A 72,089-nucleotide genomic window follows, 5' to 3' on the forward strand; every position below is an offset into this window, starting at 1 on the left:
CAATAACGAGTCTGACGAGAACGATATACTGCTTTCTCGGGAACAGGGCCAGGATAGAACAGCGGCGTCTGGTAAGACAAGGGGCGGTGGACTATGTATTTTTGTAAATAACAGCTGGCGCACGATATCTAAGGAAGTCTCGAGCTATTGCTCGCCTGAGGTAGAGTATCTCATGATAAGCTGTAGACCACACTATTTACCTAGAGAGTTTTCATCTGTATTTTACGTAGCTGTTTTACATACCACCACCGTCAGAGGCTGACACTAAAGACTTCATTGAATAAGCTGTATTCCGCCATAAGCAAACAAGAAAACGCTCACCCAGTGGCGGCGCTCCTTGTAGCCAAGTAACTCTGGACCACCTTTACTCCACACACATAGACGCATACAAAGCTCTCCCTCTACCTCCATTTGGCAAATCTGACCATAATTCTATCCTCCTGATTCCTGTTTACAAGCTAAAATCAAAGCAGGAAGCACCAGTGACTAGATCAATTAAAAAAAGTGGTCAGATGAAGCACATACTAAGCTATAGGACTGTTTTGCTAGCACATACTGGAATATGTTCCGGGATTCCTCCGATGGCATTGAGGAGTACACCACACTAGTCACTGGCTTCATCAATAAGTGCATCGATGACATCATCCCCACAGTGAGCGTATGTATATACCCCAACCAGAAGCCATGGATTACAGGCAACATCCGCAATGAGCTTAAGGCTAGAGCCGCTGCTTTCAAGGAGCGGGACTCTAACCTGGAAGCTAATAAGAAATCCCGCTATGCCCTCCGCCGAACCATCAAACAGACAAAGTGTCAATACAGGACTAAAATCGAATCGTACTACATCACCTCTGACGCTCAAAGCACATGAAGTGCTTTGAAAGGCTGTTGATGGCTCACATCAACACCATTATCCCCGAAAACCTAGACCCACTCTAATTTGCATACCGCACCAACAGATCCACAGATGATGCAATCTCTATTGCACTCCACACTGCCCTTTACACCTGGACAAAAGGAACACATATGTGAGAATGCTATTCATTGACTACAGCTCAGCGTTCAACACCATAGTGCCCTCTAAGCTGATCACTAAGCTAAGGACCCAGGGACTAAACACCTCCCTCCATGCTGATCTTCAACACGGGGGTCCCTCAGGATGCATGCCCAGTCTCCACCTGTACTCCCTGTTCACTCATGACTGCACGGCCAGGCACGACTCCAAAACCATCATTAAGTTTGTCGATGGCACAACACTGGTAGGCCTGATCACCAACAACGATGAGACAGCCTATAGGGAGGTCAGAGACCTGACCGTGTGGTGCAAGAACAACACCCTCTCCCTCAATGTGATCAAGGCAAAGGAGATGAATGTGGACAACAGAAAAAGGAGGACCGAGCACCCCCCATTCTCATCGATAGGGCTGTAGTGGAGCAGGTTGAGAGCTTCAAGTTACTTGGCGTCCACATCACCAACAAACTAACATGGTCCAAGCACACCAAGTCAGTCGTGAAGAGGGCACGACAAAACCTATTCCCCCTCAGCGGACTGAAAAGATTTGGCATGGGTTCCCAGATCTTCAAAAGACTTTACAGCTGCACCATCGAGAGCATCCTGACGGTTTGAATCACTGCCTGGTATGGCCACTGCTCGGCCTCCGACCGCAAGGCACTACAGGGGGTAGTGCGTACGGCACAGTACATCACCGGGGCCAAGCTTCCTGCCATCCAGGATCTCTATACCAGGCGGTGTCAGAGAAAGGCCCTAAAAATTGTCAAAGACTCCAGCCTCCCTAGTCATAGACTGTTCTTTCTGCTACCGCACAGGGGGTACCGGTACAGAGTCAATGTGCCCGGGGCACCGGTGTCGAGGTAATTGAGTACACGTAGGTAGAGTTATTAAAGTGGCTATGCATAGATGGAGTAGCAGCAGTGTGGGGGGGCAGCAATGTAAATAGTCCGGGTAGATATTTGATTAGCTGTTCAGGAATCTTATGGCTTGGGGTAGAAGCTGTTTAGAAGCCTCTTGGACCTAGACTTGGCAAGTGGTACCAGAGCACCAAGTCTATGTCCAAGAGGCTTCTAAACAGCTTCTACCCCCAAGCCATAAGATTCCTGAACAGCTAATCAAATGTCTACCCGGACTATTTACATTGCTGCCCCCCCACGCTGCTGCTACTCCATCTATGCATAGCCACTTTAATAACTCTACCTACGTGTACTCAATTACCTCGACACCGGTGCCCCGGGCACATTGACTCTGTACCGGTACCCCCTGTATATAGCCACGCCATTGTTATTTACTGCTGCTCTTTAATAATTTGTTTTTCTTAACTTTTACATTTTTAGGGATTTTCTTAAAACTGCATTGTTGGTTAAGGGCTTGTAAGTAAACATTTCACCTGTTGTATTCGGCGCATGTGACAAATAAAATTTGATTTGTATATATAAGGTCCTACAGTTGACAATGCATGTCAGAGCAGAAACTATAACATGAAGTCGAAGGAACTGTCCGTAGAGCTCCGAGATTATGATGAGGCATATATCTGGGAAACTATTTCTAGAGTGTTGAAAGTTTCCAAGAGCACAGTGCTCTCCATCACTGGGAAATTGAAAAAATAGGCAAGGAGGACCTTGGTTAGGGAGATGACCAAGAACACAATGACCACTCTGACAGAACTACAGAGTTCCTTGACTGAGATGCGAGAACTGGCCAGAAGTACAACCGTTTATTCAGCACTTCACCAATCTGGGCTTTATGGGAGAGTAGCCCGACGGAAGTCACTCCTGAGAAAAAGGCACGACAGCACGCCTGGAGTTTGCAAAAAGGCACGAGAAAGACTCTGAGATCATAAGGCAAAAGATTTTGCGCTCTGATGAGACAAAAATTTTACTCTTTGGCCTGAATGCAAAGCACTATGTCAGGAAAAAAACAGACACAGCTCATCACCTGTCTAACATCATCCCTACTGTGAAGCATGGTGATTGGCAGCATCATGCTATGGGGAGGCTTTTCAGCGGCAGGGACTGGGAGACTGGTAACGCTGGAATGGCTTCAGAACAAGAATGTGAAAGTCCTTGAGTAGCCCAGCCAAAGTCCAGACTTGAATCCCATTGAAAATCTGTGGAAAGACTTGAAGATTGCTGTTCACCGCCTGCTCCCCATCTAACTTAACAGAGCATTAGAAAATCTGCAAGGAAGAATGGGAGAAAATGACCAAATCAAGATGTGCAGATGATACAGACATACCCAAGACCACTCAAAGCTGTAATCTCTGCCAAAAGTGCTTCTACAAAGTATTGACTCAGGGGTGTGAATACTTATGCAAATGAGATACTGTATTTTGGAGCGTGTGGCAAATAAAGTTTGATTGGATTCTATATTTAATTTTCAATACATTTGCAAAAAATAAAATACAAGTTTTCACTTTGTCATGATAGGGTATTGGGTGTAGATGGGTGAGAAAATCCATTTTGAATTCAGGCAGTAACACAACAAAATATGAAATAAGTTAAGGGGTATGAATACTTTCTGAAGGTACTGTATATGTGGTGTTCAGTTAGTATTAGTAGTGTTTAGTGCTCACTTAGCCATTTACACATGTGCAACAACGTTCCTAGTGTGTGTACGCACATTGCTTGGTGCATATCATCATAAAGCCTTGTCACAAACTGATGATTCTGTGAGGGTCCAAGGTTGATTTACATTTACATTTAAGTCATTTAGCAGACGCTCTTATCCAGAGCGACTTACAAATTGGTGCATTCACCTTATGACATCCAGTGGAACAGTAGTGCATCTAAATCTTTTAAGGGGGGGGTGAGAGGGATTACTTTATCCTATCCTAGGTATTCCTTAAAGAGGTGGGGTTTCAGGTGTCTCCGGAAGGTGGTGATTGACTCCGCTGTCCTGGCGTCGTGAGGGAGTTTGTTCCACCATTGGGGGGCCAGAGCAGCGAACAGTTTTGACTGGGCTGAGCGGGAACTGTACTTCCTCAGTGGTAGGGAGGCGAGCAGGCCAGAGGTGGATGAACGCAGTGCCCTTGTTTGGGTGTAGGGCCTGATCAGAGCCTGGAGGTACTGAGGTGCCGTTCCCCTCACAGCTCCGTAGGCAAGCACCATGGTCTTGTAGCGGATGCGAGCTTCAACTGGAAGCCAGTGGAGAGAGTGGAGGAGCGGGGTGACGTGAGAGAACTTGGGAAGGTTGAACACCAGACGGGCTGCGGCATTCTGGATGAGTTGTAGGTGTTTAATGGCACAGGCAGGGAGCCCAGCCAACAGCGAGTTGCAGTAATCCAGACGGGAGATGACAAGTGCCTGGATTAGGACCTGCGCCGCTTCCTGTGTGAGGCAGGGTCGTACTCTGCGGATGTTGTAGAGCATGAACCTACAGGAACGGGCCACCGCCTTGATGTTAGTTGAGAACGACAGGGTGTTGTCCAGGATCACGCCAAGGTTCTTAGCGCTCTGGGAGGAGGACACAGTGGAGTTGTCAACCGTGATGGCGAGATCATGGAACGGGCAGTCCTTCCCGGGAGGAAGAGCAGCTCCGTCTTGCCGAGGTTCAGCTTGAGGTGGTGATCCGTCATCCACACTGATATGTCTGCCAGACATGCAGAGATGCGATTTGCCACCTGGTCATCAGAAGGGGAAAGGAGAAGATTAATTGTGTGTCGTCTGCATAGCAATGATAGGAGAGACCATGTGAGGTTATGACAGAGCCAAGTGACTTGGTGTATAGCGAGAATAGGAGAGGGCCTAGAACAGAGCCCTGGGGGACACCAGTGGTGAGAGCACGTGGTGTGGAGACGGATTCTCGCCACGCCACCTGGTAGGAGCGACCTGTCAGGTAGGACGCAATCCAAGCGTGGGCCGCGCCGGAGATGCCCAACTCGGAGAGGGTGGAGAGGAGGATCTGATGGTTCACAGTATCGAAGGCAGCCGATAGGTCTAGAAGGATGAGAGCAGAGGAGAGAGAGTTAGCTTTAGCAGTGCGGAGCGCCTCCGTGATACAGAGAAGAGCAGTCTCAGTTGAATGACTAGTCTTGAAACCTGACTGATATGGATCAAGAAGGTCATTCTGAGCGAAGGTCACTGGAGTCTGCTGATCAAAGCTGATAAGCAATTTGAGGAGACAATATTACTGTACTAAATGGTTTGAATTAAACAATGCCATGTTCATTGATTAGATTGATTGTGGAAGGGACAAATAATAGCGAACTAAGCTATACAATAATGAACCATCACAAACCACTTAATTTAGTGAAAATAAGTAACTGGAAAATATATATTAAAATATACCTGACTACAACTATCCATGTCTCTCCTCTTTTCCATGTCTATGGAGGTAGCAGAGTCAACAGGTTTTGAATATAAATTGATTATTTATTGATTTATACCATCAAAATAACAGAAGTTATCTTAAATACTACTGAATTGGGACTCAGACACTCGCTGCTAGAAATCAATATAAACCTTAGTAGTATAAAACAGACTCCATTTAACCGTGAAATAAACAATACAGAAGCTTTACATTTGCAGTGATCTTACTCCGGTAGGCTATGCGTATTCTGTTGTGATAATCGATGACCTACAGTTTGCTTTCAAGTCTCAGACTAATAGGTCAATTTGGTCAAGTCGCCTGTCAAATTGAAGAGAAAATAGTGTAAATTCACAGAGAAGATTCTTGCGTTATGTAAAGAGCAATAAATGTATTCATGCTGGTGCTGGGCATCCAGGGAACTGACGCAAACTCGTTTGAACGCAACTGGTATTATCACTGTATACAGGTATTAATCACACCCACATGGTGGCATGTATAGAGCATTGATATGCTTAAACTACTTGTCAAATTCAGGTGTGCATTCACCAAGAGGGCCCAGGAATTTTATAATGTAGTCTAGTTGTCTCAACATATTTCCTTTTGAAACATTAAATCAAACTGGACATATTATTTTACACATATGTATGCATGTTGGATTGGAACCTGTGTTATGGTCAGATGACATGAAAATAGAGCTCTTTGGCCCCTCACACCAGGGGTGGGTTTGGCATCGAAAGAAGGATGCATATGCAGAGAATAATCTCATACATACTCTAAAATACAGTCGAGGAGCTTTGATGTTATGGGGCTATTTTGCTAGGCATTTTAGCCAAAAACCTGGTTGCCTCTGCCAGGAAGTCAAAACTTGTGGATCTTCGAGCAAGACAACCCCAAGCACACTTCAAAATCCACAAAGAAATGGTTAACAGACAACAACAAAAAAATCTACCTTTGGCATTGGCCATCTCAGTGTCCAGACTTGAACAACATTAAAAAGATATTGTTTGAATGGAAGAGGGCAGTCCATAAACACAGACCAACGGATATAAAGGATCTGGAAAAAATGGAGGAATGGTCTAAGATCCCTCCCAATGTGTTCTCCAAACTCATAAAACATTTTAGTGAAATTGTTCAGCGCCATAATCCTCGCAAGGGGAGTGCGCCGGAGTATTGATTACTTGTTAAACAAAATATCTTTCTCTGAGCAATTGTATAGTTAAATAAAGGCTTAAGTTTTTTTAAATGAATATGCATATTAATAATCAAAACATGAAGGACAGTAACAAAACATAGGGAAAACTATTTCTATGGAAAAATATCTGACTGTTGATCTTCATTTCCCTCTATTTTTGATTTGTGAAGAATGTCATAACAGCATGTCTTGCCATCTAGCTAAAACCACTCATGAATTATGACTTAATGCCAGACTACCAGAGATGTATTTTGTATTTATTTTATTTCACCTTTATTTAACCAGGTAGGCAAGTTGAGAACAAGTTCTCATTTACAATTGCGACCTGGCCAAGATAAAGCAAAGCAGTTCGACACATACAACAACACAGAGTTACACATGGAGTAAAACAAACATACAGTCAATAATACAGTAGAAACAAGTCTATATACGATGTGAGCAAATGAGGTGAGATAAGGGAGGTAAAGGCAAAAAAAGGCCATGGTGGCAAAGTAAATACAATATAGCAAGTAAAACACTGGAATGGTAGATTTGCAGTGGAAGAATGTGCAAAGTAGAAATAAAAAATAATGGGGTGCAAAGGAGCTAAATAAATACAGTAGGGAAAGAGGTAGTTGTTTGGGCTAAATTATAGGTGGGCTATGTACAGGTACAGTGAGCTGCTCTGACAGTTGGTGCTTAAAGCTAGTGAGGGAGATAAGTGTTTCCAGTTTCAGAGATTTTTGTAGTTCGTTCCAGTCATTGGCAGCAGAGAACTGGAAGGAGAGGCGGCCAAAGAAAGAATTGGTTTTGGGGGTGACCAGAGAGATATACCTGCTGGAGCGTGTGCTACAGGTGGGAGATGCTATGGTGACCAGCGAGCTGAGATAAGGGGGGACTTTACCTAGCAGGGTCTTGTAGATGACATGGAGCCAGTGGGTTTGGCGACGAGTATGAAGCGAGGGCCAGCCAACGAGAGCGTACAGGTCGCAATGGTGGGTAGTATATGGGGCTTTGGTGACAAAACGGATGACACTGTGATAAACTGCATCCAATTTGTTGAGTAGGGTATTGGAGGCTATTTTGTAAATGACATCGCCGAAGTCGAGGATTGGTAGGATGGTCAGTTTTACAAGGGTATGTTTGGCAGCATGAGTGAAGGATGCTTTGTTGCGAAATAGGAAGCCAATTCTAGATTTAACTTTGGATTGGAGATGTTTGATGTGGGTCTGGAAGGAGAGTTTCAAAGCAATGCAGAAGATGGCAAGGAAGAGATTACAAATAAGAATCAATAATTTCCTCTTGAAACAAACATCAACCAGTAACTATAACATGAAGCATAAGCAATCTCATACAGATAAGGAAATTGAGAACAATTCCTCTACAATGCGTTCCACAGCAATCTACAATCTTTCATCCTGGTTCTCATGCAAAGTTAAAAACAATGTTAAAAAGCAATACATTCCCAACTTCAATAAAACCAAATGCTCATAGTGGGGCAAATTGAAACACTGCATTCGATTTGTAAATTATTTTAAAACCATCTTCCATACTTCCTACTAAAACAAGTGCAATTACATTTTTGGAAGTCAACCTGGATCGGGAGCGGGAGAAGGATTTAGAGCATGAGGGGGAGCGAGAGACTGAGTGCATGGCGGGGTACTTCGATTTAGGATGGTCTTCTTGTGGGGAGGGAGACTTGGAGGCGGACTGGGCACGCTCTGTTTCCATTCTCTGTGGGGGTCGGGGAGCGACTCTAGGACTTCTTGCTGACAGACTTCTCTTTGGAGTGGCTTCTGGATTCCTGCTCAGACTAGACTTTAGACTAGCTCTTGGAGCGAGACATACGGGCGTCGGAGTGAGAGCTGGATTTGAGGCTCACTGAGCAGCTACGAGACTTGTGGGAGTGAGAACATGACTTCCTGGTGCGAGAACGTGAGCGGGACTTGGAACGGGATTTGAGTGACTTGGAGAGGTGGGAATTCCCGGATCTAGAACGTGATTTCTGGTTGGACCTGGATCGAGAGCGGTGTGTACTACGAGTGTGACCTGTGGAGAACAAACACACAAATTAAAACTAGTTGTGTTACAATGACATTTCCTCTCTGGGATAAACTAAGTATTCATCTATGTAGCTACTCCAGCCATGTGAAGTGGAGTTCTCTTACCGTAAGCGAGACCTGGAGTGGCTGCCAAAACTTCTGCTCCTGCTGCGAAAGTGACATCTGCTATGAGACCTGGGAGATCAAACACATTGTAAGCCTGGATAACTTATCAGCTTTTGTAGTAGAAAAACAGCAAATTAAACATATCACCACTTCCACAGGAGGGCCATAAGGACCCAACGGCTGCCTTATGTGGTAGGCCCAGGACTATCCTGACCAGGAGCAGCTGCCAGAGTAGGAGCGCCGGTGGCAAGGCTTGTCCTCCACCAGGCAGATCTTCCTCCCGTTGATTTTGGTGCCATCCAGCATGTCCAGGGCCCTCATGTCCGAGCGGGAGCAGAACTCAATCACCCCTTCATTGGGCCACTCCTTATGAGTGTCGGCATATGTCACCTCAATCAGCTTGGCGCATGAAGTCCTGTCAATCAAAAATATATTGTATAAATTAATAACAGGCACATTTTTTGTGTGCTTGAAACAAATAACTTGTTCTGACCCGTTTTCAGAGAAAGATGGAGACTTGACACACAGTGCTCACCTTTAGGTCCTGCCAGCTGCAGCGACTGGAGAGGCTGTCCACAATAAGGCGGTACTCTGTGCGTACAGGTGGCCAATACATATCTCAGCCAGTGGGGCTTCGGCTGCTGTAACCACTACCGTCTTTAAAAGAACACGGACAAGACAGTCAGTCAGTATGGCACAGTGGGGGTGAAAACTCATGGGGTCTACGAGAACTGGTCCTTGGACTTTTATTCCTATGTGGACCGATTTATTTGATTTCAGCTTTATTTAACCAGGTAGGCTAGTTGAGAACAAGTTCTTATTTACAACTGCGACCTGGCCAAGATAAAGCAAACCAGTGCGACACAAACAACAACACAGAGTTACACATGGAATAAACAAGTGTACAGTCAATAACACAATAGAGAAAAAAAGGAAGTCTATATACAGTGTGTGCAAATGGCGTGACGAGGTAAGGCAATACATAGGCCATAGTAGCGAAGTAATTACAATTTAGCAAATTACTTCTGGAGTGATAGATGAACAGATGATGGTGTGCAAGTAGAAATACTGGTGTGCTGAAAAGTAAATAAAAACAATATGGGGATGAGGTAGGTAGATTGGGTGGGCTATTTACAGATGGGCTATGTACAGCTGCAGTGATCGGTTAGCTGCTCAGATAGCTGATGTTTAAAGTTAGTGAGAGAAATATAAGTCTCCAGCTTCAGCGATTTTTGCAATTCGTTTCAGTCATTGGCAGCAGAGAACTGGAAGGAAAGGTGGCCAAAGTAGGTGTTGGCTTTGGGGATGACCAGTGAGATATACCTGCTGGAGAGTGTGCTACGGGTGTGTGTTGTTATGGTGACCAGTGAGCTGAGATAAGGCGGAGCTTTACATAGCATAGACCAAAAGATGACCTAGAGCCAGTGGGTCTGGCGACGAATATGTAGCGAGGGCCAGCCGACGAGAGTGTACAGGTCGCAGTGGTGGGTGGTATATGGGGCTTTGGTGACAAAACAGATGGCACTGTGATAGCAAACTGGATACAGTCTGAGTAGAGTGTTGGAGGCTCAGTTGTAAATGACATCGCCGAAGTCGAGGATCAGTAGGATAGTCAGTTTTACAAGGGTATGTTTGGCGGTGTGAGTGAAGGAGGCTTTGTTGCGAAATAGGAAGCCAATTCTAGATTTAATTTTGGATTGGAGATGCTTAATGTGAGGCTTGAATGGAGAGTTTACAGTCTAGCCAGACACCTAGGTATTTGTAGTTGTCCACATATTCTAAGTCAGAACCGTCCAGAGTAGTGATGCTAGTCGGGCATGCGGGTGCGGGCAGCGAACGGTTGAAAAGCATGCATTTAGTTTTACTAGCGTTTAAGAGCAGTTGGAGGCCACGGAAGGAGTGTTGTATGGCATTGAAGTTTGCTTGGAGGTTAGTTAACACAGTGTCCAAGAAGGGCCAGGAGTATACAGAATGGTGTCGTCTGCGTAGCGGTGGATCAGGGAATCACCCGCAGCAAGAGGGATATCGTTGATATATACAGAGAAAAGAGTCGGCCCGAGAATTGAACCCTGTGGTACCCCCATAGAGACTGCCAGAGGTCCGGACAACAGGCCACTAGCTCCCTAACACGATTGTACTAATGAGTGATGTGGTCTAACATTGCCTTGGTAGAGGTAGTAACACATTCAGCCAATGTCCATCTGAGCATCAAAACAGTCATAGGGAACGGACAGCATTCCTGCTCAATGCATACAAGCTCAAGAAGAGAAATGCCTATTTCCTTGATTCAACCTCAATTTAACATTTATTTTGCTGTATAAAATAAAAAAAAGTAAACATCACATCAACCAAACAACAATACTAAAAAAGGGGGGTATCTACGACTACCAACTGATACCATAGAAGCTGACAGAAATCTACCACTGTACAAATAGCCTATGACTTACAATGGATGCAAACGGCTCTCTTGTTTAATAGTCAGCTAACATACGCCAACATGTTTTTTTGGCTTAAACCTTTTGCGATATTTCTTATTTAAACAGAAAAACCAATGGGATTCCTCACCATCACCTTTGTCTATTGGCAAAAGGCTGCAGTCATCATGGCTTCTGGTAAGGTCAACCAAGAGGTCATACGTCAAAGGTCACACACACATTAAGGTGAAAGCCAAGGCAAAACGGGACAGGCAGTCATCTTAACCAGTCATCTTAGCCTCAAGGGATACGAACTTATGCCCGCAGTGGCCTCTTTCAAATTGAAACATGAAGGACTTTGTTAATGTTGAAGTCAAATGATAACCTGAACATATTGCATGGTCATATATCCTTTAGTTTACATCATAGCTGGGCTGTTTACACACACACAAATAAAAAAAGACTATTGAGTGTGTTCCAATGCCATAAAGCAAAGCAACACAGCTGAAATGTAAACACCACATCTAACACCCCCAACCCAAACCGTATGTGTTCAACAACAGCATCAAATTGTGTTTTTCACGGGATAAAATATCAGCAATGGCTTGAGAGGAAATTTCAGCAAACAAGACACTGCATACATACAAAACACTTTCTAATATTTAATGAAGCTGCAAGTAAGCATTTTGTTGGATGGATGGATAACATGCGTACCCGTATACGACTAATACAACTTGAAACAATGTTGTGCTTGATTCAAATTTAATTTATACGGCTACAGAGGTATTATTTCAGTGGGCCTCCAAATTGCAAGCCACAGAGAATAATCTAGTATCATTGGAAGAGCTATCGAAGTGTTGTGTTCATGACTTTTACTGCCCCCTGCTGGAACTCCGTCATCATACCTGAGAAAAAAAGTCGAATGTGATGCATTTATACAAATGTATAGAGTACACTTACTACGTCCAGTTCCGCCAACTATAACCCCCACCACCACGAGCGTGTTCAATGATGACTCGTTCTCCGTCGGCGTCACATCGAACTCCACAAAGCCGTACCTGCAACACTAGATCGAGCATGAGCGAGAAGACGGAGCAATGCTGAAGACGGGTCAGTAGGTCTACTGTGTTGGCTAAATGTCAACAACAAACAGCTGACAATCTAGCTACTACAGTCAGCAGTCGCCATTTCGCCCATGTTAGCTAGCTAACACCTTAACTTACTCATTCTTCAGATCAACCTCCAGCAACCACTAAACACATATGGATGTCTTCCTCACGAACATGACAACTCAATCTGCCTACGTACTTACGCGGCAATATTTGTAATATCCCCGAGTTTTTCAATCTAATCGTAAAGTGTGCATTCAATTCTTCTTCTACTATGGTATTAGGGGGTCTGGAAATAAGTGTTAGAGGTGCATTCTGCCACCTACGGTACGGGTGGTAAACGATAGAAAACATACCCATTGTATGAAAGGGGCGAAAAAACGACATCACCCAAAATACAAAAATAGAGACATTCATAAACATTCCACTCCTTCAGTCACATTCCAATTCAAGACATCCCTACACAGGCTCAACCCAAAAAGCGTTCTGCTGCACATTTTCTCCGGTTGTTTCTTCTGTTGTGCTGTGCAGTTTATGAGCATTGCAATAAATGCTACAAAGTCTACCCTTTTCACATGTAATATATCCAGGGGAGAATGACTGCCCTCTCATTGAAGTCACGGAAGTTCAAGGCCGACCGTGGTACTGCATGCATTGTTAGCAGAAAACAGGATCGCCCAAAATAGTGAATGGAAAAATGTCAATCTTCGAGTAAAAAAATGTTTAGAGGACACTCGTGGTACCAGTAATACACCCGATGTATGTCTTTGAACCGATTATTTTAGAATTACACACAGAAGAAGTTATAAGGATAATTTAGTTGCTAATGGCAGCCTGCATCACCCCGGACGGCCTTCACAACTTGAGTTATGTATGCCATGTTCAAAACGACTGGAAACTCTGAAATCGGAAACTTCCGACATCTTTCTAGATCTCAGACTTTCCGGCCTTTTTTGAGTTCCCAGTTGTCTTGAAAGCAACATTACTCAATGAGAGGAGGCAGCACAGAGCTAGCCTGGAACATCACTTCCTGGAGTAGCTCAAACTGCGTATGTTATTTCTCCATGAGATGCCATCTTAACTCACTTAATTTGGCTTCAATGTGCTATTAAGTTTTCACATAGGAATGAATGGTGTCACGTGATTGATGTCTTTGTCTATTCATAAATACCATCATTAAATATATCAGGATCCTCAATCATTGGTGCAGTCTCAATTACCATAACGCCTTCAACGCCACTCGCTTCTTCCACTCTTCTCACCAGCTCCAAACAACCTCTGTCTCCTTCACACTAACAAGGCTATCCAGGGACTCAGGCGCATGCTCACCACCACAGTTGCAGCATATAACCTCAACTGGCATACGATATTCTCATGCACAAAAGCTCTTACAGGTTATCTCATAAAGCCCGACTCATCAAAAAACAATACCATGGACGAAGTGGGTTTCCTTACTCCATCCACTATACAGGTCAGTCAACGTTCACCAATCACTTCACCTCCTTCTTCAGGTATATCATCTGCATCCACTTCATGGCAACCCAAGAGATAACCCCTTTAAGAGGCGCCCTGCTATAAAAATCCATACACAAAACATTCCATACACAAAACATTCCATACACAAAACATTCCATACACAAAACATTCCATACACAAAACATTCCATACACAAAACATTCCATACACAAAACATTCCATACACAAAACATTCCATACACAAAACATTCCATACACAAAACAAAACATTCCATACACAAAACAAAACATTCCATACACAAAAAAACATTCCATACACAAAACAAAACATTCCATACACAAAACAAAACATTCCATACACAAAATATTTGAGGCGCAAAGCGCACTTCTTCTGTTACCGCGAACACACAAAAAATATATACTTATCTATAGTATAAATAATACAGTTGACTTTCTCTCCAACTCTGCTTTTGAATGAGCACACCTCTGGAGCAGACAGGAAACCATTTGGGACTCTTCATTCATGGAAGGGAAACTAAAAGAGGCCTTTTAGAAGGAGCTGGTTGAACTCTGGGGAGTTGCAGAACCACCACCGACAGAGAGGAAGCTGGCCTGGCGACTACGTAAACAGGGACATAAGGCAGCAGCACAGAGTGAACAGCACACATGAGATATGATATGAGTGTACCCAGGGGACTTTCCGGAACAGAAAACAGTGAGAATGAACTCATAAAGGAGACGAGGGAGACTCATTAAAGGATGACATTTATTTAATTCTTCATTTTCTTTACAGATATCTATATACACATCTGATTCTTCAGATAAACCAAACTAAGAGATTATTGGAAAGCATTGATTGCCCACATCCTCTGACACTTAACACCAAGCCGAAAGGGGGTGAACCATAAAATAAATAACACACACGCAGATGTAAGCACACAAAGACACACACACACACAATCTTATGGTTTCCATCGTTGACATGTAGTCTGGTCTCAGATCTGTTTGTGTGGCTTCTATAAGCCCTGTGAGGGCAGGAATAGAACAGGCTTGATGAAGGGACTCAGCATCAGGAAGGCATGTGCTTTTGGACGATGAGAGAGACTGACTGGAATACATAGATATGAACTATCATATAACATTTATACCTTCATCTTCAGCCCAGACGCACACACCAATTCAACTAACAATAGTTATAATCAATAATAATAATTTGTCCTCCAATGTTTACATATATACATATGCATCACACTCAGATAAACATTAATTGTATGATCAATTTCCCTTAAAAAATGAATGAAAAAATCACTAATTTCATGCTCCTTCTCTAGGATACTATACAGACTGGCAGACCAATCTGTGGCCAGAATTAGTGTGCAAAAAAGTTTTTTCCTACAATACGTCATCTTTTCAGTCAGGCATATCCCACGGCCCCTGTCCCTCTTAACTTTGGTGTGATCACCAGAATGGGGTTTCTCAGCTCAATGAACTATAGGAACAGGAGTTTTTCCTAACTACATGAACTGACCAAGAACAACTACTGGCAGATGACATTTTGACCCTTAATCAGTGTTTGAGCATCAGTTCCTCATTCACTCGGTCCTGTAACAGTCGGCTCAGTAGCAGGGCTTCAGGGGCCCATCACAGCAGCACAGAGTGGCTGGCTCTAACAGGCCTCTAACAACAGTAGCTACAGCTGCATATCTTCTCCACAAACACTGGGAACAGCAGCAAAGCAGTCTTCCATCAGGAGAAATGTACACTTCCAGGTTAGGGTTCAGGAGATAAAGGTCAGAGGTTATTGATGAGGGAAGGGTGAAGAGTATATGAAGAGTCAAAACATCAACTGTTTGAAAATGCTTTAAACTCCAGCAGACGATTCATGCAATGAAGGAATCTACTGATTGTTTACATACGGTATGCTTCTGTAGGATGGATGAATGAATAACAGGTACAGAAGACATAGCTTCTGTAGGATGGATGAATGAATAACAGGTACAGAAGACATAGCTTCTGTAGGATGGGTGAATGAATAACAGGTACAGAAGACATAGCTTCTGTAGGATGGGTGAATGAATAACAGGTACAGAAGACATAGCTTCTGTAGGATGGGTGAATGAATAACAGGTACAGAAGACATATGTCTCTGTTTATGTGAATGTAGTCAGGGTACTCAATGGCTATCTGAAGAGACTAGTGTCTATGGGAATAGCATCTATTTATGATATACACATCTATCTGCACAACACCTCCCACACTAGCATGGTTACCCAAGGTAGATGGAGATGCAGGATTAAGTGAAAGTTAGCCGCCTGAGATAGAGGGGTTATTTCAGTGCTGGATAAATAAATTAGGATAGAGAGCTCAGGTCTTCTTCTGTTGCCTCCTTAGCTCAGCAGAGCAGTTCTATGAGAAACACTGGTGTACATCCCTGGGACTGATATGAGAGGAGTCTGAAGATGAAGACGAACATAGCTTTACCCCAGCATCTCAACCCTACTTCCCAACCCAAGCATACCCACCCGCCTCCTACCCTTCTAACCTACCATCGACCCTTGACAGAAGGCATGCAGGGACAACCTGAGAGTTGATATCGTAAACATCAAGTAATGGAACATTCCCAATGATCCATCCACCATGGAGCGTTGTTTTGAATGGTAATGTCTGTTCTAGTCCATCTGAATCTTTATGCAGGGGCGCTGGGGCAGATAGAGCAGGGTGAGACTCATGCCTTAGTAAATACATAAGTAAGTAAATAAGTAACACTTGCAGTAGCAGCAGCAGCAGTATAATCTTAAAAACATAATCAGACCAAACTGAGATTCAATGTAACATTAGGAGGCCCATCAGGTCACATTGTCAGACCAAAATGAGATATCTGAGCCCAGAGGGTCCGTCAGTTCATCGTGTCTTTCACCTCCCAGGGAAACACTGATTATGTTCCAGAATCCTGCCCACTCACCCTTTAATCAGTCCCCTTTTCCCTTTCCATGCTTTCTCAAGCCCTCCTCTCTTCTCAAGGGGGGTGAGGAGGAGGGATGGAGGGGGCTGACCGTGTAATGAGGGGAGAATAGTAGTCTGTGAGCTTCAGTGGTCTCCTGTCTCTCCCTGGGTCAACAGAAGGGTGAGGGTTGAAGGGTCAGGGTGAGAGATTAGGGATGAGGGATCAAGGGTGAGGGATCAGGGCTGATGCTCGCATAGTGCCTTCTGCAATCTCTGTCGGTAAGCTGTGAATCTCTGCTCCACCAATCGCACACGCTCAGTCTCCTCCTTCTCCAGAATCACCAGGAAGTTCTGCAGCTCAGGAACTGAAAACGCATGCCACTGAGAGGAAGAGAGAGAGAGAAACAGAGAGAGAGAGAGAGAGATGTATTAGTGATATTAAAGATAATGGTTTTAGGACACACAGTATGTGTGCATATGTGTATGTGTGTGTGTGTGTGTGTGTGTGTGTGTGTGTGTGTGTGTCTTACCTCCACCTCTCCGGTCTCATTCTCCTTGAGGACAAAGCTGAGCAGCTCAGGGTCTGGCCCTGCCACCAGTCTCAGACAGAGAGGACACTCCACCAGAGGAAGTTTCTGGAACAGATCTACTTAGACACACAGCAAAGGAAAGACACATCAGGTTCCACGTCCAGACTATTAGCATATTATCAGATATCTTCAGACCTACACTCAGTAGGACCAGAAAGTATATGTGTATATAACTCACCCTGTCCATCGCGGTGTGTCTGTCTGTACAGGGCAAACTTGCGTGGGTTATCCAGCACCATAAACTTCTTCAGCAGGCCCTGTATGACCTCCCTGACTGTGGTAGTACTACTGATGTGGAGTTGCTTCACACAGTCACTGGGAAGGTAGAACGACGTCCGCTTGTCACTCAACCCCGCTCCCTCTCCCTCCTGGCCCTCTGACACTGTCATTGGTCGACCGCGTCTGTCTGGCTTGCCTGACAGTTCCTCTAATCCCGCACCCTCCACAGCAAGCACCGTGACTGGCCGACTCAGCCTGAGGTGGACCTTAATGAAGCCAGTGTACAAACCATCAGCAGCCTGAGTGCGAGAGAGTGAGAGAGAGTAAGATGCCTGTGTGTCAATTTTGGTAAAATCAGATTGAATGCGTCACACTAGTACCCATGTGTATATGTAACGTGTTGTAGCACTCACCAGTTTCATGCCATTCTCTGAGACGTTAGAGTTGTAGTCCTCTATCCTGGCACGCACCTCTTTCTCTGACAGAGCCTTGGGTCCTCCCTCCTGTTCCTCTTTGACCTCATTCTGCTGAAACACACAAAGAGAGACAGACAACAGGCTGTGTGAGAAACAGGAACTGCAGTACAGGGGGAAGTTGAGAAAAAGAGCAGTCATTTTGACTTAGACCCGAGGACACCTTGACTTCCTCTCGGATGGTTTCATGACGATTCCCCTCATTCGGCTGCTATCACTCTAAACAGCAGAGGGTGCTAACTTTCAGAAACACACTGACACAGGAGTTTCCACTCACTCTCAAACACACACACACACACACACACACACACACACGCTTCTGGACATTGCCTATTGGGCTATAACATTTATAGAATGTTGCGTGACTCTTCATTTTTGACTCCCTCTCCCCTCCTCCCTCTCATTCTCTTCCTTGCCCTACTCCTCTTTCCTCACATCCTCCTGCCCTCCTCCCCCAAGCCATCCTCTTCCTCCCCTCCTCATCCTCCCTCCCCACAACCTGTCCTCCATCCCTCCTCCTCCTCCTCTCCCTCCACTTATCCCCTCCATTCTTCTCCACCCATCCATTCATCCTCCCTCCCCCTTCCCCCCACCTGTCCTCCCCACCTGTACTCCCCCTTCTCCTCCATTTGTTCTCCCTTCCCCCATCCTCCTCCTCCCTTCCATCCACCCATCCTCTCCTCTTCTCCTCCCTCCACCCATCCAATCTCCCACTGCTAGAGCCACGGAAAAGCACAAACCTCCACCTCCCCCATGCAGTGTGACTGTAGGACTCATCTTGAGACTCGCTCATCATGAGGTTGGGGGAGAGAAGGGAGAATGGGGAAGAGAAGGAGAGATGAGGAGGGAAGAGTGGAGGCATGGTTGCTGAGCAACACAGAGTTTGACTGGGTTATTTCTAGATGCATCCTCTGATGCTGTTTGGCTTCTTCTCCTCCTTTTCACTCTATTCTTCTGGGACTTCGGTTGTGTGTGTGAGTGAGTGAGTGAGTGAGTGAGTGAGTGAGTGAGTGAGTGAGTGAGAGAGAGAGATGGAAAAGAGGGGAAGACCGAGAGAAAAAGAGATGGATCGAGAATGATACATTTATGTATGGGAGTCCTCAGGGCGCGAGGGGAGTGTGTCTGCTTCATTCAGTACAGTCGTCTTGTCCATTGTGTGTGTGCAGCATATCTTTGCTTGCATAAGCAGAGACGGAGCAGGATCAGTCTGAACAGGATTTTGTCTCTCATTTCTTCACTCTGCTCCTCTCCTCCTCCATGAATATGAATAAGGACATCTTCTTGGGTGGAGAGTTATGTTTGTTGTGTGTTCAGTGTGTGTGCGGCACCTTTCCATGGCAGGGTTTAATGTGTGTGTTCATCTTGACATAAGAGTTAGAGTTAATGAAGGGAGAATGCAGAGGGAGTTTGGGCAAACTGGTCTAAATGTCAGAAACGGATTATTTCTAAAGGACCATGAGACTAAACACCACTTTAACACAAAGACAGTTTACAGTTGAGTCATTTAGCAGACGCTGTTATCCAGAGTGACTTACAGGAGCCTTGCTCAATGACACGTCAACAGATCTTTAACCTATTCAGGTCGGGGACTCAAACCAGCAACCCTTCAATTACTAGTCCAATGTTCTTAAACCGCTAGACTACCTGGTGCCCCCAAATACCTTGAAACAGCATGAAAACCCCTGTGACACAGAAGCTAGAGGATTGGCACAGCATTATTACTGTATTATGTGCAACACAATGTCTGCAGATAGTGTGCATATTCCTATAGCTTGCTATTTGGCATAGAGAAGCACGTTGAAGACGCACACCTGCCTCACACATAGGCCTATATCTGTCTGAATACAGATGTGCTTGGTGGATTCAAGGGTCACCGTTGAAAAATCCTCCTTCACTACTTCTTAGTTCTGGAAAACAATCAAATCTCTCAGGAATTCCTGTGTTTGTGTCTTAATGTTTGCTAGCTGCTAAATATAGTGCCCTCCCTCCCTCCCCTTTGTGTATTCCTATAGAAGAGAGAGTGACAATGGAGTAGTAGAATAATACTGACCCTTCACCCTTGCCGGTCCAAGGCCCACCACACCCACACAGAGCTCAGGGACAGAGGAAGTGAACCAGGAGAGAAGACCCACAACCAGACCCACACAGAGCTCAGGGACAGAGGAAGTGAACCAGGAGAGAAGACCCACACAGAGCTCAGGGACAGAGGAAGTGAACCAGGAGAGAAGACCCACAACCAGACCCACACAGAGCTCAGGGACAGAGGAAGTGAACCAGGAGAGAAGACCCACAACCAGACCCACAGGGCTCCCAGGAACATCCACAGTCAGGGAAAGTGCACATGACATGGCTCACACATGAGATGTTGCTGTTGTTCTCACGTTGACAGGATCAGACAGGGAAGGTCATGTGATCACTCAGGGGAATGTCACAGCGGGCGGAGGAGCAGATGCTCTCAGCCTTTGACACACACACAAGTGGACGTTTCTCAACAAAGTTGAGAAAGAGAGCAGTCATATTGACTTAGACCAGAGGACACCTTGACTTCCTCTCGGATGGTTTCATGACGATTCCCCTCATTCGGCTGCTATCACTCTAAACAGCAGAGGGTGCTAACTTTCAGAAACACACTGACACAGGAGTTTCCACGCACGCACGCACGCACGCACGCACGCACACACGCACACACACACACACACACACACAATCCATGGCCTGTCCTGTTTTGACTGGACAACTGTCTGACCTTAACTGTCTGAGCGGCATGGTGGTTTAGCTTTACAAGAGGTACAGAGGAGACCTCTAAACACATACTTCCAGACACAGCACAGACCAGTAGATTACACTTCACATAGCTAGGGAACATTCTAGAACCCCTCCATGGGAAAACACAGTGTCATCCGAGGCTGCAGTGTCACCCCAGAAACACCGCAAACAGATTCAGGCCTTTTACTGTAGCCTATACACCACATACATTCAACCTTTACTCAACTTTCCCCACAACCGTAATAATGTAAGTGAAGTGATACAGAAAGTTCCAGCACTTCAGTGTCATAGAAGGGCACCAGAAAAGAGAACATTCTGAAATAGACAGACCTTTAAGTGTCTGTGAGCACATGCGTCACGATACTTGACTACCTAACTCTAACCCAGGCTGCACTCTCTTCTCAGACAAGTCATCTTTACCGTAGCAACACCAAATTCCTCTTGCGGTATGATGGCGGTTTACCAAACCATTGATCCCTGAGCAGACTGCTGCGGTAGAGGAAGCACACAGGAGAGGAGACACACTTAGCTCCCCATCTCTCTGATAGCCAAATTAACTACTGTAGATGAGCTGTCACAGCTGAGATAACAATGAGCAGTGAAGATTACATTAGAGAGGGAGGGAGGGAGGGAGGGAGGGAGGGAGGGAGGGAGGGAGATTGGGAGATGAGAGTGGTGTTAAGAGACAGGCACAACTCCGTGTGGAAGCTATAACCCATGCCTCATTTCCTCAAGGCAGATACCATAGAACGTGGTTTTTGTGTGTGTGTGTTTGTGTTTCGTGGTGCATGGTTCTGGTTTCATACTTTCATCCAGTGTTATATCTGCACCCTCATCCCACTCTCTTCTCCTGTGATCAGAAAGCGCCAGGCACAAATATACACACACACAGTCTCTCTCTCTGTGTCTCTCCTTGCTTTACACCCAAACAGACGCCCCACAAGTCCTCGACTGGCAGCTTAATTAAATAGTACCCGCAAAACACCAGTCTCAACGTCAACAGTGAAGAGGCGACTCCGGGATGCTGGCATTCTAGGCAGAGTTGTAAAGAAAAAGACATATCCCAGACTGGCCAATAAAAAGAAAAGATTAAGATGGGCAAAAGAACACAGACACTGGACAGAGGAACTCTGCCTAGAAGGCCAGCATCCAGGAGTCGCCTCTTCACTGTTGATGTTGAGACTGGTGTTTTTCTTGCCATTTTGAGCCTGTAATCAAACCCACAAATGCTGATGCTCCAGATACTCAACTAGTCTAAAGAAGGCCAGTTTTATTGCTTCTTTAATCAGAACAACAGTTTTCAGCTGTGCTAATATAATTGCAAAAGGGTTTTCTAATGATCAATTAGCCTTTTAAAATGATAAATACAATGTCTACACTGTATTTCTGATCAATTTGATGTTATTTAATGGACAAAAAAAAAGTTTTTTCTTTAAAAAAACAAGGACATTTGAACGGTAGTCTATATATGTTTAAAAATAATATAATGTCTGAGGAATAATAGTAGGACTGGGAGTCGGAGGAAAACAGCCCTAGATCCTGACGTAGGGTTTCCCACATTATGGTCAGGGTTTGGATAGCTGATTCCAGGTATGTGGCTGGCGCCATTGTAGACAACAGGAAGAGTAAAGTGACACACACAGGGGAGGACTGCCCATCTGGCATTTCGGGCAAATGTCAGATGGGAAGGTCAATTTTTAGCCCAGTGGGCCTGTCTAACTTGGGCTTTTAGCGCAAAATTATCCTTAGCTGGCTAATAACGGGGGCCTGGTGTGTTAAAAATGCCAGGGATGATTTTCAGTCCCAGTCCGCCCCTGCAACACAAACATTAGTGGATTATGTCAGAGAGTACAGGAAGACTGTGGTTTTCGTATATATTTGCGTGTCTGTTTTTCATTTTCAATCGCTAGTGGGTGACAGGGTGGTTTTCCTGTACCGGGCGACTGCTTCTACAGAAGTACTAGAGCACGGCAATCATTCTTGCAGTATATGGGGAATTGGTACCTTTCAGTCATGGTTTAAGACTGGGTCCTTTGTTTTTGTGTTACAAGAGTCTCCACCCTGGCAACCCAAACTACACAAACAGACAAACACGGGCCGGGTCTGAATTATTTTGTGACTGTGATCTTTCCAAACCAGAGAGCAGAGGCACCGCAGGTATTAAGATAACACTGACAAAGGCCTCTGTGTAAGTGTCTGTGTAAGTGTCTGTGTAAGTGTCTGTGTAAATGTCTGTGTAAGTGTCTGTGTAAGTGTCTGTGTAAATGTCTGTGTAAGTGTCTGTGTAAGTGTCTGTGTAAATGTCTGTGTAAGTGTCTGTGTAAATGTCTGTGTAAGTGTCTGTGTAAGTGTCTGTGTAAATGTCTGTGTAAGTGTCTGTGTAAATGTCTGTGTAAGTGTCTGTGTAAGTGTCTGTGTAAATGTCTGTGTAAGCGTATGATTGATTCTAAAACAACAGAATCTCTATGCCCTCTGTTCTAATCAGCAACACTTCCCTCCATACGCTGCAATATGTGTGTGTGTAGGTGTATGTGTGTGTGTGTGGGTGTGTGTGCATGTGCGAGTGTGTACAGTATGAGAGAGAAGGAAATGCAGTCCATTAAAAGCCTTGATAACAGTCTCCCAGTGGGTGTGTGAGAGTAGAGTGTGGAGGCGTTTTCTGCACTAACATGTTGAACCCAGAGCCATTGATTTAAATCCATGGCTCTGGTAGTACCTACTATTCTGTAAATCTGCAGCTACATAGTTACAGTCCTATGTTATACAACTGATTACTATTCATATGAACAAACAAACAAGCCTCAAACATTCCCCTCTCTGGCGGAAGACGGCACCACCGCTGTGTAAAAATGAAAGTGTGTATATGTGTGTCCTGTGGAGTTCTAACTCAAAGCAGAATCAGTGAGATCCGCTGTTGCTACGGTTACCTTGTCCAGCTGAACTATTCTAAGGGAAAAGAAAGGGAAAGAGAGAGGGAGAGAGAGAGCGAGCCCTTAAGAAAATCTCACAATCAAGGACAGGTGTGTGACTATGGAACTAACTATCCTGTTACTAAGGAAACAACGACAACAGCTGATGGAACCATTAACATATTGCTCCTATACAGCCCGTTCAGAACTAAGTCATGAAAAACTGTACAGATCCGAACATGACTGCTGCAGTAGACAGTTTATCATTTATACTACTGCTCTTGCTTTTCACGAGAGTGGAGCTTGTTGTTGTTGTTGGCCAATCATCAAAGCGGCAATAGGCTACAGCCATATTGCCTTGTTCCTTGTGTGGCAAAAGATAGGACATATCTAATCAATGGAAGATGCAATTAAAAAAGACGGAATTAAAGTTAAAGGAGAAGTATAGACTACAACAACCAAGAGCCAACAGGTAGGCTGCTACATATTCTGAATGGAGTTGTTGTGGTTTGTAACTGTAGGATAGAAAGCACATGCACTGCAACCTCAGTTAGCCTAGCTAGCTAACATTTGATGTAGTCAAGACAGGTACAACGTAATCATATTTGATGATAAATAACCTCGCTAGTTATCCTCAGGTCCGTTCAGAACGGGTCTCTATATTTCCCAAACATATTTATGCAAAGCCCCAGGCTCATTTTGGAACGTTTTGGACCTGTGAAGAACTCTAGTGCTACTTCCTCTTAGCTCAACGCTTCTCCTTTTTCAGATGAATATTGTTGACATCAAAACTGACACAACCCCTCCCTCCATCTCTTTAAATGTGTCGTACCTTAACCAGCTTTGGGGGCTGGCGGAAGAAGGTGGTCTTTGCGGTGAAGAAGGTGAAGTCTTCTCCCTCCTCGTCCAGACTGCAGTAGCCGCTGCTCATGCTGTTGCTGCCAGTCATTTAGGAGTTAAATACGAGCCCTCGGCTGCCTATAGACACCCAGCAGAACCACAGGAGGAATTCTGATTGTTCCCAAGGAGGGGATTCTCTGTTTGTAGAGGCATTCAGTAACAAATACTGTTCACAATGCTCAGTCCTAGAGCTCTTCACTTCCACTCTGAATCCACAGCCAGTCCCTTGGTAGCTCAGTATACGGACACACACACCACTAAAGCTCACAGTCCAAGTATTGCTCAGTTCTCTCAATACAAGCATCCACTGCCGGTCGTTCACAGTCCTGTGTCTGTAGCTATCCAGATATGCTTGGACTACAGGATCAGGGGTGAAGAGAGAGGGGAGGGGAGGAGAGGGGAGGTCGGCTTAGATTTGGGTCCGTACAGCGTTCCACCAGAGAGGCTTCAGGAAATCGGAGAGCGCGAGTAGAGCTGTGTCACTTCCTCCTGTCATGTGTGCTCTGACACCGGTATCACACACACATGCCGGTGTCACAGAGCCAGAGTATCAAAGCTTAGCCTCCAATTACAGCACTGCTCACCTGAGAATGCCTCACAGACACACATGCATACACATGCATACACATGCAGACACACACACACACACTTCTTCCTCAACCCCCTCCTACCCTACCGCCGTGTGTACTGAACAGCTGATAAGAGCCGTGAAAGGGTGCACACACACACACAAATGACTCTAGCAGGCTACTGCTGCTTAGCCATACAGGCACACGCTCACACATCAATTACTCTGACAGGCTCTCTCTCACACACACACAAACACACTCCGGTAGCTGTAGTTCAGGTCAGTGTCCCTGTGCTGCAGTGTCCCTGTGCTGCAGTGTCCCTGTGCTGCAGTGTTCCTGGTTCTTGGGAAGAAACCTTGGCTGCTGCAGGCATCTGACGTTTGCAAGTTCATCTGCAGCCACACACAGATAAGCTTGTGAACGAGAAGACCTTACTCTTCTCCTCTCTGTTTCACAGAGACAGGCAGAAAAGCTGTAGATCTCTCTCTCTCTCCGCCGAGCTACACAAACACCCTCTCCTCTCATCCCCTCCTCTATTCTTTCTCATTCTGCAAGCAACGGCACCCTGGTCAGCCCAGCCACTTCCTCTAATAGAGAGAGAGAGAGACACCATTGTAAATTCCATCTATATTTATGTTTATTTATTTTCCCTTTTGTACTTTAACTATTTGCACATCATTACAACCCTGCATATAGACATAATGACATTTCTTTATTCTTCTGGAACGTTCACTGATATTTTTGTATTGTTTATTTCACTTTTGTTTAAAATCTATTTCACTTGCTTTGGCAATGTAAACATATGTTTCCTATGCCAATAAAGCCCCATAAATTGAAATTGAATTGAAATCCATAGAGACAGAGACAGAGACAGAGACAGAGACAGGGAGAGAGAGAGAGAGAGAGAGAGAGAGAGAGAGAGAGAGAGGGAGAGACAGGGAGAGAGTGAGAGAGACAGGGGGAAGGAGAAAAACAGGGAGAGAGAGAGTGAGAGACACAGGGAGAGAGAGAGTGAGAGACAGGAGGAGAGTGAGAGACACAGGGAGAGAGAGAGTGAGAGACAGGAGGAGAATGAGAGACACAGGGAGAGAGAGAGTGAGAGAGACAGGGAGAGCGAGAGAGTGAGAGACACAGGGAGAGAGAGTGAGAGACACAGGGAGAGAGAGAGTGAGAGATACAGGGAGAGAGAGAGTGAGAGATACAGGGAGAGAGAGAGTGAGAGAGACAGGGAGAGAGTGAGAGAGACAGGGAGAGAGTGAGAGAGACAAGGAGAGAGTGAGAGAGACAGGAAGAGAGTGAGAGAGACGGGCAGGGAGAGAGTGAGAGAGACAGGGAGAGAGTGTGAGAGAGGGAGAGAGAGAGCGAGAGAGTGAGAGAGACAGTGAGAGAGTGAGAGACAGGGAGAGAGAGCGAGAGAGACAGGGAGAGAGAGAATGAGAGAGCGAGTGAGAGAGACAGGGAGAGAGTGAGAGAGACAGGAAGAGAGTGAGAGAGAGAGTGAGAGAGAGAGTGAGACAGGGAGAGAGAGAGTGAGAGAGAGAGTGAGAGAGAGAGTGAGACAGGGAGAGAGAGAGTGAGAGAGACAGGGAGAGAGTGAGAGAGACAGGGAGAGAGTGAGAGACAGGGAGAGAGTGAGAGAGACAAGGAGAGAGTGAGAGAGACAGGAAGAGAGTGAGACAGACAGGCAGGGAGAGAGTGAGAGAGACAGGGAGAGAGTGTGAGAGAGGGAGAGAGAGAGCGAGAGAGTGAGAGAGACAGTGAGAGAGTGAGAGACAGGGAGAGAGAGCGAGAGAGACAGGGAGAGAGAGAATGAGAAAGAGCGAGTGAGAGAGACAGGGAGAGAGTGAGAGAGACAGGAAGAGAGTGAGAGAGAGAGTGAGAGAGACAGGGAGAGAGAGAGTGAGAGAGACAGGAAGAGAGTGAGAGAGACAGGGAGAGAGAGAGAGACAGGGAGAGAGTGAGAGAGAAAGGACGAGAGTGAGAGAGACAGGAAGAGAGAGAGTGAGAGAGACAGGAAGAGAGAGAGAGTGAGAGAGACAGGGAGAGAGACAGGTAGAGATTGAGAGAGACACCCTCTTCAAGACACCCTCTTCAACATATATATATCGGGCACTAGAAAAGTCTGCAGCACCTGGCCTCACCCTACTAGAATCCGAAGTTAAATGTCTACTGTTTGCTGATGATCTGGTGCTTCTGTCACCAACCAAGGAGGGCCTACAGCAGCACCTAGATCTTCTGCACAGATTCTGTCAGACCTGGGCCCTGACAGTAAATCTCAGTAAGACCAAAATAATGGTGTTCCAAAAAAGGTACAGTTGCCAGGAGAGTGAGAGAGACAGGGAGAGAGTGAGAGATACAGGGAGAGAGTGAGAGAGACAGGGAGAGAGTGAGAGAGACAGGGAGAGCGTGGGAGAGACAGGGAGAGAGTGAGAGAGAGAGGAAGAGAGAGTGAGAGAGAGAGTGAGAGAGACAGGAAGAGAGAGAGTGAGAGAGACAGGAAGTCAGAGAGTGAGAGAGACAGGAGAGAGAGAGAGAGACAGGGAGGGAGTGAGAGAGAGAGAGATGTGGTCTCATAGCTCATAACACTTGACATGCATGAGCAGGAAGCCACAGTAATAGGTCTGCTGTGCTCTGCCTTAGTGCTGTATGAGATAAATCTCCACATGTATAATAATCCTTCTGTTTACTACTGCATTAGAAAGGCATTATACACTCTTATAAGCATGCTAAAAAACACACAGATAGATGCATGCATTGCACGCAAGCACACACACACAGTAATGATGAAGAAATTAATCTCAGAGAAATTCATTTTAGGTCTAATTCCATAAAGAGGAATTGTAAGCATTTATTAATTCATTTAGGATTAGGGTTAGAATTAGGGTTAGGGGTTAATGGTTAAGGTTAGGGTTAGGTAAAATAGGATTTTGAATGGAAATTAATTTTAGGTCCCCATGAGTATAGAAGAACTAAACATGTGTGTGTGCGTGTGTGTGTGTGTGCGCGCGCGTGCGTGTCAGAGAGCAATATCTATCTACAGACGGTTGATCAGGTGGACTTTGTCAGTCTTTCAGAGAGAAGGAAGCTGTTCTGTCAGAGGAGAAAGATCCTCCATTAAAGAGATGGAGCCTGTCAGAGGTTGATTTGATTCTGATAGATTGTTGAGAGCTGTCTGTCTCTCTCCAGTGGTAACCACAGACAGACAGAGAACTGCCTGTCTGCCTGTCAGGTCAGTATCAGCTGATGTCAGGTTCAACACCATTACTGTAGAGGGAGCCAGAGGGGACAGTGGGTGGTAGGGGGAAATAAGAGGAGCTCATTGACAGACCAGGCCCTCACCATTCTATTTCAGCCCCCCTGCCAGGCCAGAGTCCACAAAGCCCAGTGAATTAGGCTCCAGTCTCACTCAATGAGACGCATTGACTCTGTGGAGGTATTGACGAAAAGGGGATTGATCTCTGCTTGTGGAAGCATCAAAGAAAGAGAGAAAGAAAGACAAAGAGGGAGAGAAGAAGAGAGAGGCAGAGGAGAAGAGAGAGAGAGAGAGGAGAAGAGAGAGAGAGGAGAAGAGGAAGAAGCTGTCATCTCTAATCATCTCTATGGTACAATAATAGTGTACTCCTCCAGCTCAAATGCCCAATCCAGCCACTGGCCTGGATGGTCAAAACACTGGGCAGCCTGCACACACCAGAGTTTAACATGACTCCAGGCTACAGAGATAATCAACTGTCCCTCCACTGCAGGCCTAAACTGTGTGGTATTTGGCATGGCTACAGTTTCCAGCTCCTTACTGGAGGCGTGCTGGGTTATCTCACTCGCTAAAAACAATGAGGGAGATGTGTGTGTGTTTGTGTTGTGTGCGTGTGTTTGTGTTGTGTGCGTGTGTTTGTGTTGTGTGCGTGTGTTTGTGTTGTGTGCGTGTGTTTGTGTTGTGTGTGTGTGTTTGTGTTGTGTGTTGTGTGTTTGTGTTGTGTGCGTGTGTTTGTGTTGTGTGCGTGTGTTTGTGTTGTGTGCGTGTGTTTGTGTTGTGTGCGTGTGTTTGTGTTGTGTGCGTGTGTTTGTGTTGTGTGCGTGTGTTTGTGTGTGTGTGTTTGTGTTGTGTGTTTGTGTTGTGTGCGTGTGTTTGTGTGTGTGTGTTTGTGTGTTTGTGTTTGTGTTGTGTGTGTGTGTTTGTTTGTGTTGTGTGTGTGTTTGTGTGTTTGTGTTGTGTGTTTGTGTTGTGTGCGTGTGTTTGTGTTGTGTGCGTGTGTTTGTGTTTGTGTGTGTGTGTTTGTGTGTGTGTGTGTTTGTGTGTTTGTGTTGTGTGTTTGTGTTGTGTGCGTGTGTTTGTGTTGTGTGCGTGTGTTTGTGTTGTGTGCGTGTGTTTGTGTTGTGTGTGTGTGTTTGTGTTGTGTGTTGTGTGTTTGTGTTGTGTGCGTGTGTTTGTGTTGTGTGCGTGTGTTTGTGTTGTGTGCGTGTGTTTGTGTTGTGTGCGTGTGTTTGTGTTGTGTGTGTGTGTTTGTGTTGTGTGTTGTGTGTTTGTGTTGTGTGCGTGTGTTTGTGTTGTGTGCGTGTGTTTGTGTTGTGTGCGTGTGTTTGTGTTGTGTGCGTGTGTTTGTGTTGTGTGTTTGTGTTGTGTGCGTGTGTTTGTGTTTGTGTGTGTGTGTTTGTGTGTTTGTGTGTGTGTGTTTGTGTGTTTGTGTTGTGTGTTTGTGTTGTGTGCGTGTGTTTGTGTGTGTGTGTTTGTGTGTGTGTGTTTGTGTTGTGTGTTTGTGTTGTGTGTGTGTGTGTTTGTGTTGTGTGTGTGTGTGTTGTGTGTTTGTGTTGTGTGCGTGTGTTTGTGTTGTGTGCGTGTGTTTGTGTTGTGTGCGTGTGTTTGTGTGTGTGTGTTTGTGTTGTGTGTTTGTGTTGTGTGCGTGTGTTTGTGTGTGTGTGTTTGTGTTGTGTGTTTGTGTGTGTGCGTGTTGTGTGTTTGTGTTGTGTGTGTTTGTGTTGTGTGTGTGTGTGTGCTATCCACTCCACTCTATGCAGTGTCAGAGTGTGTTTTGAGAACATAGTGAATCACAACAGAAACACAGACACTGATTTACACATGAAGACTTTATTTCAAAAACACTACATCCACCAATATTTCACATGTGTTTTTTCATCAGAAATGATGGCTTCGTGTGTGTAAAATATTACTGTTCTCAGATTTTTTATTAACAGATTTTATAGATGTGTAAAATATGGTTATTTGCAAAACACTATATATACACACATTGTTAAGCTGGAATTGAATGTTTGTGTCCTGTAAATTTGACTGTGATATGTGGTTGTCTCACCTAGCTATCTTAAGATAAATGCACTGATTGTAAGTCGCTTTGGATAAGAGCATCTGCTAAATGACTAACATGTCAAATGTAAATGAAACTCTTCACATGCTCACACAAACACACTCAACTCAGAGAAGGATAGATATTCATTTGAGAGGGAGACACAGTTCTACTTCATACAGAATATGTGCATGAGTGTGACTGTTCGTGTGTGTACGTGCGTTTGCGTGTGTGTGTGCAAACACCTGCTAATATTTATGACCTCGAAACCTAATCAACAAGATTTGAGTGTGCTAACACGAAAGCAGGAAGTGAGAAAGCCATTTTCTGGTTTCTGTGTTCGGGTGCGTATGTGTAGTAAACTATGCTACAGGTAGAGGAAGTCCGTGAACGCAGACAGGCAGCTAATATATCTGTGCTCACAGAAACCAACTACTTTACCAAGAGTATGGCCCTCATCATGTGACCAACAAGGCTTCCTGTACTCACAACCCTGTAGGGCCACTATAACACACACATAGTTAGCTAAAGCAACTTGCTTGCTTGCTAAAGCACAGTGCTCGTCCTCAAAAGAGAGGTTATATAAACACAAAGAGCATACACACCCTGAGAGACTGACAGAGGGCACAGCAACATGCACACACACAGCAGATAAATTATGTGACAAGTCAGACAGAAGGCCGGGGAATGTTTGAAGTAGCTCTGGGGGGGTGAGGAAGAGTTTAGCTCTCTGCAGGCCTGTCTCCCCCACCCTCCCCATGCTCTGCTCTTCTCCCAGACTCACAGAGACAACGCACCCAGATAGGTTGGGGTAAGGCTATGGCTAGGCTAATGACTGAGCATATGCCCCCCTAGGCAGAGGGACGGGTCTGAGGAGATGAGGACTGACTGGAGTCGACAGCAGAGGTGGAGAGAACAGGAGAGGATGGGCACTATGAGTTACAGATGTGAGGGGCATGAAATATGTGCTCAGAGAACATTGACTCCAAATGTGTGAGGGAGAGATAGAGAGACAGGAGAGTGTGGTTCTGAAAGTGTGAAAAGGAAAACATTGCTTCAGGAGGATCACCTATTAGTTAAAAAACAACCTCAGACTCAACAAAATGAATCCACTGAAAATCACATCCCAATCCCAGTACACTTAGCTCTAGATCTGTCTCACCTTGTACTGAGGAGGCGTGGAGCAGTGTCTTCTGGGAGATGGAGTTTCCTGTGGGTTGCTGTCTCTCTGGTTGCAGTCCAGCTGGACCCGCCCCTCACACTCCAGGTGACAGGTGTAGCTGCAGTCTGACAGACACACAAACAGACCAATCAATGACTGGATCCACACACAGGGCACCAATTAGAGAGCAGCAATGATAAAGCATTTTCCTTGTAACTCAGTGTTTGGCCGTTAGAGGTTTGATGTGTCTGTTAGATATGGGCTTTTTCAGGTAATGGGTAATGTGAGTCTATTGAGGTCTCACATACTAATCATGTAGCCAGCAGGCAGAAACCCCTGTCTTTCTGTCAGAGCAGTAGAGTGAGTCAGGGTCAAGAAGATCCTCAACAACACACACGTTTTCCAATAACACACGATATCAATCTAACAATGACAAGACTCACACCAATCCAAACTAAGATGAAATAATTCAGGTACATCCCAACAGTTTCAATATGCATTTTCACAATATTCCAGGCTGATAGAATCTAATCTGCTGTTGTGGACTTCACATGTCATTGTGAGATCTGCCTGAGAGCTCTGTGTTCATGTGGCTCCACCTAGAGGCTGCTCTCTGTACAGAACTGTACTGGTTGATTTACAGGTTTCTCCTCACTGAAGTGAATGCTCTATCTGTTGGTATTAATTCACAGATGTCACTAGAGGGTGGTAAAGAGCTAACTTCGCACAGGTAGCGAGGTCAGAGTACAGCAACACAGCCTACACATAGAAAAGCCTACCCCTCCAGAGCAACACAGCCTACACATAGAAAAGCCTACCACTCCAGAGCAACACAGCCCACACATAGAAAAGACTACCACTCCAGAGCAACACAGCCCACACATAGAAAAGCCTACCACTCCAGAGCAACACAGCCCATACATAGAAAAGACTACCACTCCAGAGCAACACAGCCTACACATAGAAAGGCCTACCACTCCAGAGCAACACAGCCCACACATAGATAAGACTACCACTCCAGAGCAACACAGCCCACACATACACATAGAAAAGACTACCACTCCAGAGATAAGACTACCACTCCAGAGCAACACAGCCCACACATAGAAAAGCCTACCACTCCAGAGCAACACAGCCCATACATAGAAAAGACTACCACTCCAGAGCAACACAGCCTACACATAGAAAGGCCTACCACTCCAGAGCAACACAGCCCACACATAGAAAAGACTACCACTCCAGAGCAACACAGTCTACACATAGAAAAGACTACCACTCCAGAGAAACACAGCCTACACATAGAAAAGACTACCACTCCAGAGCAACACAGCCCACACATAGAAAAGACTACCACTCCAGAGCAACACAGCCTACACATAGAAAAGACTACCACTCCAGAGCAACACAGCCTACACATAGAAAAGACTACCACTCCAGAGCAACACAGCCTACACATAGAAAAGACTACCACTCCAGAGCAACACAGCCTACACATAGAAAAGACTACCACTCAAGAGCAACACAGCCTACACATAGAAAATACTACCACTCCAGAGTCATAAAGGAAGGAGAAGAGGCAATGTAACACTATTGGGACACTGTTCTCCCACCAGCTCATACAATCAGAGGCTACACACAATGCGAAGGCTACAGGGCTGCACGGTAACTAAGGTAACGAATCCTCTCTGTAACAGCCTGACCGATGAGTGAGTGTAAGGGACGGATGCCTCGCTGATAGGAGGGAGGTGTCTGAGAAAGAGAGGGAGACTCCGTGTTGATGGAAATATAGAGGAGAGAGAGAAAGAAATCGATCTAGTTCACTTGCTTTGGCAATGTTAACATATGTTTCCCATGCCAATAAAGCCCTTAAATTGAATAGAGAGAGAGAGAGAGAGAGAACAGAGAGAGAGACAGAGAGAGAGACAGAGAGAGACAGAGAGAGAGACAGAGAGAGAGAGAACAGAGAGAGAGACAGAGAGAGAGAGAGAGAGAGAGAGAGAGGGGAGAGAGACGGAGAGAGAGAGAGAGAGAGAACAGAGAGAGAGAGAGAGAGAGAGAGAGAAGAGAGAGAGAGGAGAGAGAACAGAGAGAGACAGAGAGAGGAGAGAGACAGAGAGAGGAGAGAGAGGAGAGAGAGAGAGGCCAATCCAAACACAGAGAAGGGAAATGCGTTTTGGGAGGAGAGACTCCCATCCTGTCCTCCTTTTCACATCTCACCCCTCATGTTTGGTAACACCCTATATCAGCCTGTTCCGTTCCATTCCAATCAGGCAGACAGGACCTCAGTCCACCATTCACCAGGGTTGGTCCGAGCTAGGTGCTGCACTGATTGGTTAGTCTTCCTATAATACGGATCAGTTCAAGCCTGTTTGTTAAAGTTGCAGGCGTAGAAAGATGTGTCACTATTTCTGTTTTTTTTACAAAAATGTATCTTTATCTTTAACTCTGCATGGTTGGGAAGGGCCCGTAACTAAGCATTTCACCATTAGTCTACACCTGTTGTTTATGAAGCATATGACTAATACATTTGTTTTGATTAGATTTTCTGATTCACTGCTGTCAACAGGGGAGTACAGACAGGCACCAGGCCTGAGGTTCAACCTTGGGGTTCACCTTATTCCCACACTCATAACGTTCACACACACTGTACATATACTGTACAGACATACTGTACACACACATAAACACACACTCACACACGCAAACTGTTGCATCCTGAAGTGACCTGTTGGGTGTGCAGGGAAAGCCACAGTAAGAAGAGAATAAAGACGTAACTTCAGCTAAGCAGCCTGAACACAGCCTGAATGCAGCTGAACACAGCCTGAACCCGGCTGAACACAGCCTGAACCCAGATGCACACAGCCTGAACCCAGCTGAACACTGCCTGAACCCGGGCATCGTAGGGCGCCGAAGACGTGGATGTCGATTATGGTAGCCCCCAGCACCTCTCATTTCAGTTGAATGCATTCAGTTGGACAACTGACTAGGTATCTCCCTTTCCCTTCCTTACACAGAGTTTAACAGTAAACATAGTGTATGTCTGTCACGACTTCCGCCGAGGTCGATCTCTCTCCTTGTTTGGGCGGCGTTCGGCAGGCGACGTCACCGGTCTTCTAACCATCGCCGATCCACCTTTCATTTTCCATTTGTTTTGTCTTGTTTTCCCGCACACCTGGTTTGCATTCCCTCATTACTCATCTTGCATATAACCCTCTGTTTCCCCCCATGTCTGTGTGTGGAATAGTTATGTGTAAATGTATGTGTACTCCAGGCTGGTTTGCGTCGGTTATTTTAAACCCGTGTGTGTTTAGTTTTCTGAGTGCCGTGTTTTGTTCGCCTCAATAAAGGACTCCGGTTGTTACCCATTTCTGCTCTCCTGCGCCTGACTTCCCTGCAGACAGTTACACACTCCTTTACAATGTCCCCCCCTCCATCGCCCAGCATCTGTCTGTCAGTCCGTCAGTCCATCTGTCTGTCTGCCTTCCTGCACAGAATGCAGAATCACAGAGAGAACACCACCTGAAGCAGCAACGTGGACTGTGAAGAGAGAAAGACACACACTCCACACACATTCTAAACACACTCTACACACACACCCACAAATTATTCCTAGTATTTTAAATGTGTTTGTTTTTCTTTGTTTTAGCTAACACATCTTCTTTTAACAGTACACACACACACACACAGCTAGCAGTTAAACATCCCATAAACCAGCTGACAAGGCCATGGTACTGTAGCTCTAGGAGGGGAGGCAGATCTTGGGAGGTGGCTGAGAAGAAGGGAGCATGAGGAGGACAAAGAGAGGAGAGGAAATAGCTGGGCTATATTTCCATGTTGTAAAGTGGAATGATTAATAAGGAGACAAAGGATTTCTGTTTTAGGAATACATTTACACATGTTATTCTCCTGCTGTGTTAATCAAAACCCCTACCTCAGTAACCACTACCCCTGCTGAACCATTGCATAATCAATAACAACATGATCAATATGACTGAACAGGAACATGAACTTGATGTGAACCCAGGGATACAGCTGGCCCCGATCACATATTGATTAAGGGTCAACCAAAGGCATTTTAGATGAGGATGAGAGAGAGAGACGGGGGAGATGAGGTACAGAGAGAACTGGGGAGATGAAACATTATTACTTAAATGTTGATGTGGTACTGACAAAAGCTAAAATGTTGATGTGGTACTGACACAAAACTAAAATGTTGATGTGGTACTGACAAGAAACTAAAATGTTGATGTGGTACTGACAAAAACTAAAATGTTGATGTTTACTGACAAGAAACTAAAATGTTGATGTGGTACTGACAAAACTAAAATGTTGATGTGGTACTGACAAGAAACTAAAATGTTGATGTGGTACTGACACAAAACTAAAATGTTGATGTGGTACTGACAAAGAAACTAAAATGTTGATGTGGTACTGACAAAAACTAAAATGTTGATGTGGTACTGACACAAAGCTAAAATGTTGATGTGGTACTGACACAAAACTAAAATGTTGATGTGGTACTGACAAGAAACTAAAATGTTGATGTGGTACTGACAGAAAGAAAAAGAGAAATGTTGATGTGGTACTGACAAAAACTAAAATGTTGATGTGGTACTGGCACAAAACTAAAATGTTGATGTGGTACTGACAAGAAACTAAAATGTTGATGTGGTACTGAACAAAACTAAAATGTTGATGTGGTACTGACAAGAAACTAAAATGTTGATGGGTACTGACAAAAACTAAAATGTTGATGTGGTACTGACAAAAACTAAAATGTTGATGTGGTACTGACAAGAAACTAAAATGTTGATGTGGTACTGACAAGAAAGATAAAATGTTGATGTGGTACTGACACAAAGCTAAAATGTTGATGTGGTACTGACAAGAAACTAAAATGTTGATGTGGTACTGACACAAAGCTAAAATGTTGATGTGGTACTGACACAAAGCTAAAATGTTGATGTGGTACTGACAATCAAACTAAAATGTTGATGTGGTACTGGTACAAAGACTAAAATGTTGATGTGGTACTGAACACAAAACTAAAATAAAATGTTGATGTGGTACTGACAAAACAAAATATTGATGTGGTACTGGCACAAAACTAAAATGTTGATGTTAAAACTAATGTCTGACATTGAAATGTCACAACTCAAATGAACTTTACTCAGCATGCTCTAATGCAGGTAGATATTTTGGAATTGTTTTTAAACCTCTCTGGGATAGGGGTCCCACTAGCTTAAATTCCTGTTCATCTAACTGCACTGTCTGATTTACAGTAGACTTTACAGTGAAAACATGCCATACGATTGTTTGAGCTCGGATCCCCACATCAAAGTATTTTTCCACCGCACAGGTTTCATAAATTTACAAATAGCGATTAAATATTGACTTACTTTTTGAAACTCTTCCTCTGATTTGTCATAACAAAGGCATTAATGATAAAATCCCAGCTATCTTCCAACATTACTGTTGTATGATATGCTAGTTCGTAAAGGTAGTATTCTGTTAACATTACTGTTTTTTGTTAGATAAAATCCTTCTTTATAAAAAAGTCATTTAGATATGCTATTTGTAATTTCAACATGCCAAGATAGGAATCTGAAACTCTACCCTTAAACTTTGTTTCAACAAGCCAAAATACATTGCTATTTAATCCTCAGATACCCTAAAATGTAATTAAACTATAATATTTCATACAGAAAGAAGTATGTTCAATAGGAAGCGATATTAGCAGGTGCACGTTGTCTTCATGGGTTCATTGTCTTCTACTAAAACTCATTATTCTTACTCATTTTGGAAGAATCAAGCCTGAAACCTTGAACAAAGACAACTGAAACCCGGTGGAAGCCATAGGTTTGCATACTGGGAGCTAGATTGAATTATTTCACTATCTTCCATTGTAAGAGCATGGGCTCTTTGGATTTTCTCCTACCAATATCTAGTGTGTTATAGTCTCCTACTATTAACATTTCTACAAACATTACTGTTTAATGATTGCTATGTGGTTCATAAGGACAGCGGCTCTGATCAGGCCCTACACCCAAACAAGGGCACTCGTTCATCCACCTTACTGGCCTGCTATGCCTCCCTACCACTGAGGAAGTACAGTTCCCGCTCAGCCCAGTCAAAACTGTTGTAATGATCTGCCCCCAATGGTGGAACAAACTCCCTTTTAACAGGACAGCGGTAATCAATCACCACCTTCCGGAGACACCTGAAACCCCAGCATTACTTTAAGGAATACCTAGGATAGGATAAAGTAATCCTTCTCCACATTATCTTAAAAGACTTAGATGCACTATTGTAATGATATGGCTGTTCCACTGGTGTCATAAGGTGAAAGCATCTTCTGTTAACATTTTGTAATGATCGCTCTGGATAAGAGCAGTCTGCTAAATGATCTTCTGTAAATGTAAATGTAATGATATGCTATGTGGTTCGTAAGGACAGCGTAGCTAACACATCTTCTGCCAGCATTACTGTTGTAATGATATGCTATGTGGTTCGTAAGGACAGCGTAGCTAACACATCTTCTGCCAGCATTACTGTTGTAATGATATGCTATGTGGTTCATAAGGACAGCGTAGCTAACACATCTTCTGTTAACATTACTGTTGTAATGATATGCTATGTGGTTCATAAGGACAGCGTAGCTAACACATCTTCTGTTAACATTACTGTTGTAATGATATGCTATGTGGTTCATAAGGACAGCGTAGCTAACACATCTTCTGTTAACATTACTGTTGTAATGATATGCTATGTGGTTCATAAGGACAGCGTAGCTAACACATCTTCTGTTAACATTACTGTTGTAATGATATGCTATGTGGTTCGTAAGGACAGCGTAGCTAACACATCTTCTGTTAACATTACTGTTGTAATGATATGCTATGTGGTTCATAAGGACAGCGTAGCTAACACATCTTCTGTTAACATTACTGTTGTAATGATATGCTATGTGGTTCATAAGGACAGCGTCTTCTGTTAGCTAACACATCTTCTGTTAACATTACTGTTGTAATGATATGCTATGTGGTTCATAAGGACAGCGTAGCTAACACATCTTCTGTTAACATTACTGTTGTAATGATATGCTATGTGGTTCATAAGGACAGCGTAGCTAAAACATCTTCTGTTAACAGTACTGTTGTAATGATATGCTATGTGGTTCATAAGGACAGCGTAGCTAACACATCTTCTGTTAACATTACTGTTGTAATGATATGCTATGTGGTTCATAAGGACAGCGTAGCTAACACATCTTCTGCCAACATAACGTGTAACGTAACTTATTTGAAAAGGCTTTATTTTATTACATTGCTCATAATTAGTTAAAGCGATACATTTGTATCCGTTCTCGTCGGACTTCAGCTGCATATTTCCCACCGTTATCTTCAAATGTTAAAAACATTGTGAAGCCACGGCTATTTTCTGGAGAATTGCATTATGGGGCCTAAAAGCACTGAAATAGTGTCCACTACTTGTATGCTTAGTATTTTGGCGAATTTAGGACGATATCAGTAAACTTTTGGCATACAAACTACATCCCTACTATGACCAATAAGCAAACTATATACTCAATTTATGTCAATAGTATGGTTAGTGTGGTTAGTATAGGTATTCGAATACAGCTCATGTTTCTTGTGTTCATATTGCCACAGATCACTCTCTGTCTGTCTGTCTGTCTGTCTGTCTGTCTGTCTGTCTGTATTCCTAAAGAGCATTGCACATGCAGTGAGCATTCCTGAGAGCTCACACACTCAGTCCCCCCTGAGGCTCTGAGCTCTTATTTCCCCCAGTCAACAGAGGGAATCTCCTCCTTGTCAAACAAGCAGTCACTTCCCTTACAGCCTCACCACTGCAACATTACCATACTGAACCTCACTTCTCCTACAGTCACACGATTGGAACACTGGACTTCTCACAGCACAACTCATATCTTATGGGGTGGTAGGGTAGCATAGTGGTTAGAGCATTGGACTAGTAACTGGAAGGTTGCAAGTTAAAACCCCTGAGCTGACAAGGTACAAATCTGTCGTTCTGCCCCTGAACAGGCAGTTAACCCACTGTTCCTAGGCCGTCATTGAAAATAAGAATTTGTTCTAGTTAAATAAAGGTAAAATAAAAATAACCTTTCTCTCGCTTTCTCTTGGGTTCTGAATAATCGCTTCCCCTACAAAGACACAACACTATGGTGCAGTGTGTTACTTCCTTGAGCAGTGCTGTGGTCAGAGCTGTAGAATCCCCTGCAGTACCGGGAACTCAGGGGGGCTTTTAGAAATGAGGGGAAACACTGATGGCTCTGTCAAAGATACTCACTCTCCTCTCCTCTGACAATCACCAGGATATTTTATGCTGACACCCCTTTCTTTCTCCCCTCCCTCCTTTCTGTCAGAATCAGTTGCGTCGGCAGCCTTTTCTGCTGCTTTCTAGAGCAGCTGGTGCCGGAGGCTGTAACCTTTATAACCTTGAGACCGGCCATGTCCCTCTGCGAAGCACTGCTGCAGTCACACATGCAAACAAACAAACAGTTTCAGCCTCTAACCCAGCTCACACTGTACGTACACCTCTTCCACCACACCTCTCCTGCATCACAGACTCTTCACCTTTCCTCCCTCACATACATCCTGTGGCCATCGGCCGCTCACCCAGCCTAGATACAGCCTGAATAAACAGCTTGTGCTCTGACCCCGCCTATACCAGCCAAAGCCAACAAACTCTAACCCATAAGCTGAACCAAAACTGGCTGCTATCCCCATGTGTGTGTGTGTGTGTGTGTCCATTCCCTATCCCATCCTATCCCTCCCTCCTTCCATCCTTCCTTCCTTTTACATTTCTTATAGGCTACAGCTCACACAAGAGAGACAAGGCTAAACCAAAACACAGAACTGTCCCTGTCTCTCAGGCAACAGAAGAGACAAGGCTGAACCAAAACACAGAACTGTCCCTGTCTCTCAGGCAACAGAAGAGACAAGGCTGATCCAAAACACAGAACTGTCCCCGTCTCTCAGGCAACAGAAGAGACAAGGCTGAACCAAAACTGAGAACTTTCCCTGTCTCTCAAGCAACAGAAGAGACAAGGCTGAACCAAAACACAGAACTGTACCTGTCTCTCAGGCAACAGAAGAGACAAGGCTGATCCAAAACACAGAACTGTACCTGTCTCTCAGGCAACAGAAGAGACAAGGCTGAACCAAAACACAGAACTGTACCTGTCTCTCAGGCAACAGAAGAGACAAGGCTGAACCAAAACACAGAACTGTACCTGTCTCTCAGGCAACAGAAGAGACAAGGCTGATCCAAAACACAGAACTGTACCTGTCTCTCAGGCAACAGAAGAGACAAGGCTGAACCAAAACACAGAACTGTACCTGTCTCTCAGGCAACAGAAGAGACAAGGCTGAACCAAAACACAGAACTGTACCTGTCTCTCAGGCAACAGAAGAGACAAGGCTGAACCAAAACACAGAACTGTACCTGTCTCTCAAGCAACAGAAGAGACAGGACTGAACCAAAACACAGAACTGTCCCTGTCTCTCAGGCAACAGAAGAGACAAGGCTGAACCAAAACACAGAACTGTCCCTGTCTCTCAGGCAACAGAAGAGACAAGGCTGAACCAAAACACAGAACTGTACCTGTCTCTCAAGCAACAGAAGAGACAAGACTGAACCAAAACACAGAACTGTCCCTGTCTCCTAGGCAACAGAAGAGACAAGGCTGAACCAAAACACAGAACTGTCCCTGTCTCTCAGGCAACAGAAGAGACAAGACTGAACCAAAACACAGAACTGTACCTGTCTCTCAAGCAACAGAAGAGACAAGACTGAACCAAAACACAGAACTGTCCCTGTCTCCTAGGCAACAGAAGAGACAAGGCTGAACCAAAACACAGAACTGTACCTGTCTCTCAGGCAACAGAAGAGACAAGGCTGAACCAAAACACAGAACTGTACCTGTCTCTCAAGCAACAGAAGAGACAAGGCTGAACCAAAACACAGAACTGTCCCTGTCTCTCAGGCAACAGAAGAGACAAGGCTGAACCAAAACACAGAACTGTACCTGTCTCTCAGGCAACAGAAGAGACAAGGCTGAACCAAAACACAGAACTGTACCTGTCTCTCAGGCAACAGAAGAGACAAGGCTGAACCAAAACTGAGAACTTTCCCTGTCTCCTAGGCAACAGAAGAGACATGGCCAAACAAAAATACAGAACTGTCCCTGTTTCCCAGGAAACAGAAGGGACTAGGCCAAAACAAAACAGAGAACTTACCCTGTCTCCTATGCAACAGAAGAGACAAGGCCAAATCAAAACACAGAACTGTCCCTGTCTCCCAGGAAACAGAGGAGAGAAGGCCTGGACATTATCTAACAGAACACACACACATATCACATAGTCACACACATCTGTGTGTATATCTACAGCTGACACCACACACAGCAGAGTGACACCCTGAACACTAAGCTAGTCAATCACACAGAGTGGGGAGATTCTGAGTGAACTAGAGCTAGCCAATGAAAGAGAGATGCTGTGAGAGGTCTGAAAGAATGGATGAGAGGTGATTTTGCTAGGGCGCATTTCTGAAGGTGATAATCACACGCCTCTCTACAACCTATTACAGACGGAATTCATGGTATGACACGGCGCGCGCACACAAACACTCACACAGTCGCTCTGTCAGGCCTGTGCCACCCACACACACACACCAAATATAACCAGCGTGGCCGGGTAGAGGAAGTAGCAGTCCAAGGAGAGAAACACGCTAACACACTCAAAGATAGGAGGTCATAGGGTTTTCCTGAAATAATAAAACTCCTGGTCCTCGACAGGAGGACACTAGAGACAACAGAAACAGAACATCAACATATTTCTATTGGTTAAGGCAGAGTGGTGGACAGCGGGGGAGGTATTGGGAACTTTGGGGCTGGAAGAGGATGGGATTCCATCCGCCATCTTGGTCAGTTAGTTCATCACAGAAGCCGTAGTATACACAATCATGACAATTACGGCTAGAGGAGAAGTCAGCCAGTAGGAAAGAGTCATTTTAGATTTAATTAAATGTTTTGATACAATGATCTAACATGATGAAGAAAGGGAACCGGTTTAATCTAAATAAGCTCTTTATGCTCAAGGCCTAAAGTGAGGTTATATCAATCAAATGTATTTATAAAGCCCGTTTTACATCAGCTGATGTCACAAAGTGTTACACGGTAACCCAGCCTAAAACCCCAAACAGCAAGCAATGCAGATGTAGAAGCACGGTGGCTAGAAAGGCAGGAACCTAGCAAGAAACCTAGAGAGGACCAGGCTATGTGGGGTGGCCAGTCCTCTTCTGGCTGTGCCAGAAGAACATGGCAATATATTAAATATTTCAACTGCTCCACTAGCCCTGATAGATATGACTCTCTAGAGGAGGGATGGACCACTGACCCAGGCTATACCAGCCAAAGCCATCAAACCCTAACCCATAAACTGAACCAAAACTGTGCCAAGAGTGTGCAGAGCTGTCATCAAGGCAAAGGGAGGCTACTTTGAAGAATCTCAAATAGAAAATATATTTTGATTTGTTTAACACTTTTCTGGTTACTACATGATTCCATATGTGTGATTTCATAGTTTTGATGTCTTCACTATTATTCTACAATCTAGAAAATAGTCAAAATAAAGAAAAACCCTTCATTGAGTAGGTGTGTCCAAACTTTTGACTGGTACTGTATGTATATACATGTATATATATATATATATATTTACTGTGTTTTATTGTAGTTAAGAGAGTTAAGTAGTTTAACTGCACAAACGGATTAACTGCACAGTTGACTGCATGTGTGGGTGTGGGTGTGTGTGTGGGTGTGGATGTGTGTGTGGATGTGGGTGTGGATGTGTGTGTGGGTGTGGTGTGGATGTGTGTGTGGGTGTGGGTGTGTGTACACAGACCCGCGAGCCACTGCAGCCCCTCCACGATGTGTTCAGATATTTTGTGACCCACACCCCCATCAAAGTTGCCCATCCCTGCTCTAGAGGGATTAGCTGGTGGAGGGAGGGCTGTGACATCATACAGGTGTAGTGACATGTTCTGGTTCCTTTGATAAGCTGATTGATGTTTGGTCAGGACCTTATCAGCCCTTCACAGACAGCTCTCGAATAAGACACACACACAATGCACACACCATTGACTTAAACGGTGCACACACTCACAGATGCATGTACGCACACAGGCAAACACTTCAGTCCAATTTCTTATTTCACTATGTTAATCTATAAATCTGTCTCTGGAGCCTCGTCTTTTTTCTACCAAGGTGCAGACAGCATGTTCTCCTTGTATTACGCTCTATACCCACTCAGTATTTATCCCTGGACACAACTGCGTCAGTCCACTCCGCGAACAGAAACGCTAGGATCCATGCTAAACTCCATTCCAGGCCCCTAAACAGTCCGTTCTAATGTCATATTCCCAGTACAGACCACAGGCAGACATCTAGAATCTGGTTTTATAGGATCGTCCCCTCGGATTACAAATAAGGTTTATAAGAACACATTTATCATCGGATGACTTTGATGTTCAGAGTCATCTATCGGGAGAAAAGACAGAGAGATAGAGAGCTTCTGAGTTACAGTATACAGTAGTTAAAATATGTCCTTTTCTTGACATAATGTAACAATACTCCTACCCAGCACCTCTATCTTTATCTTCCTCTCATTCCTCTCTTTCTTTTTATCTTCTGCCATCTGTTCTCTATCTACCATATCTTGCCATCTTACTCTCTGACACTCCTCTCAACCCTCCACCTTCTCTTTCTTTCTTCCTCTCTCTCTCCTTTCCTCCCATCTCCCTCCTCCTCTAGACCTGAGAAATGGATGCATTCATTGCGAGAACCATTGAAGGAGCTCCATCTCTCCATCCCTCTCTCTCCCTCTCTCCATACCTGAGGAAGAGGTGATGAGTGATCCGTGGGAACTGGTTCTGCGGAGCATCCGTAGTCCGTCACTCCAGGAACGAGACTTAGGCAGGCGCCGCAACAGCCTTCCCAAACGCCTGGACACCTGACCAAAACACGCACTGCCCATATCGCCATCCTCACCCCCCAAGTCACCCTCTCCCTCACCCCCCACCTCAGCCATCAGATGCAGAGACAAGGATTGAGAAACTCTTAACTGGTTTGCACCCTCACCTCTCTCCCCCTCCTCTACCCCCCACCCCACCATCAACGGTGCTACCGGTGTCCGGCTGGGAGCGTGGCACCACCTCGCTGGCACCGTCCTGTACCCCAGGCCGCCAGCTCCCTCCGGCGAATGCCCTCTGCCCCTCTCCTGCCTGCGGCTGAGGGACTCCCTGTCGGTCCGAGGGCTGCCTGCTCGCCAGCCTCCCCAGTGCCCGCCATCCCAGCGCCACCACTCACCCAGCTGTGCCACGCTCCGAACCAGCACCTCGCCCACCTCTCGCTTTGCCACCCCGTACACACACAGACCTCACACACACCTCGCTCTTACCTCACGCACACACTCAGACACACCGCCTCCTCTTCTTCCCGTACCCTTCCGATAGTCAGCGCACACACACACCTCTAGCCCTGACAGTCCTCACACCTCAGCTTGCCTCTCTCCCCTCCCTCCTTCTCTCCCTCATCCTCTGTGAAGTTTCCTCACACATACCACTACCCTCAACCTATCCTCACCCCACTGCTGGCATCGCTCTCTCTCATTCACTTGTTTTGTAGATGATGGACTCCGTGTTCTCTTGTTCTTTCTCTCTATCTCTCAGCGCTCTGTGCCTCTGCTGCAGCACCCACACACTCTGCAGCAGCAGACAGCTTAAAGAGACAGAGCCCCAACACTCAAACTCATCATTGCTCGCTCTCTCTCTCTATCACTGGCTTCCCCTCTCTAGTCCTCCTTGTCTATCAAAATATTTGTCCATCTCCAGGGTCACTGGACATCTTCGTGGTCACACGCCAATAACACAGTAAACATGCTAGAGCAGAGTTCTGCAGTGTTGGATACTGTCTCCCAAATGTTGTCTCAACTTCCACTGCCTCCTTTCCTTCCGTCTCTCCCTCGCTCTCCTCCAATCGCGCCATCTCTCTCTCTCTCTTCCTTGCTCTCCTCCAATCGCGCCCTCTCTCCCTCGCTCTCCTCCAATCGCGCCCTCTCTCCTCCAATTGTGCCATTCTCTCTCTCTCCTGTGTGAATATCACAGCCTGGCAAGTGAAATGATTCACCACAAAACATCACAGAAACGGTGGTAAGTCTTTTTACTGTGTGACATGCTTCGCACCAGCTCTCTGTATGTGTGTGTGTGTGTGTATGTGTGTGTGTGTGTGTGTGTGTCTGTATGTGTGAGTGTGTGTATGTGTGTCTGTATGTGTATGTGCATATCTTGGTATATATGATACACACTCCATTGGCTATTAATATGCCCTGGAGAAGACATCGAGAGGCCTGCTGGGACTTTTCCTGCCCTACTTCTGAGCCTGATGAGTTTGGAGGCACAGGATGTACCAGCCTTCATCAAATCACACATACACACCTATATATACATATATTACCTACTCATCTGCAACAGCATAAGTAATATAGATTATATGATTATGACACCAGTTATATCATCAATAGCACCATCTCTCCATGCACTGCTTAACTAGCAGCCACTTAATACATTCTGTTTTACACTACTGTCTTCTTCTTTGTGTGTGTGTAGCACCTGTTGTGTGCCCACTCCTCCTTTCTCTAACACCGATTAAGACGAGGCAGTTACACACACACTGCTGTCTCCACAAGCCACCTTAGAGCAGTCCCAGGGCCTACCAAGTGCACCCTAAATATAACCTGAGTAAAACTCCCCACAGATCTGTCACACATACAGGAGAACTGCATCAGCTCTCTCTCTCTCACACACACACACACACAGATATAGGAGATAGTCTCTTATGTGAAGACAACATCACTCATTGGTATTCACCCCATAACAATTCAACTAATATCTGAAATCTTAAACCATATTTCCTTATTCTTTAAAAAAAAATACACCATGGCTCTACCCTAACCCTAGCTCCACGTGCACACCCTGGCTCTACCCTAACCCTAGCTCCATGTGCACACCCTGGGTCTACCCTAACCCCATGTGCACACCCTGGCTCTACCCTAACCCTAGCTCCATGTGCACACCCTGGCTCTACCCTAACCCTAGCTCCATGTGTACACCCTGGCTCTACCCTAACCCTAGCTCCATGTGCACACCCTGGCTCTACCCTAACCCTAGCTCCATGTGCACACATTGGCTCTACCCTAACACTAGCTCCATGTGCACACCCTGGCTCTACCCTAACCCTAGCTCCATGTGCACACCCTGGCTCTACCCTAACCCTAGCTCCATGTGCACACCCTGGCTCTACCCTAACCCTAGCTCCATGTGCACACCCTGGCTCTACCCTAACCCTAGCTCTATGTGCACACCCTGGCTCTACCCTAACCCTAGCTCCATGTGTACACCCTGGCTCTACACTAACCCTAGCTCCATGTGCACACCCTGGCTCTACCCTAACCCTAGCTCCATGTGCACACCCTGGCTCTACCCTAACCCTAGCTCCATGTGCACACCCTGGCTCTACCCTAACCCTAGCTCCATGTGCACACCCTGGCTCTACCCTAACCCTAGCTCCATGTGCACACCCTGGCTCTACCCTAACCCTAGCTCCATGTGTACACCCTGGCTCTACCCTAACCCTAGCTCCATGTGTACACCCTGGCTCTACCCTAACCCTAGCTCCATGTGCACACCCTGGCTCTACCCTAACACTAGCTCCATGTGCACACCCTGGCTCTACCCTAACCCTAGCTCCATGTGCACACCCTGGCTCTACCCTAACCCTAGCTCCATGTGCACACCCTGGCTCTACCCTAACCCTAGCTCCATGTGCACACCCTGGCTCCACCCTAACCCTAGCTCCATGTGCACACCCTGGCTCTACCCTAGCTCCATGTGCACACCCTGGCTCTACCCTAGCTCCATGTGCACACCCTGGCTCTACCCTAACCCTAGCTCCATGTGCACACCCTGGCTCTACCCTAACCCTAGCTCCACGTGCACACCCTGGCTCTACCCTAACTCCACGTGCACACCCTGGCTCTACCCTAACCCTAGCTCCACGTGCACACCCTGGCTCTACACTAACCCTAGCTCCACGTGCACACCCTGGCTCTACCCTAACCCTAGCTCCACGTGCACACCCTGGCTCTACCCTAACCCTAGGTCCACGTGCACACCCTGGCTCTACCCTAACCCTAGCTCCACGTGCACACCCTGGCTCTACCCTAACCCTAGCTCCGTGTGCACACCCTGGCTCTACCCTAACCCTAGCTCCATGTGTACACCCTGGCTCTACCCTAACCCTAGCTCCATGTGCACACCCTGGCTCTACCCTAACCCTAGCTTCATGTGCACACCCTGGCTCTACCCTAACCCTAGCTCCACGTGTACACCCTGGCTCTACCCTAACCCTAGCTCCACGTGCACACCCTGGCTCTACCCTAACCCTAGCTCCACGTGTACACCCTGGCTCTACCCTAACCCTAGCTCCACGTGCACACCCTGGCTCTACCCTAACCCTAGCTCCATGTGCACACCCTGGCTCTACCCTAACCCTAGCTCCATGTGCACACCCTGGCTCTACCCTAACCCTAGCTCCATGTGTACACCCTGGCTCTACCCTAACCCTAGCTCCATGTGCACACCCTGGCTCTACCCTAACCCTAGCTTCATGTGCACACCCTGGCTCTACCCTAACCCTAGCTCCACGTGTACACCCTGGCTCTACCCTAACCCTAGCTCCACGTGCACACCCTGGCTCTACCCTAACCCTAGCTCCACGTGTACACCCTGGCTCTACCCTAACCCTAGCTCCACGTGCACATCCTGGCTCTACCCTAACCCTAGCTCCATGTGCACACCCTGGCTCTACCCTAACCCTAGGTCCACGTGCACACCCTGGCTCTACCCTAACCCTAGCTCCACGTGCACACCCTGGCTCTACCCTAACCCTAGCTCCATGTGCACACCCTGGCTCTACCCTAACCCTAGCTCCATGTGCACACCCTGGCTCTACCCTAACCCTAGCTCCATGTGCACACCCTGGCTCTACCACATTTACATCTACCCTAACCCTAGCTCCATGTGCACACCCTGGCTCTACCCTAACCCTAGCCATAATCCTAACCCTAACCCTAGCCATAACCCTAGCCATAACCCTAACCCTAGCCATAACCCTAACCCTAGCCATAACCCTAACCCTAGCCATAACCCTAACCCTAACCCTAGCCATAACCCTAACCCTAGCCATAACCCTAACCATGCCATAAAGTCCTCATGAAGGGGTGAATAGAAAGCTCGGAGGCAGCATCATGACATTGAGTTGTAAAGTTTCTAATGTCTCTCTATGACTGACATCCCTGCACAAACGTTGAACATTTCTGCCTGCCTGGCCCAATGTTGAACTCTCTGCTCAGACGAGACTAGCATGGTCAGAAGGGGTCATGTTAGACATTTGTAGATATGCTAGGCTGGTGGTTTATTAAACATGTGTAGCAGTGGTATGTGTGTACAGGAAGCTTAGAGCCATTAACACCCTCTGCTTCCTCTGCTGGAGTCAAAAGGAGCTCTGAGAGTACGGTAACACACAGTCAGACTGCTATGGCTGCTGCTGAAGACAAGGCCAACACTGTGTAGGGGATGGGGGAGGGCATAGGGTTTAGGATACAGGGAGGGCACAGGGTATATGTGGGCTAAGGGAGGGGACAGGTTATACTTTAGGTAGGGCATAGGGAGAGTATCTCCATAAACTACCAGTATACTAGCTACCAATGAAGAGAGCTTCGTTAGGCCTAAAGCAACAGTGACATCACAACCAGACAAAATAAACAGGCTCACTGCATGAGGAGGGTTGATCTCCTATTTTCTCTGCTATGGTAGCCTAGTGGTTTTTATTTATTTTATTTCACCTTTATTTAACCAGGTAGGCTAGTTGAGAACAAGTTCTAATTTACAACTGCGACCTGGCCAAGATAAAGCATAGCAGTGTGAACAGACAGCAACACAGAGTTACACATGGAGTAAACAATTAACAAGTCAATAACACAGTAGAAAAAAAAAAGAAAAAAAGAGAGAGTCTATATGCATTGTGTGCAAAAGGCATGAGGAGGTAGGCGAATAATTACAATTTAGCAGATTAACACTGGAGTGATAAATGATCAGATGGTCATGTACAGGTAGAGATACTGGTGTGCAAAAGAGCAGACAAGTAAATAAATAAAAACAGTATGGGGATGAGGTAGGTGAATTGGGTGGGCTATTTACCGATGGACTATGTACAGCTGCAGCTGCTCAGATAGCAGATGTTTAAAGTTGGTGAGGGAGATAAAAGTCAGAGGCAGGTAGCCTAGTGGTTAGAGGCAGGTAGCCTAGTGGTTAGAGGCAGGTAGCCTAGTGATTAGAGCATTGGGCCAGTAACCAAAAGGTTGCTAGATTGAATCCCTGAGCTGAAAAGGTAAAAATCTGTCGTTCTGCCCCTGAACAAGGCAGTTAACCCACTGTTCCCCGGGTGCCAAAGACGTGGATGTCGATTAAGGCAGCCCCACGCACCTCTCTGATTCAGAGGTTGTGTTAAATGCAGAAGACACATTTGAGTTGAATGGATTCGGTTGGACAACTGTCTCTCTCCCCCTCTTTTCCTGTGGAAGCAGTGACCAAAGACTGATTCAACGCCTGGAGAGAGAGACAGAGACTTTTGTTTATTATCTATTTCACTTGCTTTGGCTATGTAAACATCTGTTTCCCATGCCAATAAAGCCTGTTGAATTAGAGAGAGAGAGAGAGAGAGAGAGAGAGAGAGAGAGAGAGAGAACAGGAGAGAGAGAGAACAGGAGAGAAAGAGAACAGGAGAGAGAGAGAACAGGAGAGAGAGAGAGAGAGAGAGAGAGAAACAGGAGAGAGAGAGAGAGAGAGAGAGAGAGAGAACAGGAGAGAGAGAGAGAACAGGAGAAAGAGAGAACAGGAGAGAGAGAGAACAGGAGAGAGAGAGAACAGGAGTGAGAGAGAGTGTGTGTAGGTGTGTATCTATGTGTGAGTTTCTACAACAGCAACTTTAGAGACCTTTAATTAAAAGATAACACTATCATTTTGTGAGGTTGCAGTTTTAGACCAAGGAGGGGTAAAGTAAGAAACTGTACAGTATTGGGCTTCCCTCAGACACAAAATGGCTGTAATGCAACACTCACGATCAGGTTCATTTGGAAGTGGTGGTGGTGGATGGAGTGAGTGGAAGCTCTATGTGGAACACACACACGCACACACGATAAATACATATAGAGGGATTAGTGCTTCTAGTCCAAACTGCTCTATGAGATTATAACCTGCATTTTATTAAGATTATACGTACTATATGGATCTAGAATGGATCCTATATATGTACACTACCGTTCAAAAGTTTGTGGTCACTTAGAAATGCACATTTTCTAATGATCAATTAGCCTTTTAAAATGATCAACTTGGATTAGCTAACACAACGTGCCATTGGAACACAGGACTGTGTTCCATGGGCCTCTGTACGTCTATGTAGCATTTCCATTCAAAATCAGCCATTTCCAGCTACAATAGTTATTTACAACATGAACAATGTCAACACTGTTTTTCTGATCAAATCTATGTTATTTTAATGGACAAAAACAAGGACATTTCTAAGTGACCCCAAACTTTTGAACGATGGTGTATATATGTACGATGTGGATCTAGAATGGATCCTATACACTACCGGTTAAATGTTTTAGAACACCTACTAATTCAAGCGTTTTTCTTTATTTCTACTATTTTCTACATGGTAGAATAAGTGTGAAGACATCAAAACTATGAAATAACATATATGGAATCATATAGTAACCAAACAAAAGTATTAAACAAATAAAAATATATTTTAAATTTGAGATTCTTCAAATAGCCACCCTTTGCCTTGATGAACAGTGTCACATCTGGAGGAAACCTGGCACCATCCCTACGGTGAAGCATGGCGGTGGCAGCATCATGCTGTGGGGATGTTTATCAGTGGCAGGGACTGAGAGACTAGTCAGGATCGAGGCAAAGATGAACGGAGCATAGTGCAGAGAGATCCTTGATGAAAACCTGCTCCAGATTGCCCAGGACCTCTGAATGTCCCTGAGTGGCCCAGCCAGAGCCTGGACTTGAACCAGATCTAACATTTCTGGAGAGACCTGAAAAAAGCTGTGCAACGACGCTCCCCATACGACCTGACAGACCTTGAGAGGATCTGCAGAGAAGAATAGGAGAAACTCAATATGTGCAGGCAAAACAGTCCTGTATCTGACCACTTCCGTATTGAGCGAGTCACTTGTATTTCCTTCTTAGTTTTTACATTTACATTTACATTTAAGTCATTTAGCAGACGCTCTTATCCAGAGCGACTTACAAATTGGTGCTTTCACCTTATGACATCCAGTGGAACAGCCACTTTACAATAGTGCATCTAGGTCTTTTAAGGGGGGGGGAGGGGGAGAAGGATTACTTTATCCTATCCTAGGTATTCCTTAAAGAGGTGGGATTTCAGGTGTCTCCTGCTTGTAAGCAGGAATCAGGAGGATAGAATTATGGTCAGATTTGCCAAATGGAGGGCGAGGGAGAGCTTTGTATGAGTCTCTGTGTGTGGAGTAAAGGTGGTCTAGAGTTTTTTCCCCTCTGGTTGTACATGTGACATGGTGGTAAAAATGAGATAAAACGGATTTAAGTTGGCCTGCAGTAAAGTCCCTTGCTACTAGGAGTGTCGCTTCTGGATGAGCATTTTCTTGTTTGCTTATGGCCTTACAGAGTTGGTTGAGTGCGATCTTATTGCCAGCATCGGTTTGTGGTGGTAAATAGATGGCTATGAATAATATAGATGAGAACTCTCTTGTTAGATAGTGTGGTCTACAGCTTATCATAAGGTACTTTATCTCAGGCGAGCAATACCTCGAGACTTCTTTAATATTTGACATCGCGCACCAGGTGTTATTGACAAATAGACACACACCCCACCCCCTGTAGCTTCTCTGTCCTGCCGGTGCATGGAAAATCCCACCAGCTCTATATTATCCGTGTCGTCGTTCAGCCACGACTTGGTGAAACATAAGATATTACAATTTTTAATGTCCTGTTGGTAGTATAATCTTGATCGTAGGTCATCTATTTTATTTTCCAATGATTGCACGTTGGCCAATAGAAGAGATGGCAGTGGGAGTTTACTCAATCGCCTACGAATTCTCGTAAGGCAGCCTGACCTCCGCCCCCTTTTTTCCCGTCTTTTCTTCACGCAAATCTTTCCTGTCTTCTGTCCTTCCCTTTTTGTCCTTGACTATCTTTACCTATCATCTCTCTGCCCTCTCCCTTTGGCCTCTCTCTCCGCCCTCTCCCTGAGCCCTCTCACTCTACCCTCTCCCTGTGCCCTCTTTCTCTACCCTCTCCCTCTGCCCTCTCCCTCTCCCTCTCCCTCTGCCCTCTCCCTGTGCTCTCTCACTCTACCCTCTCCCTGTGCCCTCTCTCTACCCTCTCCCTGTGCCCTCTCACTCTACCCTCTCCCTGTGCTCTCTCACTCTACCCTCTCCCTGTGCCCTCTCACTCTACCCTCTCCCTGTGCCCTCTCACTCTACCCTCTCCGAGCCCTCTCCATGTGCCCGCTCCCTGTGCCCTCTCCCTGTGCCCTCTCCACGTGCCCTATCCCTCTACCCTCTACCCTCTCCATGTGCCCTCTCCCTCTACCCTCTCCATGTGCCCTCTCTCTCTACCCTCTCCCTGAGCCCTCTCCCTCTACCCTCTCCCTGAGCCCTCTCCCTCTGCCCTCCCTCCCCTCTGCCCTCTCCCTGAGCCCTCTCTCTACCCTCTCCCTGAGCCCTCTCCCACTACCCTCTCCATGTGCCCTCTCCCTGTGCCCTCTCCCTCTCCCCTCTCCCCTTCTCCCTGTGCCCTCTCCCTGTGCTTTCTCCCTCTACCCTCTCCCTGTGCCCTCTCCCTCTCCCTCTACCCTGTGCCCCTCTCCCTGTGCCCTCTCACTGTGCCCTCTCCCTGTGCCCTCTCACTCTACCTTCTCCCTGTGCCCTCTCCCTGTGCCCTCTCCCTGTGCCCTCTACCCTCTCCATGTGCCCTCTATCCCTCTCCATGTGCCCTCTATCCCTCTCCCTGTACCCTCTCCCTCTGCCCTCTCCCTGTACCCTCTCCCTGTGCCCTCTCCCTGTGCCCTCTCCCTGTGCTTTCTCCCTGTACCCTCTCCCTCTCCCTGTGCCCTCTCCCTCTACCTGTGCTTTCTCCCTGTGCCCTCTACCCTCTCCCCTCTCCATGTACCCTCTCCATGTGCCCTCTACCCTCTCCCTGTGCCCTCTCCCTGTGCCATCTCCCTGTGCCCTCTCCATGTGCCCTATCCCTGTGCCTTCTCCTTGTGCCCTCTCCCTGTGCCCTCTCCCTGTGCCCTCTCCCTCTACTCTCTCCCTTTGCCTTCTCCCTCTCCCTGTGCCCTCTCCCCTCTCCATGTGCCCTCTCCCTCTGCCCTCTCCCTGTGCCCTCTCCCTCTACCCTCTCCCTGTGCCTTCTCCCTGTGCCCTCTCCCTCTACCCTCTACTCTCTCCCTTTGCCCTCTCCCTGTGCCCTCTCCATGTGCCCTCTCCCTCTACCCTCTCCCTGTGCCTTCTCCCTGTGCCCTCTCCCTCTACCCTCTCCATGTGCCCTCTCTCCCTCTCCCTTTGCCCTCTCCCTGTGCCCTCTCCCCTCTCCCTGTGCCCTCTCCCTCTACCCTCTCCCTGTACCCTCTCCCTCTAACCTCTCCCTGTGCCCTCTCCCTCTGCCCTCTCCCTGTGCCCTCTCTCTCCCCTTAGTTTCCTTTCTCCTCATCGCCAACTCTTCTTCTCCTTTATACCGCTCTTTCCACTCTCTCTTACACTCTCTCTTTCCACTCTCTCTTACACTCTCTCTTACACTACCATTCTCTTCCATTTTCTTGCTCTCTTCTCCCCCTCCCCACTTCAGTTCTCTCTGAGCACCCTGACATAGAGCCTACATAGGACAGAAAGAGTGGAGGAGTCCATGAAGAGTAGAGCAGAAAGATGCTATGTGTACTGAAGAAAGTAGTGTGATGTTGTGTGTGAGAGAGCACCGTGGTGACAGAGAACCGTGGTGACAGAGAACTGTGGTGATAGAGAACCAGTAGGATTGAATGTGGGCTAGATGACACCTGAGCCATGTTTAAACACATACAGACACAAACATGCCACTCCCTTACCCTCCAGAGCAGTCACACATGGGAAGATAACTGGGACCAAAATACCCCCATACAGATATGACAATGGCAGATGACCTACAGTAGTACTGACACATGCACTAGCTTAATATTCCATAAACACAAGCATAACTCTAGACTTCCTAAACTAACTTTGTCCTTCTCTCTCTCTCTCTCTTTCTCACTCCCTCATTCCTGTCTCTCTGCATAGGCTAATGCCTGAAGCTGTGACACTGAGAGGGAGGGGAGGCTGGAGGAGGATAGGGGGACAGAGAGACGAGTCTGGGAGGACAAGATAATGAGGTTTCCATAGGAGGTTGCTGGCTGCAGCTCTGAATGCTTGGCAAAGTCACGCTCTCTCACTCTCTCTGAAGAGTATATTGCTAGTCTAGTCCTGGCCTGATAGTGCACTTCACATTTAAGCCAGACGCAACAACAGCCAGCAGTATCCACCTTGGTATGAGGTCAATATCCAAGCCTCATCTTCAAACTATGATGTCACAGCACATCCCTCAAAGCAATTCTGCACTATCATCCCATATCACACCAAGTGAAAGAAAAGCAATCAAGCACAAACCATCTCTATTATATTGTAGTAAAGCAACAGTTACACCTTCCTCCTGAAGAACTGGAAATGAATGTGTCCTCTACTGTCATGGTTTAGCCCACTACTTACTTTTACACTTGAGCGCCTGCTGGGCGTTGATTGGCTGGTTACAAACGTCGCACCAGTCCTGAGTAACTGTTCTGGTCCAGAACAGGTGGCCCTCCCCTGTCTCCGCACGCACACGCGGGTCCTCCTGCTCCTGGGAGGCAAATATTGACCAGGCCTCCTTCCGGTGTGGTTCTGTGCGCGCGAGTTTAACGACCCCTGTCCTTCCCTGTGTCAACCGCTCCATCGGTGGCCCCCCGGTGTCCCCTTTGGTACCCGGCCCGGTGGTCTCACCAGGGAGGCTGTGTGATGCGCGCATCCTGACTGGCCGGTCCCGATGTGAGTGTGCGCCAGTGTGTCCGTTTGTGGGCGCGCTTGATCTGTCACACTTGGCATCTGCTATCTGTTCGTTGGCCGATGTGCTTGACCGAACATTTGTGACGGTCTTCAGTGAACTCCCTCCGTCATCGGCATAGTCATTGCCGCTTGCCCTCCGTCCGCTTTGACCAGTGTCCTCCCTCGCCGCCGTCGTGTCTCTCTCCGTGTGCCCACAATCAGGCCTGCTGCTGTCGCGTTCTTTGTCGAAGCTACGTGGCACCAGCTCCGGCTGAGCCCCACTTCTCACCCCGGGATTCCCCCCTCCTACCTCGGCTGCTGCTCTTTGGTGTGCCGGGGTCAGGGACGAGTTTAGCGGGGTTGCTGTGACTGCTGATAAGACCGACACCGAACCGCACTCCCGCTTCACCGATATCTTCCTGGTCACCATATTCTCCAGGGAGTATTTCCTCGGTAACGTTATTTTCTTCTTCCCGGTGGCCGTTATTTCCTTAAAGAAAAACTCCTGGTCTGGGCTAGGACGATGCTGTCTTGGTCCTACCACACTCACTGAAGCCATTGCCCTGCTCCTAATACAATGCCCTAATAACGTGTGTGTATCGGTGCGTGTGCGGTGAATGTAAACTAAATTGAAGCACGAGCCAGGCATGAAGTGTGACACATCTGCAACGACGATTCTGAAAGCGTTTAAATGCCACAGGGGGACGAGCACTCTTAAAGCGGCAGTGTGCTTAATCCAGGGATTTTTCAGTGATTTTACATGACAGTGTAGACTAACCAGAGATTAAACTACTACTAGGTTACTTCTACTAATACTACAGTACTATTATTATTTGTACTACTATTACAGTAGCCTACTACTACACTATTTATAGCCATGACGAGCTTTGAAAGGCTGGTCATGGCTCACATCAACATCATCATGCTGGAAACTCTAGACCCACTCTGCCCCAACAGATCCACAGATGACACAATCTCAACCGCACTCCACACTGCCCTTTCCCACCTGGACAAAAGGAACACCTATGTGAGAATGCTTTGACTACAGCTCAGTGTTCAACACCATAGTGCCCTCAAAGCACATCAATAAACTAAGGACCCTGGGATTAAACACCTCCCTCCTCAACTGGATCTTGGACTTCCTGACGGGCCGCCCCCTGGTGGTAAGGGTAGGCAACACATCTGCCACGCTGATCCTCAACACTGGGGCCCCTCAGGGGTGCGTGCTTAGTCCCCCCGTACTCTCTTTTCACCCACGACTGCGTGGCCAACTACGACTCCAACAACATCATTAAGTTTTCTGATGATACAACAGTGGTAGGCCTGATCACTGACAACGATGAGAGCCTATAGGGTGGTCAGAGACCTGGTAGTGTGGTGCCAGGACAACAACCTCTTCCTCGATGTGAGCAAGACAAAGGAAATGATTGTGGACTACAGGGGCTGTAGTGGAGCGGGTCGAGAGTTTCAAGTTCCTTGGTGTCCACATCACCATAAACTATCAAGGTCCAAACACACCAAGACAGTTGTGAAGAGGGCACAACAACACCTTTTCCCCTTCAGGAGACTGAAAAAGATTTGGCATGGGTCACCAGATCCAGCACCAAGACTAGGACCAAAAGGTTGCTTAACAGCTTCTACCCCAAAGCCATGCGACTGCTGAACAATTAATCAAATGGCCACCAGACTATTACATTGACCCCCCCCCCCCTTTGTTTTTTTTTACTCTACTGCTACTCGCTGTTTATTATCTATGCATAGTCACTTTACAAATGACCTTGACTAACACCTGTACCCCCTGCAAATTTGGTAGGTTACTCCCTGGATATAGCCTTGTTGTTGTTATGTCATTTTCCTGTGTTGCTTTTTACTTTAGTTTATATAGTAAATATTTTCTTAACTCTATTTCTTGAAACTGTATTGTTGGTTAAGGGCTTGTAAGTAAGCAGTTAACAGTAAGGTTTACACTAAATACAATTCGATAGGGGCCTATTGTAGGCTATTACTACTGCACTATATTACTACTGTACTATATTACTACTGCACTATATTACTACTGTACTATATTACTACTGTACTATATTACTACTGTACTATATTACTACTGTACTATATTACTACTGCACTATATTACTACTGTACTATATTACTACTGTACTATATTACTACCGCACTATATTACTACTGCACTATATTACTACTGTACTATATTACTACCGCACTATATTACTACTGCACTATATTACTACTGTACTATATTACTACTGTACTATATTACTACTGCACTATATTACTACTGTACTATATTACTACTGTACTATATTACTACCGTACTATATTACTACCGCACTATATTACTACCGCACTATATTACTACCGCACTATAGTACTACCGCACTATATTACTACCGCACTATATTACTACTGTACTATATTACTACTGTACTATATTACTACTGCACTATATTACTACTGCTACAGATGATGATATAATAGACATATGTTGTTTTTCACCATTCTTTCCAATCATTATTATGGAATCATTTTTTGGTGACTGATCCCAAAGACAAAAATCCATGAACTTCTGAACTTGTTCTGTTTCCATTAGCATACAGTACATTGAACCTATAAACATGGGGATAGACATCAGTGAACCCATCCACGTACATAGCTTATGAAGAAGTACACATGCTAACCATTTAGCCTGCTGTGTTACGATTAGGAAAAGTATAAACATTTCCATGTCACAATACATCATCTGTTTTATAAGAAACCACATGACGCAGTGAGCTTGTTCCTCACGAGACAGAAATTCCCCCAATGGTTTGCAGAACACCCCTGTCACAAACACCCAACCACGCACACATAAGGCTCAAACACAAATACCTTTCACTTTCACATTATTAAAGTGTATTTAGTTTACATTGTGATGAGTTTAGTTGTTTCTTGTTTACTCAGGAAAACCTCCTGTTTGTCAGTCTACTCTTCATCGGTCATTCTCAAACCAGTTGACACTGAGTCAAATTGAGAGGTTGTAGATATTCAGTAATTGCACAGTGAAGTCCGGAGGCTGAAAAGATTTGTCATGGACCTTCAAATCCTCAAAACGTTATCGAGAGCATCTTGACTGGCTGCATCACCGCTTGGTAGGGTATATGTACCCAGGGCCAATACATCACTGGGGCCGAGCTCCCTGCCACCCAGGTTCTCTATACCAGGCCGTGTCAGAGAAAGGCCCCAAAAATGGTCAAAGACTCCAGCCTCTCTCTACCGCATGGCAAGCGGCAACTTCTACCCCCAAGCCATAAGACTTCTAAACAAGACTGCTAAATAGCTAATCAATTGGCAGGTTACTGTCTGTCTGTATGTGTGTGTGTGCTCTGCCAGTGTTTTCTCTGCATGTCATTTCCTCATGTTTCATGTCTGAAGGCAGCTGATGTCACCCACTGTATGTTCTCCCTTGTGACTTTGTAGCCGGGAAGTCATTTCAACATAAACAAAAGTTTAAATCGCATTATGATTTCACACGTCCAGTGGTTCATTTATGGGTTTAATCATGGTACACACATACTAATGAGACCATATTGGCTTGGTCCTGAGCTTCCGTTTGACCCATTTCAGCAGGAGCACTGGGTAGATGAGGGAATCTATCTACCCCTCTCTCTTCCGTCTGTCTGTCTGTTCATCTGTCTGTCTGTCTGTTCATCTGTCTGTCTGTCTGTTGATCTGTCTGTCTGTCTGTCTGTCTGTCTGTCTGTCTGTCTGTCTGTCTGTCTGTCTGTCTGTCCATCTGTCTGTCTGTTCATCTGTCTGTCTGTTCATCTGTCTGTCTGTCTGTTCATCTGTCTGTCTGTTCATCTGTCTGTCTGTTCATCTGTCTGTCTGTTAATCTGTCTGTCTGTCTGTTAATCTGTCTGTCTGTCTGTTAATCTGTCTGTCTGTCTGTTAATCTGTCTGTCTGTCTGTTAATCTGTCTGTCTGACTGTTAATCTGTCTGTCTGTCTGAGTGTGTGTGTGGTTGTCTGGTCACAGTCCGATGGGTCTCGGTAGATCAGGCTCCAGCATAGTTGCAGAGGTTACAGCTCCCAGACTGCAGAAGAGAAAGATTCAGGTCTTAATAAAGCGTGTCCCATAAGGGCACCCTATTCCCTTTATAGTTCACAAGGTTGGGCCCTGGTCAAAAGTAGTGTACTATATAGGGAATAGGTTGCCATTTGAGACATATTTTGGGACATAATCAATGCTACAGTTTGTCCTTCAGATAAAACACTTGAGGGGCCAACTATGTGAGATTTGGCACGGATAGGAGGTTAGCGTTATAGTTAGAATTAAGGGTTAAGAGTTTAAGGTTAGGTGATTAGAGGTTAGGAGGTTAAGGTTAGAGGTTAGGAGGTTAGGGCTAGAAGGTCAGAGGTTAAGGTTAGGTTAGGAGGTTGGAGATTAGGAAAGTAAGGTTAGAGGTTAGGGTTAGGAGACTAGAGGTTAGGAGGTTAAGGGCTAAGGTTAGGGGCTAAGGTTAGGGGGTTAGAGGTTAACGTCAGGAGGTTAGAGGTTAGGATTAGGGGCTAAGGTTAGGAGGTTAGGGGCTAAAATTAGGAAATTAGGGTTAGGGGCTAAGGTTAAGGTTAGGGGCTAAGATTAGGAGGTTAGGAACTAAGGTTAGGAGGTTAGGGGCTAAGGTTAGGGTTATGGGATACGGTTAGGAGGTTAATGCCACTGACCTCTCAATGATGTTGTTGTTGGATTGCAACTCTCTCACCACTATCTCCATCTCCTCCTTTAGCTGTTGCATCCTGGACACACACCGATTAAACACAGGGGTTTACACACACATGCAGCCAAGCACATCTCTCTCACACACACACACACACACACACACACACACACACACACACACACACACACACACACACACACACACACCTGAGGACCATGTGGTCCTTGTCCCTGGGTGTGGCCTCCTGACCCCCTGGGCCTGTCTGTCCTGGCTGGCCTCTGAGCAGGACTCTGTCCAGGCACTGAGGAGAGCACAGCAGGACAATGGTCAGTGTTATCTTTAAAGCTGCTTATTGGCGTAGGGTTGATGCTAGAGCTTAGAGGTCAAAGGTTAACCATTTTTTCCCTCTCAATCAATATCTTGTTTTAATAAAATAAAAAAATATTGTTAAACAATTATTATAGTCAGTTGTTAATTATTATATAGTTATTATATTTCTCTATATCAATATATTGTTTTAATATTTGTATTTATTTATTATTAAACAATTGTAATAGTTCAGGGAAAACCTTGTTCTGGCGCTCCTCACACATCTCCAGGTCCCCCATCAGCCCTTGGGAGAAATTGCCAAAGTCTGACAGCCTGCATTGCATCTCACGGAGAACACTGAAAACACACAAATAAAGAACACTGAAAACACACAAACAAAGAACACTGACAACACACAAATAAAGAACACTGACAACACACAAATAAAGAACACTAACAACACACAAATAAAGAACACTAACAACACACAAATAAAGAACACCAACAACACACACATAAAGAACACTGACAACACACAAATAAAGAACACTGACAACACACACATGAACACTGACAACACTGACAACACACAAATAAAGAACACTGACAACACACAAATAAAGAACACTGACAACACACAAATAAAGAACACTGACAACACACAAATAAAGAACACTGACAACACACAAATAAAGAACACTGACAACACACAAATAAAGAACACTGACAACACACACATGAACACTGACAACACTGACAACACACAAATAAAGAACACTGACAACACACAAATAAAGAACACTGACAATACACAAATAAAGAACACTGACAACACACAAATAAAGAACACTGACAACACACAAATAAAGAACACTGACAACACACAAATAAAGAACACTGACAACACACACATGAACACTGACAACACTGACAACACACAAATAAAGAACACTGACAATACACAAATAAAGAACACTGACAACACACAAATAAAGAACACTGACAACACACAAATAAAGAACACTGACAACACACAAATAAAGAACACTGACAACACACAAATAAAGAACACTAACAACACACAAATAAAGAACACTAACAACACACAAATAAAGAACACCAACAACACACACATAAAGAACACTGACAACACACAAATAAAGAACACTGACAACACACACATGAACACTGACAACACTGACAACACACAAATAAAGAACACTGACAACACACAAATAAAGAACACTGACAACACACAAATAAAGAACACTGACAACACACAAATAAAGAACACTGACAACACACAAATAAAGAACACTAACAACACACAAATAAAGAACACTAACAACACACAAATAAAGAACACCAACAACACACACATAAAGAACACTGACAACACACAAATAAAGAACACTGACAACACACACATGAACACTGACAACACTGACAACACACAAATAAAGAACACTGACAACACACAAATAAAGAACACTGACAATACACAAATAAAGAACACTGACAACACACAAATAAAGAACACTGACAACACACAAATAAAGAACACTGACAACACACAAATAAAGAACACTGACAACACACAAATAAAGAACACTGACAACACACAAATAAAGAACACTGACAACACTGACAACACACAAATAAAGAACACTGACAACACACAAATAAAGAACACTGACAACACACAAATAAAGAACACTGACAACACACAAATAAAGAACACTGACAACACACAAATAAAGAACACTGACAACAACAACAACACTGACAACACACAAATAAAGAACACTGACAACACACAAATAAAGAACACTGACAACACACAAATAAAGAACACTGACAACACACAAATAAAGAACACTGACAACACACAAATAAATAACACTGACAACACACACATGAACACTGACAACACTGACAACACACAAATAAAGAACACTGACAACACACAAATAAAGAACACTGACAACACACAAATAAAGAACACTGACAACACACAAATAAAGAAAACGGACAACACAAAAATAAAGAACCCGGACAACACACAAATAAAGAACACTGACAACACTCACATAAAGAACACTAACAACACACAAATAAAGAACACTAACACACAAATAAGAACACTGACAACACACAAATAAAGAACACTGACAACACACACATGAACACTAACAACACACAAATAAAGAACACTGACAACACACAAATAAAGAACACTGACAACACACAAATAAAGAACACTGACAACACACAAATAAAGAACACGGACAACACACAAATAAAGAACATTAACAACACACAAATAAAGAACACTGACAACACTAACATGAAGAACACTGACAACCCACAAATAAAGAACACTGACAACACACAAATAAAGAACACCAACAACACACACATAAAGAACACAAACACACAAATAGAGAACATTAACAACACACAAATAAAGAACACTGACAACACACACATGAACACTGACAACACTGACAACACACAAATAAAGAACACTGACAACACACAAATAAAGAACACTGACAACACACAAATAAGAACATTAACAACACACAAATAAAGAACACTGACAACACTAACATGAAGAACACTAAACCCACAAATAAAGAACACTGACAACACACACATGAACACTGACAACACTGACAACACACAAATAAAGAACACTGACAACACACAAATAAAGAACACTGACAACACACACATGAACACCAACAACACACAAATAAAGAACACCAACAACACACAAATAAAGAACACCAACAACACACACATAAAGAACACCGACAACACACAAATAAAGAACACTGACAACACACAAATAACACTGACAACACTGACAACACACAAATAAAGAACACTGACAACACACAAATAAAGAACACTGACAACACACAAATAAAGAACACTGACAACACACAAAACACTAAAACACACAAATAAAGAACACTGACAACACACAAATAAAGAACACTGGCAACACTAACATGAAGAACAACAACACACAAATAAAGAACACCGACAACACACAAATAAAGAACACCGACAACACACACATAAAGAACACTGACAACACACAAATAAAGAACACTGACAACACACAAATAAAGAACACTGACAACACACAAATAAAGAACACTGACAACACACACATGAAGAACACTGACAACACACAAATAAAGAACACTGACACACACAAATAAAGAACACTGACAACACACAAATAAAGAACACTGACAACACACAAAAAAAGAACAATGACAACACACACATGAACACTAAAAACACACAAATAAAGAACACTGACAACACACAAATAAAGAACACGGACAACACACAAATAAAGAACACGACAACACACAAATAAAGAAAACGGACAACACAAAATAAAGAACACTGACAACACACAAATAAAGAACACTGACAACACTCAAATAAAAACACTAACAACACACAAATAAAGAACACTAACACACAAATACAGAACACTGACAACACACAAATAAAGAACACTGACAACACACACATGAACACTAACAACACACAAATAAAGAACACTGACAACACAAAATAAAGAACACTGACAACACACAAATAAAGAACACTGACAACACACAAATAAAGAACACTGACAACACACAAATAAGAACACTAACAACACACAAATAAAGAACACTGACAACACTAACATGAAGAACACTGACAACCCACAAATAAAGAACACTGAAACACAAAATAAAGAACACCAACAACACACACATAAAGAACACTGACAACACACAAATAAAGAACACTGACAACACACAAAACACTAAACAACACACAAATAAAGAACACTGACAACACACAAATAAAGAAAGAACACAAATGACAACACACAAATAAAGAACACTGACAACACTAACATGAAGAACACTGACAACCCACAAATAAAGAACACTGACAACACACAAATAAACTGACAACACTGACAACACACAAATAAAGAACTGACAACAAAAATAAAGAACACTGACAACACACAAATAAAGAACACTGACAACACACAAATAAAGAACACCGAAAGAACACACATGAACACCAACAACACACAAATAAAGAACACCGACAACACACAAATAAAGAACACTGACAACACACAAATAAAGAACACTGACAACACACACATGAACACTGACAACACTGACAACACAAAATAAAGAACACTGACAACACACAAATAAAGAACACTGACAACACACAAATAAAGAACATACAACACACACATGAACACTGACAACACACAAATAAAGAACACTGACAACACACAAATAAAGAACACTGGCAACACTAACATAAAGAACACTGACAACACACAAATAAAGAACACCGACAACACACAAATAAAGAACACTGACAACACACAAATAAAGAACACTGACAACACACAAATAAAGAACACACAACACACAAATAAAGAACACTGACAACACACAAATAAAGAACACTGACAACACACAAATAAAGAACACTGAACACAAATGAAGAACACTGACAACACACACATGAAGAACACTGACAACACACAAATAAAGAACACTGGCAACACTAACATGAAGAACACTGACAACACACAAATAAAGAACACCGACAACACACAAATAAAGAACACTGACAACACACAAATAAAGAACACACAACACACAAATAAAGAACACGGACAACACACAAATAAAGAAACGGACAACACACAAATAAAGAACACGGACAACACACAAATAAAGAACACTGACAACACACAAATAAAGAACACTGACAACACACAAATGAAGAACACTGACAACACACAAATAAAGAACACTGACAACAAAGAACACTGACAACACACAAATAAAGAACACTGACAACACACAAATAAAGAACACTGACAACACACAAATAAAGAACACTGACAACACACAAATAAAGAACACTGACAACACACAAATAAAGAACACGACAACACACAAATAAAGAACACTGACAACACACAAATAAAGAACACTGACAACACACACATGAACACTAAAAACACACAAATAAAGAACACTGACAACACACAAATAAAGAACACGGACAACACACAAATAAAGAACACTGACAACACTCACATAAAGAACACTAACAACACACAAATAAAGAACACTGACAACACACAAATAGAGAACATTAACAACACACAAATAAAGAACACTGACAACACACACATGAACACTAACAACACAAAATAAAGAACACTGACAACACACAAATAAAGAACACTGACAACACAAATAAAGAACACCAACAAATAAAGAACACTGAGAACACACACATGAACACTAACAACACACAAATAAAGAACACTGACAACACACAAATAAAGAACACTGACAACACACAAATAAAGAACACTGACAACACACAAATAAAGAACACGGACAACACACAAATAAAGAACACTGACAACACACAAATAATGAACAATGACAACACACACATGAACACTAAAAACACACAAATAAAGAACACTGACAACACACAAATAAAGAACACGGACAACACACAAATAAAGAACACTGACAACACACAAAAGAACACTAACAACACACAAATAAAGAACACTGACAACACACAAATAGAGAACATTAACAACACACAAATAAACTGAACACACACAAACACAACAACATAAAGAACACTGACAACACACAAATAAAGAACACTGACAACACACAAATAAAGAACACTGACAACACACAAATAAAGAACACGGACAACACACAAATAAGAACATTAACAACACACAAATAAAGAACACTGACAACACTAAATAAGAACACTGACAACCCACAAATAAAGAACACCAACAACACAAATAAAGAACACCGACAACACACAAATAAAGAACACTGACAACACACACATGAACACTGACAACACACAAATAAAGAACACTGACAACACACAAATAAAGAACACGGACAACACACAAATAGAGAACATTAACAACACACAAATAAAGAACACTGACAACACTAACATGAAGAACACTGACAACCCACAAATAAAGAACACTGACAACACACACATGAACAAAACACTGACAACACACAAATAAAGAACACTGACAACACACAAATAAAGAACACTGACAACACACAAATAAAGAACACTGACAACACACAAATAAAGAACACTGACAACACACACAAAACACACAAATAAAGAACACTGACAACACACAAATAAAGAACACTGGCAACACTAACATGAAGAACACTGACAACACACAAATAAAGAACACTGACAACACACAAATAAAGAACACGGACAACACACAAATAAAGAACACGGACAACACACAAATAAAGAACACTGGACAACACACAAATAAAGAACACTGACAACACACAAATAAAGAACACGGACAACACACAAATAAAGAACACTGACAACACACAAATAAAGAACACGGACAACACACAAATAGAGAACATTAACAACACACAAATAAAGAACACTGACAACACTAACATGAAGAACACTGACAACCCACAAATAAAGAACACCAACAACACACACATAAAGAACACCGACAACACACAAATAAAGAACACTGACAACACACACATGAACACTGACAACACTGACAACACACAAATAAAGAACACTGACAACACACAAATAAAGAACACGGACAACACACAAATAGAGAACATTAACAACACACAAATAAAGAACACTGACAACACTAACATGAAGAACACTGACAACCCACAAATAAAGAACACTGACAACCCACAAATAAAGAACACTGACAACACACACATGAACACTGAACACTGACAACACACAAATAAAGAACACTGACAACACACAAATAAAGAACACTGACAACACACACATGAACACTGACAACACACAAATAAAGAACACTGACAACACACAAATAAAGAACACTGGCAACACTAACATGAAGAACACAAATAAAGAACACTGACAACACACAAATAAAGAACACTGACAACACACAAATAAAGAACACGGACAACACACAAATAAAGAACACGGACAACACACAAATAAAGAACACGGACAACACACAAATAAAGAACACTGACAACACACAAATAAAGAACAAGGACAACACACAAATAAAGAACACTGACAACACACAAATAAAGAACAATGACAACACACACATGAACACTAAAAACACACAAATAAAGAACACTGACAACACACAAATAAAGAACACGGACAACACTCACATAAAGAACACTAACAACACACAAATAAAGAACACTGACAACACACAAATAGAGAACATTAACAACACACAAATAAAGAACACTGACAACACACACATGAACACTAACAACACACAAATAAAGAACACTGACAACACACAAATAAAGAACACTGACAACACACAAATAAAGAACACTGACAACACACAAATAAAGAACACTGACAACACACAAATAAAGAACACGGACAACACACAAATAGAGAACATTAACAACACACAAATAAAGAACACTGACAACACTAACATGAAGAACACTGACAACCCACAAATAAAGAACACCAACAACACACACATAAAGAACACCGACAACACACAAATAAAGAACACTGACAACACACACATAAAGAACACTGACAACACTGACAACACACAAATAAAGAACACTGACAACACACACATAAAGAACACCGACAACACACAAATAAAGAACACTGACAACACACACATAAAGAACACTGACAACACACACATAAAGAACACTGACAACACTGACAACACACAAATAAAGAACACGGACAACACACAAATAGAGAACATTAACAACACACAAATAAAGAACACTGACAACACTAACATGAAGAACACTGACAACCCACAAATAAAGAACACTGACAACACACACATGAACACTGACAACACTGACAACACACAAATAAAGAACACTGACAACACACAAATAAAGAACACTGACAACACACAAATAAAGAACACCGACAACACACACATGAACACTGACAACACTGACAACACACAAATAAAGAACACTGACAACACACAAATAAAGAACACTGACAACACACAAATAAAGAACACTGACAACACACAAATAAAGAACACTGACAACACACACATGAACACTGACAACACACAAATAAAGAACACTGACAACACACAAATAAAGAACACTGGCAACACTAACATGAAGAACACTGACAACACACAAATAAAGAACACCGACAACACACAAATAAAGAACACCGACAACACACACATAAAGAACACCGACAACACACAAATAAAGAACACTGACAACACACAAATAAAGAACACTGACAACACACAAATAAAGAACACGGACAACACACAAATAAAGAACACTGACAACACTCACATAAAGAACACTAACAACACACAAATAAAGAACACTGACAACACACAAATAGAGAACATTAACAACACACAAATAAAGAACACGGACAACACACAAATAAAGAACACTGACACACACAAATAAAGAACACTGACACACACAAATAAAGAACACTGACAACACACAAATAAAGAACACTGACAACACACAAATAAAGAACACTGACAACACACAAATAAAGAACACGGACAACACACAAATAAAGAACACTGACAACACACACATGAACACTAACAACACACAAATAAAGAACACTGACAACACACAAATAAAGAACACTGACAACACACAAATAAAGAACACTGACAACACACAAATAAAGAACACTGACAACACACAAATAAAGAACACGGACAACACACAAATAAAGAACACGGACAACACACAAATAAAGAACACTGACAACACACACACACTAACAACACACAAATAAAGAACACTGACAACACACAAATAAAGAACACTGACAACACACAAATAAAGAACACTGACAACACACACATGAACACTAACAACACACACATGAACACTAACAACACACAAATAAAGAACACTGACAACACACAAATAAAGAACACGGACAACACACAAATAGAGAACATTAACAACACACAAATAAAGAACACTGACAACACTAACATGAAGAACACTGAATCACACAAATAAAGAACACTGACAACACACAAATAAAGAACACCAACAACACACACATAAAGAACACTGACAACACACATATAAAGAACACTGACAACACACAAATAAAGAACACTGACAACACACAAATAAAGAACACTGACAACACACAAATAAAGAACACGGACAACACACAAATAAGATCACGGACAACACACAAATAAAGAACACTGACAACACACACATGAACACTAACAACACACAAATAAAGAACACTGACAACACACAAATAAAGAACACTGACAACACACAAAACACACACACTGACAACACACAAATAAAGAACACTGACAACACACAAATAAAGAACACTGACAACACACAAATAAAGAACACGGACAACACACAAATAGAGAACATTAACAACACACAAATAAAGAACACTGACAACACACAAATAAAGAACACGGACAACACACAAATAAAGAACACGGACAACACACAAATAAAGAACACGGACAACACACAAATAAAGAACACGGACAACACACAAATAAAGAACACGGACAACACACAAATAAAGAACAACAACACACAAATAAAGAACACTGACAACACACAAATAAAGAACACTGACAACACACAAATAAAGAACACTGACAACACACACATGAACACTGACAACACACAAATAAAGAACACGGACAACACACAAATAAAGAACACTGACAACACTCACATAAAGAACACTAACAACACACAAATAAAGAACACTGACAACACACAAATAAAGAACACTGACAACACACAAATAAAGAACACTGACAACACACAAATAAAGAACACTGACAACACACAAATAAAGAACACTAACAACACACTAATAAAGAACACTGACAACACACAAATAAAGAACACGACAACACACAAATAAAGAACACTGACAACACTCACACTAACAACACACTAATAAAGAACACTGACAACACACAAATAAAGAACATTAACAACACACAAATAAAGAACACTGACAACACACAAATAAAGAACACTGACAACACACAAATAAAGAACACTGACAACACACAAATAAAGAACACGGACAACACACAAATAAAGAACACGACAACACACAAATAGAGAACATTAACAACACACAAATAAAGAACACTGACAACACTAACATGAAGAACACTGACAACACACAAATAAAGAACACTGACAACACACAAATAAAGAACACGGACAACACACAAATAAAGAACACGGACAACACACAAATAAAGAACACGGACAACACACAAATAAAGAACACTGACAACACACAAATAAAGAACACTGACAACACACAAATAAAGAACACTGACAACACACAAATAAAGAACACTGACAACACACAAATAAAGAACACTGACAACACACAAATAAAGAACACTGACAACACACAAATAAAGAACACGGACAACACACAAATAAAGAACACTGACAACACTCACATAAAGAACACTAACAACACACTAATAAAGAACACTGACAACACACAAATAGAGAACATTAACAACACACAAATAAAGAACACTGACAACACACAAATAAAGAACACTGACAACACACAAATAAAGAACACGGACAACACACAAATAAAGAACACTAAAGAACAAACACACAAATAAAGAACACACAACACACAAATAAAGAACACTGACAACACACAAACATAACAACACACAAATAAAGAACACTGACAACACACAAATAAAGAACACTGACAACACACAAATAAAGAACACTGACAACACACAAATAAAGAACACTGACAACACACAAATAAAGAACACTGACAACACACACAAAGAACACTGACAACACACAAATAAAGAACACTGACAACACACAAATAAAGAACACGGACAACACACAAATAAGAACATTAACAACACACAAATAAAGAACACTGACAACACACACATGAACACTAACAACACACAAATAAAGAACACTAACAACACACAAATAAAGAACACCAACAACACACACATAAAGAACACTGACAACACACAAATAAAGAACACTGACAACACTAACATGAAGAACACTGACAACCCACAAATAAAGAACACTGACAACACACACATGAACACTGACAACACTGACAA

The 72,089-nt window shown here is 44.1% G+C and overlaps 3 protein-coding genes and 1 long non-coding RNA gene across 13 annotated transcripts in view; all 4 read right to left on the minus strand.

Moving 5' to 3' along the window:
• Positions 1–6,760: 6,760 nt before the first annotated feature.
• On the minus strand, positions 6,761–13,913 carry LOC115118666 (uncharacterized). Of its 7 annotated transcripts, none has more exons than XR_003861884.2 (5): positions 12,037–13,913; positions 11,234–11,409; positions 9,198–9,319; positions 8,663–9,077; positions 6,761–8,543 (listed from the first exon to the last, which is right to left on the minus strand). XR_003861884.2 is itself a non-coding variant. In XM_065001960.1 (5 exons), exons 3-5 carry the CDS (start codon positions 8,959–8,961, stop codon positions 8,320–8,322), a joined length of 378 nt encoding a protein of 125 aa, XP_064858032.1. In that variant the 5' UTR covers positions 8,962–9,077; positions 9,198–9,319; positions 12,037–13,890; the 3' UTR covers positions 6,761–8,319. The 7 variants fall into 7 exon arrangements, 1 of the variants encoding a protein (XP_064858032.1); XR_003861883.2 differs by having other exon boundaries at positions 11,228–11,409; XR_003861886.2 differs by lacking the exon at positions 11,234–11,409 and having other exon boundaries at positions 12,037–12,142; positions 12,542–13,896.
• A 500-nt stretch (positions 13,914–14,413) lies between these two features.
• On the minus strand, positions 14,414–56,577 carry LOC115118667 (ras association domain-containing protein 5-like). Of its 2 annotated transcripts, none has more exons than XM_029647349.2 (6): positions 55,468–56,577; positions 31,487–31,611; positions 17,827–17,937; positions 17,373–17,712; positions 17,135–17,250; positions 14,414–16,985 (listed from the first exon to the last, which is right to left on the minus strand). In XM_029647349.2, the coding sequence occupies exons 1-6, from the start codon at positions 56,426–56,428 to the stop codon at positions 16,842–16,844; spliced, it is 1,797 nt and encodes a 598-aa protein (XP_029503209.2). In that variant the 5' UTR covers positions 56,429–56,577; the 3' UTR covers positions 14,414–16,841. The 2 variants fall into 2 exon arrangements, with proteins under 2 accessions (XP_029503209.2, XP_029503208.2); XM_029647348.2 differs by having other exon boundaries at positions 17,827–17,940; positions 55,468–56,570.
• On the minus strand, positions 49,423–52,961 carry LOC135559926 (uncharacterized). Its single transcript, XR_010458611.1, has 2 exons — positions 51,481–52,961; positions 49,423–50,809 (listed from the first exon to the last, which is right to left on the minus strand). It is a non-coding gene; the product is annotated as an uncharacterized LOC135559926 (long non-coding RNA).
• Positions 56,578–59,316: 2,739 nt separating the features above from the next.
• ikbke (inhibitor of nuclear factor kappa B kinase subunit epsilon) overlaps positions 59,317–72,089 on the minus strand; it is a 48,605-nt gene continuing 35,832 nt past the window's right edge. For all 3 annotated transcript variants that reach the window (XM_065001956.1, XM_065001958.1, XM_065001957.1), the window contains 4 exons: positions 61,066–61,162; positions 60,703–60,797; positions 60,501–60,572; positions 59,317–59,869 (listed from right to left, as the gene is read on the minus strand). In XM_065001956.1, coding sequence (XP_064858028.1) covers positions 59,806–59,869; positions 60,501–60,572; positions 60,703–60,797; positions 61,066–61,162 — 328 coding nt within the window. In that variant the 3' untranslated portion in view covers positions 59,317–59,805. The remainder of the gene's footprint in view (positions 59,870–60,500; positions 60,573–60,702; positions 60,798–61,065; positions 61,163–72,089) is intronic.

This window comes from Oncorhynchus nerka, linkage group LG15, assembly GCF_034236695.1.
Source record: "Oncorhynchus nerka isolate Pitt River linkage group LG15, Oner_Uvic_2.0, whole genome shotgun sequence".
In the NCBI taxonomy this organism is placed as follows: domain Eukaryota; kingdom Metazoa; phylum Chordata; class Actinopteri; order Salmoniformes; family Salmonidae; genus Oncorhynchus; species Oncorhynchus nerka.

Coding starts and splice junctions, on each gene's coding strand:
- LOC115118667 (XM_029647348.2), bottom strand. CDS start 56,428: ATGCCTGGCTCGTGCTTCAATTTAGTTTACATTCACCGCACACGCACC. Junction 31,612..55,467: donor GCAGGCGCTCAAGTGTAAAA/GTAAGTAGTGGG, acceptor TGTGTCTGTCAG/ACTGCAGCTACACCTGTCAC. Junction 17,251..17,372: donor GACACACCGCGATGGACAGG/GTGAGTTATATA, acceptor GTGTCTAAGTAG/ATCTGTTCCAGAAACTTCCT.
- LOC115118666 (XM_065001960.1), bottom strand. CDS start 8,961: ATGGCACCAAAATCAACGGGAGGAAGATCTGCCTGGTGGAGGACAAGC. Junction 8,732..8,876: donor TACTCTGGCAGCTGCTCCTG/GTCAGGATAGTC, acceptor TTGATCTCCCAG/GTCTCATAGCAGATGTCACT. Junction 8,544..8,662: donor CACTCCAGGTCTCGCTTACG/GTAAGAGAACTC, acceptor TGTTCTCCACAG/GTCACACTCGTAGTACACAC.